The sequence below is a fragment of the Perna viridis genome, chromosome 12 (assembly GCF_037379345.1).
Source record: "Perna viridis isolate PV_CMFRI_1.1 ecotype Kerala chromosome 12, ASM3737934v1, whole genome shotgun sequence".
NCBI lineage: Eukaryota > Metazoa > Mollusca > Bivalvia > Mytilida > Mytilidae > Perna > Perna viridis.
This window is the reverse complement of record NC_142456.1, coordinates 212988-279949: the sequence shown is the minus strand read 5'-3', so window position 1 is coordinate 279949 and position 66962 is coordinate 212988. Positions and strand designations below refer to the sequence as shown.

General features: G+C 32.5%; 1 protein-coding gene and 2 long non-coding RNA genes across 6 annotated transcripts; 2 read left to right on the top strand and 1 right to left on the bottom strand.

Annotated features, from left to right (window-relative positions):
• The first annotated feature begins 18343 nt into the window (after nucleotides 1–18343).
• LOC148600667 (uncharacterized) lies at nucleotides 18344–30784 on the top strand. The gene is made up of 4 exons (XR_015917208.1): nucleotides 18344–18652; nucleotides 24969–25027; nucleotides 26666–26773; nucleotides 29017–30784. It is a non-coding gene; the product is annotated as an uncharacterized LOC148600667 (long non-coding RNA).
• Nucleotides 30785–36182: 5398 nt separating this feature from the next.
• LOC148600666 (uncharacterized) lies at nucleotides 36183–52045 on the top strand. The gene is made up of 6 exons (XR_015917095.1): nucleotides 36183–36892; nucleotides 40561–40630; nucleotides 41668–41686; nucleotides 42363–43089; nucleotides 44484–44637; nucleotides 51638–52045. It is a non-coding gene; the product is annotated as an uncharacterized LOC148600666 (long non-coding RNA).
• Nucleotides 52046–53607: 1562 nt separating this feature from the next.
• Nucleotides 53608–62869, bottom strand: LOC148600665 (uncharacterized). 4 transcript variants are annotated; one of them, XR_015917094.1, is made up of 4 exons: nucleotides 56645–56763; nucleotides 56060–56120; nucleotides 54535–54760; nucleotides 53608–53675 (listed from the first exon to the last, which is right to left on the bottom strand). XR_015917094.1 is itself a non-coding variant. In XM_088555144.1 (4 exons), the coding sequence occupies exons 1-3, from the start codon at nucleotides 62362–62364 to the stop codon at nucleotides 54741–54743; spliced, it is 192 nt and encodes a 63-aa protein (XP_088411270.1). In that variant the 5' UTR covers nucleotides 62365–62869; the 3' UTR covers nucleotides 53608–53675; nucleotides 54535–54740. The 4 variants fall into 4 exon arrangements, 2 of the variants coding, with proteins under 2 accessions (XP_088411270.1, XP_088411269.1); XM_088555144.1 differs by lacking the exon at nucleotides 56645–56763 and adding an exon at nucleotides 62282–62869 and having other exon boundaries at nucleotides 56032–56120; XM_088555143.1 differs by lacking the exon at nucleotides 56645–56763 and adding an exon at nucleotides 62282–62855.
• Nucleotides 62870–66962: the final 4093 nt, after the last annotated feature.

Here is a 66962-nt window from a genome sequence, read left to right as displayed (position 1 = left end):
CTCTTTCAAAACTTTTAATTTTTATACTCACAGCTGTCAAAGTTGGTCTAAAGTCCTACCACGACACTTGTTACTCCCGTAGTGGTCTTAATTCAATGAGAATCATGAACAAATCGAAAGATCTTCTGGCATACAAAGCCATGGACTGATATTTGTAAGGCCATACACCAAGGACCGGAGCACCTGATCAGTGTTCCCAGTTTTATTGGAGTCCAGGTTTCTCATTTACTTTAGTTTTTTTGGTACATGTTATTTTGCTTATTTCATGTTTTTTGTTGTGTGCGTATATTCTCCCTATCTTGTCGTTATTCTTTGAATATAGTCTTTTGATTTCCGCTCGAATATTGGTTAATTCAAAATTAAGTTTGATAATATAATACTGTAATATGATAGTGATTATTATACAAGAGATATGATTTAAAATCGTGCAAATACTGATTCAAGATTGGAAAGCCTACATATTTTTATATTTTGTTTAAAATTTTATGGCAAACAGAAACTAATATGCAGATTTTCATATAACCCATGTTAAGGAGATAAAAACCATAAAGAATGTACTGTAGAATTCGAAATTGAAGGAGATCTATCTGTAAATGACAATAAAATACTATAGAAACTATTGGCTTTTCAATGTGGCTTATCAAAGCAGACAGATTTGAATGAATAATTATACATTTCATCATAAAGACCCATAAAGCAACTTAATAACAAAATTAAAATGTGTAGCCTTTTAAGGGGTGTATCACATATTACAGGATTTACATGATTCTCTTTGAGATCGATGGTAAAGGAAAACTATTGACCAAACTTTACGACAAACGTGATGACTTTTCATTCAGAATTGTCAGCTTTCCTTTCATCTGTGGCAACATCCATTCTGCATATGGCGTTTGCATGTCACAACTCATACGTCATACCAGAGTTTTTCGTAACTACACAGACTTTTTGTCTCGCGCTATACTTCTTACAGTTAGGCTTCTGGAACAGGGTTATGTTCCTACAAGTTTGATGTCATCACTACAAAAAATTTAGGGTCGTCATCAAGAACTCGTGGCTCATTATGGTGTATCCATCTGCACCATGAACACTATTTTGTTCAATGTGTCATAGTTTTCCTTTCCTCTTTCGTCAAACCCGGACTTGACCTTTTTATGAGCACTTCGGCCGGTGTTTCTAGAAAAGCAGAGGACGTTTACCCTACCGGTGCCCCTGACTCATGCTTCTTGTGTTTTGTGGTCATAGTTGCATATTTACTTTTGTTACTTTGTATATATAATTTTGGTTACTTTATGTTCTTTATTGTGTTGGCTATTTTCCACAGCTATTGAAAGCTAATAACCACATCATAATATTGAATATAGTTTTGAGGTAAGAGTAATCAAGGGAACGAAGGTTATAGCGGTAATCAAAAGAATGTTATCCAGGGACAAAGACCAGACATGGAAAACAGACACACACAACAAAGAACATAAAGTAACTAAAATCATACATACCAATCACACGTTCAGTCTGCAGACCATCTATTCCAGTACAAAAATTCTGACTATTTTAAAATTATCAAACCATGTTCCATCACTTTAAACGATATATTTGACTACAAAGATGACGAACCACATTGTACCATATCGTGGTATTAAAAATTGTAAAACATGCAACACTCTTATAACCAACCCTTACTTCTCCAGTTCCCTTACAAACAAAACCTTCCATACAAGAAGTCACGATGACTTAAGTTGCAAATCAACAAACTTAATATATGGATTAGAATGCAACTTATGTGGTTTAATATATGTCGGAGAAACGCAAGAACGATTAAATAAAAGAATGTGCGGTCATCGTTCGGGAATTAACACCACCAAATTCCCGACAATTTATCAACACTTTAATCAACAAGATCATTCAATCCTCTCCATGAAAGTTCGTATTTTAGAAAAAAAAATTACCATCCTACGAACAGTCCCGTTCTAAGTAAAAACTATCGTAGGGAAAGAGAGGAGTACTGGATACGCAGACTAGGTACTGCAATACCTTACGGATGCAATGACAACATCAAAAGTATAGGAAACCCTTCAAGCCAATATAACAATAACATAAATGTGATGAATTTATTTGACAAAAATCCAAGACGGGAAAGGAGTCATGGCCATCGCCACTATACGTCACCTAAGTTACATGATGTCTCAGTAGATGGTCTCCTTCCTTTCATACAAAAACTTCTTGGACTTCATCACATTAGAACCAAACTTTATTCTATACCTCTCACTCTACTACACTCCCTGTACAAAACAAGTCTTGACACGCCTGTTTCTGACCCCACGTCATCATTATACAGACTTGTTGCCATCATTTTGGATATTGGTTTCCACAGACTCTTTAAACCAGTTTGTGTGAAAAGTCAAGATTAAGGAAAACGATCATTTCTTCCACTACCGTTTGTCAACAAAGGTATAGATGCAATTAATTTGGCTAACATCCTCCATCACAAAAACGTTACCAACAAAATTCCCCCATATTTCAAAGACAAATCCATACCAATTATTTCATATTCCTATACTTCACCCATCGCATCCAAAATTTTCAATTATAAAAGGCTATTGTAGAACCTCGAGATTGAGGACTTCAAGGCTATACCACCTGACTGTTCTTGCAAAACCTCTCAATTCAAATATGGTCCTTCTGGTCATGTCGTTACGGGAGATTTAACCATTATCGAAAACGAATCTCTGCGTAATATCCTTTCTAAAGGTCCCAAGTACCGTGAACCACGCTCCATAAATTGGAATTATAACTTTAAAAATCTTATGGGTGCCGTAGAGGACTGCAAGAAAATGGATAAAACGAGAACAAGAAGACATTGATTCTCTGTCAGAGTGGTTAAAGGCCATGAGGTCTTTAATTTTAAAACGAATGAAGGTTTTAAGTAGATCAATGAGTGCCAAGGCTACATCAGTTTTCAAAGATCCCGATGTAGCAAAAACATTGTCTACTATACATGAAAAGTATGTTCTCGTACCAGCAGACAAAGCCCAAAACAACATTGTTTTTGTCTGTAAAACGTTTTATATCCAATGTTTATTATCAGAGGTAGACGTAGAAAATAATAGCAGTGATAGGACGTACACTGCTACAACTCTCTCCAAAGAAGAGATTGTGGAAAACCATAAATCTGTGCTATCGTCTTTTGGTCTCTCTACCAAGGACGATGATTGTGATTTACCGTCTATGTACTGGATTCCTAAACTTCACAAGAATCCATACAAACAACGTTTCATATCTGGATCTGCAAAATGTACCACCAAACCTCTTTCAAAACTTTTAACATCTATACTCACAACTGTCAAAGATGGTCTACAGTCCTACCACAACACTTGTTACTCCCGTAGTGGTATTAATTCAATGTGGATCCTGAAAAATTCGAAAGATCTTTTGGAGGCAATCAGTTCAAGACTATTCTCTGAATATAATAGCATTAAAACCTATGATTTTTCAACACTGTATTCCCCATACTCAGTTAAAATCCAGACTTAAAAACATTATACATCGTTGTTTTTCCAAAAAAGATGGTACACTTAGATACAAATATATAGTTCTTGGTAGAGATTCCTCATACTTTGTAAGAAATAATTCCAAATCATCTTCTAAATATACAGAGGAAGATGTTTACAAAATGCTGGAATTTTTAATCGACAACATATTTGTCCAGTGTGGTGGACGTGTGTTTCAATAAACGGTCGGCATTCCAATGGGAACAAATTGTGCTCCTTTACTAGCTGACCTATTCCTTCACTCTTATGAGGCTGACTTTATAGCTGATCTGATCAGAAAGAAAGAATATCGTTTGGCTAGATCCTTCAATCTCAGTTTCCGCTATATAGATGACGTATTATCTTTAAACAATCCTAATTTCGGGGATTTGATACATCGCATCTACCCAAAAGAACTTGAGATAAAGGATACTACAGACATTGTGAAGTCAGCCTCATATCTTGACCTACACTTAGAAATCGATGGTAAAGGAAAACTATTGACCAAATTTTACGACAAACGTAATGACTTTTCATTCAGAATTGTTAACTTTCCTTTCATCTGTGGCAACATCCCTTCGGCTCCTGCGTATGGAGTGTTCATATCACAACTCATACGTTATGCCAGAGCTTGCCGAAACTACGCAGACTTTTTGTATCGCGCTAGCACTCTAACAAATAGGCTTCTGGAACAGGGTTATGTTGTTGCAAGATTGAAGTCATCACTACAGAAGTTTTATGGTCGTCATCACGAATTCGTGGATCGTAATGGTATATCCATCAGCACCATGAAAACTGCTGTATTCAACGGGTCATGGTTTTCCTTTCCTAGTTTGTCTACCCCGGACTTGACTTTTTATGAACAACGCGGCGGGTGTTTCTAGACAAGGAGAGGACGCTTACCCTACCGGTGCATCTGGTCCATGCTCCCAATTTTTAGTGGAGTCCGAGTTGCTCATTTACTTTTGTTACTTTGTTAAAGAATCCAGTACATAGACAGTAAATCACAATCATCGTCACAAGCTTTAAAAACATTTTTCTAGGGTTGTCAGGGTAAAGGATGTAATTTCAGTCCATTTTAAAGTTGACCGCGGTTACATTTAGTCACGTAATAGCAGACAGATTGATCAGACATAGTGCCACTGTGTTGTTTTTAACTCATGTGATGAAAATGACTATAAAGTTGTCAGGTTTGATTTGATTTAAATTTGATATTGTCACAGGTGAAACGGTTATTCATGTAATATGAACGGAGGGTACATTAGATCGTCAAACCCTATATCATAAAGCAAGCTGTAATAGGCCCTAAGATGTGAAACTATTCATAAAAGACTGAAATCGACCTAATCTATAGAAAAACTTAAAACTAGTAGCAATGACCATTAAAAATCAACGACAACAACAGGACTTCAAGTTCCTGGTTTGGGATAGGCACATAAAGTACAGACATGTTTATCAGCGCTCAACCCTCCCCTGGACTTGGGACAGTAATAGGAAAATACCATGATAAAACAAACTGTAAATTTCTGTAAAATTCGGATGTACCTTTTGAGATCGGCACATAATACACACAACTTAACATAGATTACAAAAGGACAAGATACGTGTATACGTGAAAATTAAAGGAAAACTAAAGCAAATATAACGTAAACGATTTTTTGTGTAAAAGATCATTTGAACTTTATTATTTAAATTCTGACTATTAAAGTGATACATTCGAAACCTATTTTGTCGTAGTAACTTTCTGTTTTTCTGCCATCATTTGATTGCCATTTTATGAAAAATTGTTTATTCTCAAGGCAATAGTAAATCAGCTCCTCTAATGTCGAACGGGAAAATAACGTCAGTTTTGAAGGAAGTGTCTCCCTTACTTAGGAAAAAACAACGAAAACGAAGTACTTGTGTGTTGGATAATTTCGTTCAATATTACATTTTTTTTTCGAAACGTCCGGCACATTTTAATTATATGTTTATAATTGTAAATCCAAACAAAATAGCAGAAAAAAGATGGTATGTCTAAACAGAGAAATGCATGGAACTTTATAACCAGAATGTTAAAAGATCGTACATTGTAGTTTGTAATGTGAAAGAGCTGTCATTTGAATGATATTTGTTACTGCCAACATATAATCATGATAATATAAAAAGTTTGATTGAGTCCATATAGTGTTTGTTTAAATGTTACATTAATGTTCTCTTTCACGTCCGCAACACTCCCTCTATCAATAGAAAGAGTAAGTAACATCTGATATGAACGAACTTGTGCTAAAAGAAGACCTAAGGTATTTAACAGAAATTATCTTTATCGATCGATTTGTTATATATGCAAATTTTGATAAATAAAGTAATAATTTCCATTCAAAACCAGTTGTTCAGTGTTCCCAAAAAACTTAAGAGTGTAGTATGTGTCCTACAAATGTTCCATGCAAAAAGTCACAGTGACAAACATGTGGCTATTTATTGGATCATGTGGAAGTCGTAAAAGGTGACGTCGCATTCGTTTAAACAATACGGAAATAAACTTAAATTATTGTCCCTCAAGTGTTTCGTAAAAACATGTCATTCACATATAAAACTATTTGTGGCGAATTTCCAAAGAATTTATTTATCCAAGGGAGAATGAGCACCAAATTATTATCTGAACTGCACTAGTCGTATTTTATTTGATTCATAATCCATCGCAAAAACCTACTTTTTAGGTTTGTATTTTCAAGCAATCTCAATCGTTTTCACATACCAATTCGTATATGTTTAGACTTGTTAAAAGAAATCCTTAATTGATATACTTGTAATACGTAATAATGCAGGTGATTGCACATGTAGCCTATGATCTGTTCTCTTTTTCACCACCGTACAGTATTAAATCTTTGAATTTGTTAGATGTATTTATTTTGACTTGTTAGACGCTGCTTGATATCACTGGAATATTTTTTTGAAAAAAAAAATTATCACACTGTCACCATGAAGTTATTGAAACGCCCGTCACAATTCGAATTTCAACTTAGAGACTGTACACATGTTTACTGTTTGGGGCTTTATTTTTGACAGTTGTAAAGCTTGTAAGATCCACTTCACACTATTGCTAAGAAGTCTTAATTTGCGCCTAAAACTTTGAAACTTTTGAATGCTGTCATGATTTAATCATGTTATATCCCACTTGTAAAATGTGGGTATATAGTAATAAGGGTGTCCGTCCGTCCTTACGCCCGTTACCCCTTGCAAAATTGTGAGTATATAGTGATAGGGTGTCTGTCCTTGCATTACACAAAAGGACCAATCTTTTATCTGTTGATTCCCTAAACATCTCTAATTGAAATTGAACGAAGCTTTACAGAATCATTATTATATGTCCCCACTGTGCACCTCCTATTCTAGAATTTGATCCGAACCAATTTAGTTGTATCACATGGCAAAAAATGGACTTTGTTATTTGTAGATATGGGACGAATGGGGACGCATCTCTTATCTGTTACTCGTTGCACACTACTGAATTGAATTTAATGAAATTTTCACAGATTTTGTATTACATGTTCCAGTTGTGCACCTTCTATTTTTGATTTTGATCAGAATCTACTTGGGGTTTCAAAAAGCGGAACATGGACTTTGCTACTTGTGAATATGGGGACGTGTGAAACCCATCTCTTATGCGTTTCTCCTCAATACTGAATTGAATTGAATAAAAAATTTACAGAATCTTAATTATATGTTCCAATTGTGCATCTCTTATTTGTTCAAAATCAGAATGGAGGAAGATGCATGTTATCATACGGGGGAGTGGGGTAACAATTTCGTGAACATTTCTTACGGGGGAGTGGGGTATCAACTTCGTGAGCATTGCTCACAGTTTGTTTAGTTAAAATTAATTTGGAGACCCAAATAGATCCAGGTTTTGAATTTGATAACATGGTGTTAGTAGTTTGTTGTGAAAGAGTAATCAAGGAAACCAAGGTTATAGCCAAATCCTGATGGTTTGATGCAATATTATAATAAAATTTTCAAAACGTATATGCAGTCATGTAGGTCGTTATAAAAATGCCGAGACCGTAATTACAAGTCGGTTTGATCCAAGCCAAATCTTTAGCAGGGTCATTTCCTAATTTACTGGTAGGGAAAGTTTTTTTTGATAGTGCGATTATCCTGTTGTTGCAAAACATATAATATGATATCGAACAAAATGATGAAAGTGAACATCGATGAACATGCTATTTATGCATATATTATTATAGTTTTGTTTATGATATAATGAACAATTTTGTTTTTATTCAGAGAGGGTGTTGCTGATGAAATTAAATTGTTGAATGATAATTTATATACTATTTAAAACTGCTAAGCTACAAATTAAAATTTAAAAAGTCATTTGCGTTTATTGTACCAAGAATCATAATAAACAACACGATGGAAATGTATTAAGCAATAAAAATTTTTTTATGTTCATCTACCCATATTTAAACTGTGGGGTATTATCGTTATACCCTACGTCTGTTTTGTTTTGTGTTCTTATGGAGTGAAATGGGCCTTTTCTGTTACATTTCACATACAGTTTTCTTATTTGTGTACTATGAATAAGTAAGAAGTTTATCATTAAACAGTTAGCCTTTCTAAGAGTAATGAAGGAAACTAAGGTTGGGCAGACATAAACAAATATATTTCTTATATATTTGCTTATGTCCACTCAAAGAACAAAGCTATCAAAAAAAAAAAAAAATAAAAAAAAAAAAAATAAATAAAAGTACAAAGAAACAAAAGTGAACGTAATCGAAGCGGGAGGTTTATACATAGTGGAAATTCCGGCACCAAGTTATGACCGTTGCGTGGTTTCCAACGTTCTGGTTTCTATCTCCTGGTATTGCCATTCATAATATGGACTTTCCTTTTATCTACTGCATATATTTTATCAATGCAGTGATTTTCTATTATCCCTCATTTATTCGAAATAATCAAAGGACCAATCTGTATAAGAATCAGGCAATGGGTGGCAGATTATTTTTCTCAATATTTTCCTTTTTGCCTCAAATATATCTAATAATTTAGTTAACAAGCGAAGAGCTTCTTAATATACCCTGAAGCATCTGTGACTTGTACATTTATTTTATTGATTTGATAAGATAAAGTGCAGGAAAGTTTTCCTGCCATTAGTCCATAGAGCATTTCATTTATATTTTACCTATCAATAAATCAAAGTGAAAACTTTACAAAAATATTAATGGTTATTTCTGGTGATAAGAAGGTAGAAGTACTTGGACCATTCAATAAAACCTCTTTTTTTTTTGTTTTTATGTGCCACAAATATACATTTTGCTTGATTCATAGACAAGAGTACTAAAACGTTGATCAATATATCTTGTTGATTATAAACGAGCATCCCTTTTTCTGCTTTATACAATAAAGAAGTATTTTATGGGTAATTGATTGCTTGATTGTTAGAGTTTAACACCCGCGCAGCAATATTCAGCTAAATTCAGGTGATGAACATGAAGTTGATCATAAAATGAACATGACATGATGATGAAATGAAAATTTTGATTGTCACTGGAAATAGGGAGAGGTGGGTAGGGTCGGGCAATTTAGCTTCCTGTAGCCTGACAACCCCAGCATGTAACACGCCAGAGGTACCCCATTCCACCACCTGGGGCACACAATCCAGAAGATCTGTGGGCAGAGCGCCTTAGTCCCCGGCTACGGTTCTGAGCACTATTTAGTGGCCTTTTACGACAAGCTTAGCGCTGCTGCAGGACTATTCATTTGACACCCGTACCTGCATTGGGCTTTATGGATAATAATATAACAATTTTGAAAAGTTCCTGAACTAGTAATTGGTCCAGTTGTGATAAAAATATCTTCCATGTATTTGCAGTATCTGTATACAGAACGAATATCATCTTGAGTACATGTCCATTTGAAAACTAGAAATTTAAATATTCGCGCCCCATCTTTTAGGTTTTCATTTCATCGAGATCTAATATCAATCAGAACAATTGACTGTCTCGTCTAAATACATCAGAACCTACACCACATTTGATCTAACTGTTATTGATCAGTTGTCGTTGTTAGTTAGGGAATCACATTTGTATTGTGTCCTAGCTATGACTGGATGTCAGCATTTTATTGATATAATATGAAGCAAGCTATGATCTTAGCGCAATGTATAGAACATGAACATCCAAGAATTCATTATCATACTTAACAAAACATATGACAATCTAATCCCAAATGTTTGTTTTCCATGTCTGGTCTTTGTCCCAGGATTACATTCTTTTGATTACTGCTATAACCTTGGTTCCCTTGATTACTTTTCCGCTATGGAAGAAGAAAGGGTTTTGTCATATCAATCATTTAATTTTAGTAATTTAGTAAAGTCTGAATTCTAATGGTTGTAACCTTATTTTTATGGACATGAGATCTCTTGTTTGGTGTAAATCTTGCCAGGTGAAGAAAACAACTGCTGATAAGCTGATATTACGGATTTTCTTTTGTTTATTAATTGAACATTTGAGTTCTTACACTAATTCCAAAGGTTACTTCTTAAACGTGTTACCTAGTATTTTATCTTGCCGTTATTTTATTAGTTAATTCAGTGAAAATAAGTAAAAGTACATGTATTTATAATTTTCAAGATTCAAAATATTAAACTGTTGATGTTTTGAAATGAATAGAATGTTTTATGTCCACGTCGGTATTGACATTTTTATTTTATTTTCATGTCGAAATGAAAGCTATTTTGTGCATTTCGAACATCCATTAGAAATGGAAAGCAGTCAAACCATTACATAATTGATTTTCTAAAACAAGATTCAAGGTATAAAAATTGTAAAAAAAGAAAGAGTGTTGTGAGTGTTTCCGAAAACAAAAAACAAACTTATATTTAAAGAACGACCAATGTCACACTGTACAGATTTACAATTGATTAGATTTTAAAAAGTTAAAAAAGTCAAAATGCATGCGTTATATATGAAAACCGATATAAAAACGATTAAATAAATGTACTTAAAAACGTTTGATATAATTGTCTATATATTTTTGCATTATTGTATATGATGATGAAGCTTCCACTGGAGCATTTTCACCAGATTTAAGTAACGTAAAAATGTCAATTAAATTACACAGTCAGATACTTTAGGGTATTGTACAAATATTGTTTTATTATTTTATGTTCATTTTTGCCCTATAAAGTTAGATTAGTCACGCAAAAATCAATAATAAGATATTTGTATTTTGTTACCAACTCACAGCTATTGGCTGTTAAATTTTAAATTTGAATATGATTTATACTGTATTCAAGTTAAAATTTCTAAAGGGAGTTTCTAAACAAAAACCAGACAGTGGGTGGCCCATTACAATTTTATTAAATAAAACCACTTTTTCATGGTGGTCATCATGAACTCGTGGATAGTTACGGTGTATCCACCTGTACAATGAAAACTGATCTGTTCAAAGTGTCAAAGTTTTCCTCTCCTCTTACATCTACTCTGAACTTGAATTTTCAAGAGAAACTCGGCAGGTGTTAGGATGTTTATCCTACCGGTACACCCGGTCCATGCTCCCAGTTTTGATTGGAGTCCGAGTTGCTCAATTACTTTTGTTACTTTGTATGTGTTAGTTTAAAAATAACATAAATAACGGATTAGACATGAGTGAATCACACTTAGGATGTCTTCTCCAATATACAATATAATGATTACAAATCGATTGAACATGCATACTTTTACAAACAATAGGTACAAATGGATGATAGACGATGACGACAAGATGACGATATGACTTTGAGAAAGTACTTGAAACTACGCAGACTTTTTGTATCGCGCTAGAACTCTAATAAATAGGCTTCTGGAACAGGGTTATGTTGCAACAAGATTGAAGTCATCACTACAGAAGTTTTATGATCGTCATCATGAACTCGTGGATCGTTATGGTGTATCCATCTGCACCATGAAAACTGATTTATTCAACGGGACATAGTTTTCCTTTCCTCGTTTGTCTTCCCCGGACTTGACTTTTTTATGAGCAACTCGGCGGGTGTTTCTAGAAAAGCAGAGGACGCTTCTCCTACCGTTGCACCTGGTCCATGTTCCTAGTTTTTAGTGGAGTCCGAGTTGCTCATTTACATTTGTTACTTTGTATGTATGATTTTAGTTACTTTATGTTCTTTGTTGTGTGTGTCTGTTTTCCATGTCTGGACTTTGTCCCTGGATTACATTCTTTAAGATGATGGTTTTCCACAATCTCTTCTTCTGGAGAGAGTGGTAGCAGTATAGGTTTTATTACTGCTGTTATTTTCTACCTCTACCTCTGATAATAAACATTGGATATAAAACGTTTTGCAGACAAAAACAATGTTGTGTTGGGCTTTGTCTGCTGGTACGACAACATATTTGTCATTTATAGTAGACAATGTTTTCCTACATCGGGGTCTTTGAAAACTGATGTAGCCTTGGCATTCATTGACCTTTTTTTTAAACTTTCTTTCGTTTCAAAATTAAAGACCTCACGGCCTTTAACCTCTCTGACAGAGAATCAATGTCTTCTTGTTCTCGTTTTATCTATTTTCTTGCATAGTCCTCGACGGCATCCATAAGAACTGTAAAGTAATTCCAATTTATGGAGCGTGGTTCACGTTACTTGGGACCTTTAGAAAGGATATTACGCAGATTCGTTTTCGATAATGGTTAAATCTCCCGTAACGACGTGACCAGAAAGACCATATTTGAATGGAGAGGTTTTGCAAGAACAGTCAGGTGGTTTAGTCTTGAAGCCCTCAATTTCGAGGTTCTGCAATAGCTTTTTATAACTAAAAGTTTTGGATGCAATGGGTGAAGTATAGGAATATGAAATAATTGATATGGATTTGTCTTTGAAATATGGGGGAATTTTTTGGTAACGTTTTGTGATGGAGGATGTTAGCCAAATTAATTGCATCTGTACCTTTGTTGACAAACGGTAGTGGAAGAAATTATCGTTTTTCTTCATCTTGACTTTTCACACAAACTGGTTTAAAGAGTCTGTGGAAACCAATATCCAAAATGATAACAACAAGTCTGTACAATGATGAGGTGGGGTCAGAAACAGGAGTGTCCAGACTTGTTTTGTAAACGGAGTGTAGTAGAGTGAGAGGTATAGATACATGTTCTCTTAAAGTTGGATTATTAATTTCGGTTTGTGTGTTTAAATCATTCAGTGGCTCATGATTGTTTTCCACAGTTCCTATAATGAGGATAATATGTAAGACAAACAGGAGAAAAAATATGTCAATTTTGGGATTTACTGATTGAAGAACTGACAGTTGAAAGATTAGAAAGCAGCATTGTAAGTTATGTTATATTAGAAAATGAACATTGATTAATTTTAAAGGTGCCACTTTTTCGATTCCTTTTGCAGTAAAATAAACCTATTGCAGCCCTATAATTCTCCAGCGACTCACCAATCTGGGCTTATGGCTAAGGCTATAAGTGAGATCAAGGGCTGCAACACGTTGTAATTTTCAAACTTCATAGCATCATCATCGTCATCATCAATATCAGCAACAATAAGAGGGGGTAAAGTTAAGTATGCACAAGTACAATCAATGGATAAAGAGGTAATATATACAAAGCATAATAAAATGATACACAGTTGACATATGTGGATGCCATTTCAAAAAAATGGTATTGGAAATGGGAAAGTATTCATCTATATGGAGATAGATTGATATAATACCAAAAGGGAAAAACAAACTTACTTGTTTGAGACCGAATATTTGGCAGAAAAGTGCGTTGGATACATCTAGGTACGCGTGCCATATATGTAATCTTACAACTCCGAAATAGAAGTGAAAGGATGTTTGTTCTATATTTTATATGGTTATATAAATAATTTATTCCATTGCATCCATAAATATCTACTATCAGAAACTTAAGAAGTACATGAATAATGATAGTTATCCAAAGTTTACAAGTATTACCTGAATAGAGATCACCGACTAAAATTTTATATTTAAAGATTCATTAAGACATATTAGAGCTTATTTTAGTTGATGGAGAACGTTTTCAATACAAATAAGCTGATATTTAAAGAAATATGAGAAATTATTTTTGGTATAAAGGTAGAGTAGGATTCATATTTGAACAATATTTCTGCAAAGTAATTTTGGAAATTTCTAAACTGCCCCCTTTACTTAAAGTGAAAAACAATTTCAAAGTTTGCCAGGTAGTCAGAATTAAACCTACAGGTAAAAGTATAAAAAGTACGCGTAATCACCCATGAAAATGATGTAAACATACAGATAAATGTCATAAAAAGGTCATTCAATCGATTTATTTAGATAATCAAGCAAAAGTACATTATACTTTATACGTAAACACAAAGAAAGCGCCTGTCCATATCCTGTAGGGAAAAATGCTCTGGTCGGGAGAAGAGTTGTGTTTTGAAACGTGCCTTTAAATTTGTTTTTTTATAATCAAGTCAAATTGTTTTTAAACTGGGCGGTTGTAACTTTTCAAACGAATTATGTAAAAATGTTATTAATCGATTTTTATGATAGAGTCAAAATATCATTATCTGAATTTGCAGATTTCGTCACACAACAGTACTTGGTCAATTAAGGGATAGTAAGGACAGACACGTACTGGACAGAAGAAAAACAATAAATTATAACAACACAGAGTAATTCTATTATTCTACTAGTTGTAGGCTTGTTGACAAAGTTACCTGTTCCATGTGCAGGCGGTTGACCCAGACGGTGATCTGGTTTGCCAGTCAGGACATGGCTCTTGACCGTACACAGCACCACTACTCTTTTCACTTTCGACTTGTAGTTCACGGACTTGACGCTGAAGATCAAAGATATCTTTTTCCTCATTTACTACAGTTTTTCTGCCATTCTCAGTTCTTTTAACAAATATTTTGCCGTCGGCGGTCCAGTAAGATTGAATCTGATCTTTGCTTTTCATTGTTGCTAATTGTTTACCACGTAATGTTCTGGACGTGGTTTTCCCTTATAAAGATACCTTCTGGATCGTTCTTAAGTTCTTTCTTGTTTGAGAATACCAGTGGTCTTGTTCTATACGAAAGAAAACAAACTATAACTTGAGGTTTTCCCATTCTTGCTTTACCAATAACATGTGATCTTTCAATATCGTTTATTGATATGTCTTTCAGATTAAGTTTATTATGGATGATATCCAAAACCATATCATCAGTATTCACCGGTTGTACTATTCTTCCGAAATTATCAGTGAGTACCGATGTATTATTGAACCGAAGTCGGAAGTATTGTTCTTATGATTCAGTTCGGTTTTCTAGCTCGGCTATACGATTGACAAGAAACTCGACATCTTTATACCTTTGGCTTGTAGTAACGATCTGATTGCCGGCAAACCTTTCTAAATTTGACAGCCTTACACTTAGTAACATTTTCGAATCTTTGTGCCTCGATAGGTTTTTCTTGTTTAGCTATCTTTTCGTCAAGTGGCTTGATTGTTTCTTCGACACATCTTTTAACCTCCGATTCAATAATTGGGACAAGTTAATTTGTTATGTGCTTGGATATGACGGGTATCATTGTGTCGATGACTTCGGGCTACTCAAGCTTCAAGAACTATATCAGCTACTGATTTTTTGAGTGAAGGGGTTTTCTTTTCAGTACCTTTGTCGCTTACGTCACCTACTGAGTTACGTCTCAGTATCTGACGGGTCTTTTGCTTGATAGTTACCTTTAGATTGTCAGGGCTATCTGGAAAAGGACGTTTAGACTTGTTTGTATCATCAGATAAGGTAAAAAGGTTTGGTTGAGAGCTGGTGACCAGGATATCGGTTTGTGAGTCCATAACAATGTCATTGATATCAAAACTGGGACCCGCCATGTTTGTTTACAATCAGGGTGACCTTGAGTTCAAAATGTTAATAAGTGCGTTTTTCAATCAAACCTTCGGTCAAACAGCATGTAATTTGAGCATATGTAGTCCTAAAAGTCTACGATAACAACAGACTTGAGTAATATATAAGTTATCCATCAATTACTCCCAATTTTCACCTTCATACAGCTTGACGCATGCCCACGACAATTTGTATGTGTTATTCTGGTTATTTCATATTCTGTGTTGCTTGTGTCTGTTTTCTCTGTCTGGTCTTTGCCCTCCTGGACTGCATTATTTTGAGTTCCGCTTAACTTTTGGTTTCCTTGATTACTCTTTCATATCACAAATGCATCTTTTTTCAAAGTTGAATGTTGGATTTTGATTAACTGCTAGGATAGAAAATAAATTAAGTAGCACTCCAGCTAAGAATCATGCAAAATGTGATTCATGGGTAAAAAGCCTACATATTTTTATTTTTGATATTTTGTTTAAATTGCCATAGTAAACAGAAATTAGCATTCAGTTTTTCATTTAACCCGTGTTCTTAGGAGATAAACATATAGAACGCACTGCAGATTTCAAAAATAAGGGAGATTACTCTGTAAATGACACCCAAATACAGTAGAATCTATTGGATTTTAAATGTTGATTATCTCCTTAGAGCAGGCAGATTTGAATAAATAATTGCACATTTCATAGTAAAGACCCATAAAACAAATTAATTACAAAAATAAAAATATGTAGCCTTTTTTGAGGTGTATCACATTTATCAGATTTTGCATGATTCTTATAAAGACAACTACTTAAATAAAAACCATTGAAAAAAGGATATAACAGTCTAATTTGACCAACATACGGTTGTTGTAGGGAGCTTAAAAATCACTTTGTGAGCCATCCTTTGTAGATTTTAAACAAACTTTATACTATTTGATATACATACATATTACAGTTACATTACATATGAGCAATCAATTCTGTGTGAGAAAATTTACCATTTACTATCGACATCAAACGATTGCAGATTTTTACATAGAAAGCTTTTTAATAATTAAATGCTGCTTCAACTATTTTATCGATTTGCCCAGGCCTGTTATTCAAGTCATAAAAAAATTAATTAAAGGATGTTCAAATATACAAATAAAAAAAAATAACTTCTTTCAGTCGATATTGAAAGGATGATAAATCAGGTGCATCAGTAGGGTAGGCATCCTCTGCTTTTTCTAGAATACCCGATGAGTTTCTCATAGAAAGTCTATTTCGGAGTATAGAAAGGAGGATACGACAACTATAACAAAGTGAACAAATTCGTTCTCATGGTTCAGATAGATACACTATTACGATCCACGAAGTAATGATAATGACCATAACACTTCTGTGGTAATGACATCTATCTATCTTGTAGCAACATAACCCTGTTCCAGAAAACTTATTGTAAGAAGTCTAGCACGGTACAAAAAGTCTGCGTAGTTACGAAAAACTCTGGAATGACGTATGAGTTGTGACATGAAAACTCCATACGCATAAGAAAATATTCTGACTAAGCTAGACTTCTCACAATAAGGAAAGTTGACAATAACGAATGAAATGTCGTCGCGTTTGTCGTATTGTGTGGTCAATATTTTTCTTTTCCATTTATCTCTTAATGTAGGTCAAGATATGAGACTGACCAAATAATGACTGTATTAACCTTTATTAGAAGTTTTTTGTGGGGTAGGATCGATGTATAGTAATCCTCGAAAGTTGGATTATGATACGTCACCTATATTTCGGAAAGTAAGATTAAAGGATCTGACTAAACGATGTTCCCTTCTTTGAAAGTTGTACAATTTTTAAATAAGTCGGTATATGTTTGTTTTCTGACTCTTTTCAGTAACTTCCTAGATTTATTAGATAAAGATTAAAATCAAATTCAGGCATTTTTAAAGTATTATCGATAATGATGTATGCATGTTTTATGGTGATTTTTATTACGTTAATCTCTTTTTTGTGTCTGGTCCTTGTCCCTGGATTAAATTCTTTTGATTTCCTCCAGAATATTGGTACTCTTGATTTTTCTTTTCCACAATTTTTAAGTTATTAACTTCGTTAACAACATGTTACTTAATCGAAAAATTCGCTCTAGTGTGTTTTGCGTTTGACACCTGTCGCGGAGCTGCATTATCGTTTCTTAATTATCACCGACTTATTCTCACTTACAATATGACAGTTGGCTGAACAGGACATACATAACTTTCCGGAACACCTTATGTCACTCCCGGATTTTTGTGCGATTTCATATTGCTAGTGCTTTAGTTTTTTTGTGTGACTTTATTTTTTTTATGAGAGATCTATTTTATTCAGTTCGGAACATTGTGTGTGTATATCCTCTCTGGTTCAAGTTTTAATGTTTAGGACATGTTTTTGGATTTAACGTATTCGTGTCATCCCAATACTAACGCGTTGGTATTTATGTGCCAAAATTTATTCCTTTTTTAACACACTTTTTCGAATTTTTTCTTCTTTCTCTTTCCATCCACATACAATACGATATTTTCCTTAAATCAACTGAGGTTGCCGTCTTTGCCATTAGTTCGCTTTAATATTTGAAGCTAGCACTTGTGCATGAATTAAAAATATTAAGATAGATCAGTTGACCATTTATGCTTTCTTTCTTTTACGATTCGAAATTCAGGTAAACTGAATTACTTGATAATGGAGAAAAAAAAAAAAAACATTTTCATATACTTTGTAAATCATTTCCTGCGAAGATATTCTTAGATATACTAATGTACTGAAAACATTTCTTTTCCAGAAATTAGCACTGAAACAATATTCTGACAACAGCGGGTATTTCGAAAAAGCCGAGTTATAATATTTTATAGTCAGATATGAAGTTTAAATCATAATGAATATTACATATTAATATTATTGCTTTTATTCTTGTTTATATTGTAAACTGAAAAAAAAAACAAAACAAAAAATAAACAAAAACAAAAACAAAAACAAAACAAAACAAAACAAAAAAAAAACAAACAAACAAACAAACAATTCGTATATACTTGTCGTATTATTTTGCATAGATGTATACTTCATTCAGTTAAGCAATGTGACACAGTCTTAATATCTTAATTGATTGCTTAATAGGCGTGGTTTCCAGAAATCAACCAATCCACCGGTTGAACGAATAAATGCCCAGGGTTAGTTAAATCATATTTAAGCATACAGCCCATAACGCTACTGCAGCATTTGTTAAATAAGAGACCAAATTAAAGGACATTTCAACATTGTAAGAGAAGGTAGTTTTATTGTTTCAAGAATAAGGTAAGTAGTTATTGCATTTATTTTGTAACTAATTCACCAGGCCATTAAATTAAAACCTGAGAAATCGATGCTTTTGATGTTGAATCTTAAAAGGAATTAGGTTACTCATCAATGATTTGGTTTGTGTGGTATTTTTTTTCTTTTTTCATTTTCTTTTTTGTATTTTATTTTTCCATACACCACATGAACGGTATGGTAATGAAAACTCTCCCTTAAATACATTTCCCTGAAAGTGTATTTTTCATTTATTTCCTAAAGCAAAAACCCTGAAGCTACCGACTCTACCTAGCTCTAATAATATTTACTCCATACATAATTGGCCTTCAGTAGAAGCTTATTACTTATTAACCGAGAGTGACCGTTTACATGTATCAAACGAGCGTGAAAAAAGAAAACAAGATTTTTTTTCTCTCATTTAGTCTATAATGGACACGCGTCTGTTTATTCCAGAACAAATGCACAATCATTTATGCATAAATAAATTTATTTTTATATTATAAAGTAACTTAAAGAATGAATCAATAATATAGATTTCTCTTAAATACTTAGAGAATGTAAGAGAAAAATATTGCTTTATAGCAGTTTTTATAAATAAATTATCTTAAGCAATTCTTACATGACTGTCAACATTTTGCTCTTTTTCGAAAACTGCAAATTAAATGTCAAACCTATTTAATGTATGCATTCGGCTTACTAATTTGCTTCATTGTAATTTAATAACTCTAAACATTTTATACTTTGGAGCGGACATAATTTATTAAATGGTGTATTATCAATAAATCAGATTTTCAGCAGAATATTGACATAGTTATAGTATGTGTCGACAACTTTAACAATTTTGAGATTTCTAATGGTAGAAAGATGGTATTTCAACTTACACTTACGATTTCTGAACTATATATGTAATGACAAAATATGATATTTGTTAGCATATTTAATGACGACAAATTCTGCCATTTTCTTCTGTAGCCTCGACATTTGTAACGCTGTTGTTGGAAAACAAAAAAATATCGCAATAAAAAGTTATTTTTCACTTTGTTATTGTTTATGTATTAGTTTATGAACATCCTGTTAACATGAAAAAACAATAATGAATAATTAAAATTATAAAATAAATTTGATTTCTTATTGAAAGACGACATAAGAATGTAAATGTTTTAAACATGTAAGTGACAGAAAAATATATGTTAATCTTTAACGATTTCAAATACTTTAACTTTGAGACCCTCGGAATAGTAGACAAGTGAATAGTTTTGTAATTATTAGTTAACTAGATTATTTGTATTTAGTTCCATTTCCACCATAACAAAGCTGTAGCCATCTGTTCCTTATTAATTAGCCAAGGCATATCACAACTTATTTTTTATTCTTCACTGGAATCACTAAACAATCTTTTCATACAAACTCATTATGTAAGTGATAAAAGTATATATAATGTGGACACAAATGCCATTTTAACATAAATGAAAAATAAATGAAAGGCATATTAGTATAAATGAGATAATTTTTATTCCATATTGTCCTTTTTAAAATAAGTTATCTACTGAGTCGTTTTACTTTATTGCTCACTATTATAAGGTGCCTAAAGAATGTAATCCAGGGACAAAGACCAGACATGGAAAACAGACATACACAACAAAGAACATAAAGTAACTAAAATCATACATACAAAGTAACGAAAGTAAATGTAGCTGATGAATTGACGGAACTCCTTGGAACATGGGCATTATACCGAAATTTATACTATTTGTATCTTTTTCCCTTATTTCAGATATTTTACAAACCTTGAAAATTCTGTATTTAATCAATTAATGACAAATAGTGCCAATGAAAAAAATACAATACAAACATAAACACGAATCCACCCCAAAACAACTGGGGCTGAACTCGGGTGAGCTGAGCTATACTCTTTGAGATGAATTTCTAACTATAAATGTCTTTTTAAAAAAGAGCAGATAGCATACATTCCTATTTTGGTACCTAAAGTCAAGGGGAGACAACACTTGTATCATTCTATAATTAAAAAAAAATAAAACTTAAAACTTTATTATTTCAAACAAAAGTTGAAACAGGACCATAATAAAAAGACAAATCTGCTCAAGTGGTTGTTATTAGTTCAATTTAATAAATTGTTATTACAAATATTTAACAGTTAGCTTAATCGCAGGGCTACCGATAATTCCCGTGTAATGGAGTAATGGACAGTTAGCAGGTAATTCAGGGACAAAGACCATATTTTGAAAGTATGAAAATAAATATTGGACATGTCACGATATGTTTAAAATAATGCTTACTATTGCATTAACGTATCTTTTATGGAACCAAAGAATTGCTTGCTACTGGGAAATGTTCGAAAACAGATTGAATAAGTTTAATTTCACACGTGAGATAACTTGTTTTTTCTTAAAGAATATATCAATCTGTTTGTTTGTTTGTTTGTTTGTTGGGGTTTAGGGTCGGAGCAGCAATATTTCAGCTATATTCAGACGATGAACATGAAACGGATGATAAAATGAACATGAAATGATGATGAAATGAAAAACGGGATGGGACACAAGGAAAGTAGGGTCGACAAATTTTGATTGCCACTAGAAAAAGGGAGGGAGGGGTAAGGTCGGGCAATTTAGCCTCCTGTGGCGGAGCGCAAAGGTTCCTACTCCTATCGAATACCATAGCAGGGTTCTTTAACGTGTGAGGAACGTGGCATCTTTCCCAACACGGTGCACCACTATGGTTTGCGGTCAGGTTTTCCGTATTATAGCCTGACAATCCCAGCATGTAACTCGCCAGGGGTACCCCATTCCACCACCTGGGGTACACATCCCAGTTGCTCTGTGGGCAGAGCGCCTAGCCTCCGGCTAGGTTTCTGGGCACTATTTAGTCGCCTTTTACGACAAGCTTAGCGCTGCTGCAGGCCTATTCTTTTGACACCCGGACCTGCACGGGGTATATCAATCTGACTTTACTATATATTCATATGAAATCAATTGACAATGATCTACACACACAATATAATAGTAGCATAATGTGTCATTTTTAAATACGTCGTATGTACATTTTTATTTAAAGAACTTGTGATTTTCAAACAAGTTAAACTAACTATTTATTACATGTTCAACAGTCCAATACTGATCTAGAATATACTATAGTGTACATTAATTAATGTAGGACATGTAAAGAGTAGTCACCATTCATATGTTACTAAAAATCGTACAAAATTATCTTAACAAAACTCTTCAAAATACGTTTTCAATAGAAAACACACATATAAGGTTTAAAATCTATTTTTTTAAGAGATTGTTTTAGTAAACTAACATATGGGAAGAATGCTTGAATACTATGTATATATCATAGAACATGTTATAATCAGTTTCTTTATTTTTGTTTTAACAAAGGACTCGCTCCCATTTATACTGATTTTTAGGCGTTTAAACTTGTGTAATATATTTTTTCAACTCTGGCCTAATTTTGTTTGTTGTGACCACGCCAAAATACTTTAACTCCGCCGAATATTTTGTGTCTGTCAGGTAGTCAGGAATATATGGCATCTGTATGTGTAGTTTCGTTTTTACTTTCTATTTAATTTTAAGTTGCTAGAGTACATATGGGTGCTGATTTCGCTGAACCTTTGTCTATCTAAAGTTGTTTTTGGGCAAACTGCAGCCTGCCCTGTGGTGTGAGGGTTTCTGGTCCTTCATAGATTACCAATGGGTGGTCTTGTGCTGACATTTATAACACCAGTCTTAATATGATATATTTGTATTATTGACATTTGTTGTATTTGAATAAATCAACAGAATACGATTATACAAACCAATCATAACGACTGACCATTTTAAAGCTTTTTGAAAATTATATGTTTTGTAATTGAAATTTATGGAACCGATAAGCGTCCGTGCAATGTTACTGTAATACAAGTAAATTGTTAAATATGCTATATATGGCTCATCATTTGTTTTACTCCATTTAATGAATGGTACCAATAGAAACGTAAGGGACAATGAATGAGCAGTTATTGTCAATTGCATTGCACAGATTTTAAGGAAAAGAGAAAAAAAAAAGAAGTTTTAGTAATTGTTTAAAGAAAGTGAGTGATAGTACATTGAGTATCACACAACGTTAATTAATTATAATTTATATACAGTAGGTGACGTAAATATATACGAGAAAGAGTTTCTGTAAATTGTAAAATTATGGTTTATGTATGACTAATATGATATGTCAATAACACAGGAACTTCATCGATAATAAGACTTTATTTAATCAATGCGTCCAAAGAGAGATAACTCAAGTATTTGCTTTACGGTAATCGTTTTCTTCAGATACTTGGTTTTATTTTCAATAATATCACGTTCATCGCATAACTGTCTAAATTCATTTCTTCAAAAACCCACTCCAAACTCCTGTATAAAATTTTCAGAATATATTTATCATTTTTTCGACACTGTCAATTTGTTCTTATCATTATCTTGGAACATCATCGTTTTCGTTGAGATAAACTGTCCTCTACCTGTGTTAATCATTTATTTGTCTTTAAAATTTTGTCGCGTGCATGCAGAATGCAGTACTTATTCTCATCTTTCTCACAATAGGACCATCGTGTGATCTCCTGATCAGTTTCTTTGTCATCGATCATTTGTCATTTTCCGAACGACTTGCAATCAGGCCTCTGGAACTGGGTTATGCTGCTAAATGATTGAAGTCATTAATACAGAAGTTTTATGGTCGTAATAATTAAGTGGTTGATCGTTACGGGATATCCATCTGCACCATGAGAAAACCGATTTTTTGAACGTTTTATATTTCTCCTTTTTCTCTGTCTTCTTCCTTGAACTTAACATTTTATGAGGAAATCGGCGGGTTTTTCTAGAAAAAATAAAAACCGCTGACCACATCGATGCTCTTTGTCCTTGCTCCCATTTTTTAGTTGAGTCCGAGTTGCCAATATACTTTTGAGGACATGTAAGTGTTTTTTTTAGATTATTTGATTGTTTTCGTGGAGATGTGTGTTTTTCCTTGTCTTTGTCACTGGATAACATTCTCTTGATTTCCACTATATTCGAGGTTCCCTTGATTACTCTACCATCCTCTCCGTTTGACGGGGTTGATGCAACTACTGGTAGTGAACCTTACAGTACCCCTATGTGATGAAGTGGATGAAACTGTATACTGGTAGAAATTACAGTATGAACTTGGCATTTCCTCCGTTTGATGGGGTTGATGCAACTGCTGGTACGCGAGGTGGTCACTTAAGTTTGATTTTGAAGTATTAGAGAGTAGTCAAGGGAACCGACATAAAGTAACTAAAATCATACATAAAAGTAACAAAAGCAAATGAGCAACTCGGACTCCACTAAAAACTTGGAGCATGGACCAGGTGCAACGGTAGGGTAAGCGTCATCTGTTTCTCTAGAAACACCTGCCGAGTTGCTCATAAAAAGTCAAGTCCGGAGTACATTAAAGAGGAAAGGAAAACTATGACACGTTGAAAGAGTAATCAAGGGAACCAAGGTTATAGCGATAATCAAAAGAATGTAATCCAGGGACAAAGACCAGACATGGAAAACAGACATACACAACAAAGAACATAAAGGAACTAAAATCATACATACAAAGTAACAAAAGCAAATGAGCAACTCGGACTCCACTAAAAACTGGGAGCATGAACCAGGTGCACCGATAGGGTAAGGTAACTGAACAAATCAGTTCTCATGGCGAAGATGGATACACCGTGACGATCCACGAGCTCAAGATGACGATCAGTAATCTTCTGTAGTGATGACTTCAATATGTTCCAGAAGCCTATTTGTTAGAATTCTAGCGCGATACAAAAAATTCTGCGTAGTTTCGGGAAGCTCTGGCATAACGTATGAGTTGTGATATGATTGTTTAAAGATAATACGTTATCTATATAGCGGAAACTGAGATTAAAAGATCTAGCTAAATGATATTCTTTCTTTCGGATCAGATCAGCTCTAAAGTCAGCCTCATAAGAGTGAAGGAGTAGGTCAGCATTATAAATCAGACTAATATGAAGTTGATTATGTCAAGCCTGATATGTCACAAGTTAAAGCCTTTCTCCTTACTTAGGATTTTAGGTTTTGAACCTTGTATTGTATATGGTAAAACTTATTGATGTTAAATTTGGCAAACTTATTTACTGTATTTGGCCCCAAGTACTTTGTATCAACTGCTATATGTTTGGATTCCGATCTTCATACATACTTTGTTGTATAGCTGATGATGCGATATAACTCATTGAAACACGGATATTATATCGAAATTTACAATATTTATATTTTATCCTATTTTACAGATATTTTGCAAACCTTGAAGATAATGTATTTGAACGTTTACAATCACTTGTTCAGAAAGGTACAGTAAATTAAAGGCAAACGTAAACACGAAACCCCTCCTCAAACATCCGGGCTTAATTCGGGCGCGCCGAGCGATACTGGTTGTGATGAATTTCTAACTTTAAATATCTTTAAATAAAAAAGAGAATCAGATACAACACATTCTTATTTTTATACCTACAGTCAAGGGGAGATAACACTTATATTATTCTATGATAAAAAAAGTCAAATCCTCATAATTTCCTAACACCAGTACCATAGTAAAAACACAAATCTGCTCAATTGATTATCAATATTATTTAATAAATTGTTATTACAAATATTTAACATTGAGCTTAATCGGAAGACAATCAATAGTACCCGTGTAATGGACAGTTAGCAAGTAATCAAAGACCATATTTTGAAAGTATTGAAATAGATATTGGACATGTCACAATATTTGCAAAATAACGTTACAATTGCATTAACGTATCTTTTATGGAACCAAATAAATGCTTGCTACTGGAAAATGTTCGAAAATAATAATAATAATAATAATAAAAAAAACAGATTGAATAAGTTGAATTTCACACGTGAGAGAATTGTTTTTCTTACAAATATATCAATGTGACTTTATTTTATATTAATAGAAATATCAATTGACAATGACTTAAAAAATAGAATCAAAATGTGTCATTTTTAAACACGTCGTATATACATTTTATTGAAAGAACTTCTGATTTCCAAACAAGTTAAACTAACTATTTATCACATATTCAACAGTCAAATACTGATCTAGAATATACTATAGTGTACGTTAATTAATGTAGGACAATTTGTTTAAAACAAGAAGTAACGGTACATAAATTTAGCATAATTTAACACACACACACAAACACACACACACACACATGTAATTTAAATAAGCGAAACTAACAAACAATGTTATACAATTCAAATGCGGAAATCACAAGGTATTTTACTAAGATTAATGCTGGTATGTACTTCTAGCAGCCCTTTGTGTATTTGTGTAACGTGTAATAAGTTTCTTATTTCTGTTGTAACAAAGAACTCAGTCCAATTTGTACTGATGTTTAGGTGTTTTAAATTGTGTTATATATTTTTTTCAACACTGGCCTAATTTTAAAGGATAAGGATTGTGACCACGCCAAAGTACTTTTACTCCGCCGCATATTTTGTACCTGTCCCAAGTCAGAAATAGCTGGACTCTGTATATGATGTTTCGTTTTTACTTTCAATTTACTTTTATGTTGCTAGAGTATATAGGGGAGCCTATTTCAGTGTACATGTGTATAAAGTTTTTTTGGGGTCACCTACAACCTATCCTGTGATGTCATGATTTCGTCGTCGTTAAACGACGACCCATGGTGTCATTGAGCTGACAGTTTTCACCCCAAAACCATTTCCATTCTCGTTATAATACTAGCATGAATATGATATTTGTATCGTTTACTTTTGTTGTATTTGAATAAAACAATGTAATACAATTGTACAAACTAATAATAACGATTTACAACTTTAAAACATTTTGAAATTTATATGTTTTGTATGTGAATTTTATAGAACCGATATAGAGTCCGTTAACTGTAACTGTGATACAAGTAAAATGGTTAAATATGCTATCTATGGCTCAACAATGTTTTTAACTATATTTTAGAAACGGAACCATACGAAACGTCAACGGACAAACGAATGAGCAATTATTGTAAATTGCATTGCTCAGATTTTAAGGAAGAAGAGAAGTTCCAGTAATTGTTTAAGGAAGGTGAGTGATTGTACACGGTGTTAATTAATTATAATTTATATACAGTAGATAACGTTAATATATATGAGAAAGAGTTTCGGTAAATTGTAAAATTATGGTACATGTATAAGAATGACTGATATGATATAGCAATAACACAGGCACTTGAACGAAAATTAGACTTTATTCAATTTATGCCCCCAAAGAAAGATAACTCAAGTAATTGCTGTTTAGTAATCGTTTTCTTCAGATATTTCAAAGTTTTTGGTTATCATTATACAACATACTTAGCATCATGTTTTCCCATACGTGTTTATTTTTATTTTCAGTAATATCACGTTAATTTCACAACTGTCTAGGTTCATTTCTGTCAAAACCCACTACAATCTCCTGTATAAAATTGTCCGAACATGTTTATCATTCCATTCAACATTGTCAATTTTTTCTTGGTCATCGATTTCGTTGCAATAGGCTGTCCTCTACCGTGTGTTGATCCTTTATTTGTCTTTATGTATTTGTCACGTGAACACCACAGAAAAATAAAATCATTCATATGCCACATCTATACCAAACCGACTGCAAGCTCGAATTTAATCATGAACGGTACATTGCTAACTTAAATCTGTCCGTTCTCCTTCGCCGTTTAACTATACTCCCAGTGGACTTATCAATACTGATGACCTTAGTATCGTTGATTATGCTGCTTAACATAACATTCTCACAAAAGGTCTAAAATGCCGTGAACACCTCAACTGGAAACATAACATCAAAATTGTAATGGATATTGTAGTTGTATGCAAACTATTGATTTTTCTACCTTGTACATTCCACTGCCACATAACAAGCAAAAGGCAGTTCTACGCGACCTTATCAACAATTACAAAATAGGCAAAATATGCTTTTCTGGTATTCGGTATAATAATTTTAAAAAGTTCAAAATTAACAAATCCTACGTCACATTAATGTGCATGTGAACGTCATTGCTTATAATCTCGGCAATTGCATGAAGACTTTGTTTTATTTAGACATGATGTATTGTCACTAAATCATATTGGACGTGTTTTCGAACTAGCTTACCGAAATAGCGAGTTTCAATGTAGATACAGCTTGTTGTCGTTTTGTCCCATTTGTTTAAGTGTCCGTATTCTGTATCAATCTTAACAGCCGAATTCAACATATGTTTATAGTTGTATTTTCTTACCACTGTCTATAGTGTACTATACTTTGTCTTCCCCTAAAATAGCGAAATTTAGTACGTTATTCTTTCTTCGATAACAATCAGTTTATCTTTTTTAAACGTCCTGCTTTTGTTTGAGGGCCTTGCAATTACACAGAGGTACATTTCATTTCTTTTGATATATCAAAGGAATGTTTCGGCTCGCTTTAAATTTTTATCGCATGATTAATTGCTATGTTATGTCAAGTTTAATATCAAATCCCGGCGTTTTTAAATATATCAGTGGTAATGTCGTATGTTTTATGGTGTTCTAAACATAATTATGTCTATTGTGATAATTGTCCACACTCTCCTGATACTCAAAAGTCTGAGCCTTACCCATCATTATAGAGGCTTGTGGCCATCATTCTAGATATTTTTTATCACAGATTCTTTTAACCAGTTTGTACTAAAGGTCTGGATGACGAAAAGCGTTTATATCTTCCACTCCCGTTTTTCAACAAAAGTTTAGATGCTTTTATTTTTGCAAACATCTTTTATTCTTTAGTCGTCACGAACACAATTTCTATGTAAAACATATATTAATATCTATTAATATCGATTATTTCATATTCCTTCATTTAAACTATTGCGTCTAAAATTTACGTCTACAAAAGCGTTATAAAGGACCTCAAGATTAAGGATTCAAACTTTAACAATCAGAGCATAAACAAAAATAACAGTAATAAATGCTATACTATAACCACACTGTCCCTATATTACTCAAAGAGTGTGGAAAAAGAATATTAAAAGATAAGTATTACATTTGAAGTTCTTCTAATTTTGAAACATTATGTCCGAAAAAAATCTCAACACCATGACAGTTGAGTAGTCCATCAGTTTAAACACAAAGGTTATATATTCATTTAGGTACATGTACATTGTATTCACATGTGTGTTTATGATATATCTACCAAAATGTAAGTGTTAATTCTTTTGATTTCATGATATTTTATTATGATTCATTTGTTGTACGATTTTCAAAAAGTTTGTATTTGCTTATGTCAAATAAGCCTCGTTTCTTGCTTTTTTCTTTGATATGTTTTAGATTTATGTAGCTGATTAGAGACAAATAAGTTATTAAAAGGAAAACAGGAGTCTACAGGACAATCTTTGGCTCTATAGCCAGATTCAGAAAGAAAAAACTCAGAAGTTAAGGGACATTAAGTGTCTCTGTGGCTTTAGTTAAGTGTCATTTTTTTTATCTGTTTGTGTTGTCTTTGAGTTTTTATTCTCAAGGATGGAGTGAGAACTTTCAGCTCGAAAGGCAATTATGAAAAAAGTTCTTATTTCGATGTTGCCCTATGGATATTGTGTAGTGTTCATATAATTCAAGCTGTATGATGGGAGTGCAAGTGCGATGTATTCAAAAGGAAAGTGATAGGGTTTTTGTGTTCTTAAGTATATATTTCAAAGTTATTTATTCAAATAGATCAACGTGTATTACATAAAATAACAATTATGGAAGATGAAATGCTTCATCATCATTTGAAATATGAATTCATTTTTTTGTGTCATCATGTGGAATTGTTCACAGCAATGTCACAACAAACCTAACGCCGAGGTAACCCTGATATCAGGTGTGTCGTTTTTATATTTCAATTCTAATGTTTAAAATAATTAATGATAACAAATGACCGAGTTGTTAACTCTGGTTTGTTTAGATTTCTGTCGTTAAATTTCAAGATATTGCATGATTTCGCTGTTAGATATCGATGTGAAGTAATGTGAAAACTCTGTTACATATTTTTAAAATTTTTTTTAACAACTAGTACGCTTCTCAATTAAAAAAGGTATCTTTTTGTATGGTTAGGGTTATTTTCCATTTTGTTTGTTCTCCGTATTGATTGTTGACTAATTTATAATTTCTTGTGTAGACATTTTGACCAGGAGTTACAACATTGGTTTGCCGTTCAGAACGAAGCTCACACATTGGATATCTGTCTAATAAAAAAAAAAGACTTTTAGACCTTTTGTAAAAAAAACTAAAAGAACGAAAAAAAATGCGATAATGCCTATAATTTTTAAGCGGAATACCGTCCTTACTTTATCTTTGTTCACTAGTATAAAAATCATCTACGATCTAATCTTTGATCTGTGCTTTAAGTCAAATAGCAGTTTCAGTTTTAAAAATTACCAAGCAAACATGGAAAAACAACAAACAAACAAAAAAAAAAAAAAAAAAAAAAAACCAAACCCCCCCCCCCAAAAAAAAAAAAAAAATAAAAAAATTAATGTTCATATTTAAGTTGCGTAGCTGTGGCGGTGGTGTGCTCATAATCACTGCATTGATAACTTGTGATAACAGTGAATCGTTTTAATCTTATTCAAATCTATTTTAGGTTCAGGTAACTTGGCCAGTGGAAATGCCCAATTGCTGAGTGGGAGCTGGATAGAAAAATATGCGTTTAACCTCCTTTGAAACAAAATAAAAACTGTCTATGGCATGCACACAAAAACAAGGGAGAAGCTACGATTAGACAATTTATGAAATCAAGAAACAAAATAAACGAAGACAAAACTTAAACAGAACAAACCATCAATATAATACAAAGCATAAGCAAAACCAAAAAACACCAAACAAATAATCAAACACTAAGAAAAGCAGAAAACATATTAAAACGTATTAAACAAATGAACAAAAACAAAAAAATCCAAAATCCAAAAATTAATCGAAACGAAATAGAGTAAAAAACCACAAAGAAGCACCATAACAAACAAACAAAAAGACATCGCATGAATGAATCATACGGACGTCAGTTAGAACAAAACAAAAAAAACATCGCATGAATGAAACGTACGGACGTAAGTTAGAAATGCCTATATCAGTTCTTTTTGTGCAAATAAGACCCGATTTATGCAGCTCATAGTAACATATAGGGTTGAGAAGTATATGAAAAATATGAATCCTACTCCACCGAAAAATCGCTTTAAATTACCTTTTTTTCAATGTCAAAACTCCTAGACTATTAATCCTTCGGTAAAAATGGCTAAGCTGGTATTTTCTGTTAAATACTATCAACAAGGATACTTCTAACGATCTTTTGATGACTTATGACGTTTCCCATAAAGAGTCGCAAAAACTTCAACTCTATAAGTTACTGCTTATCTACAACGTCTCGAATTTGACATCATTTGATAGATAATTATTTTTATAATTTAACTTTGATGAACTAATTTTCTTGAAAGAATTTTCAAAACAAATTTGAAATACTGCCCCTACCCTTAGAATTTTTGGCTTAGTATCAAACAAACGTCTCATTCTTCTAGAAAAGCAGAGGACGCATACCCTGCCGGTGCACCTGGTTCGTGCTCCCAGTTTTTAGTGGAGTCCGAGTTGCTCATTCGCTTTTGTTACTTTATATGTATAATTTTAGTTACTTTATGTTCTTTGTTGTGTATGTCTGTTTTCCATGTCTGGTCTTTGTCCATGGATTACATTCTTTTGACTACCGCTATAACTTTGGTTCCCTTGATTACTCTTTCACAACATACAGTCACCATAAAACTCATATTTTAGGCATTTATATTTAAGATAATGGTATATCCCACATACTTGATCACTTCAGGCGCTTCAGGTCTTCTTTTTTGGGTTTAAATTATTATAAGAAAATAAAAATGGGTATTTACAGAATTTCCGAATTTCTATTAAATTACCTGTTATTGCCAGTTTTTCTTGAAATCATAGTTCAAACAAGCATGTGCATGATACGGTACAATTTTATAGTATCTTATCTTTCGAATAAGCACAAGTAATACACAAATTGAACGTTTTTAAAAACAAATTAGGTGAAATATTGCAACCCCTAACCCGAGTAAAAAGGTACGTTAATGCAACATGAACCAAACTGCTAATTTTTAGTCTATAAACGATGTGAAAAAGACATTGAGGATACCATGGTGTTGATTATCGATGGATTCAACATATCTGCTCAACTCAGGCGCTTAATTTTATCCTCATGGTGACAATAATGACGTTTATATAAACAGATGAATTTTCTTGAATTTCACCTGTTACGGACTTTTTTCGAATACCGTACTCCAAACAAGCTTTTGTAATTAATGCTTAATTAAACTTATTCAGGTCAATTAAGGCTAAGATTGGTATCTCCACTCTACTAATGTCTGTCCTAAAATGAAAGAAAATGGTCGCTTTTAGCAAAAACAAACGATACACAATGTTTGTTTTAGCATTTATTATTAAGATCATTATTTTTCAATCATATTTTCTAGCATAGATGCTAAAATATCCCAAGACGACACAATAACAAAAAAGAGGAAGTTCCTGAATTACCGATAATCACTCATTTTACCAGTATATTGGATTTTTTGTTTCAAATATCGTTGTTTAAAGATCATTTGGTTTGCTATCATTATTTAGATAGCCTCTAAGGTTTAAAAAAAGCAAAGACGATGAATGATTGGCACAACAATGCAACTCAGCGTTTTAAAAATGCTAAACTAACACATAAGATCTATGGGTTTCAAGGAAATCATATATATTTCCTCATTCAGTCAAAAAAGCACATCTAAGCTATTTAGGTTAATAGAGAATTTTAAGTTGTATATAATTAAATTGTTTTAATAATAAAATAAGTCTTTTAATTGAAATAATTGGATGACTAAAAATTGGGATAATTTCAGAATTCCTAAACTATTAATATCATTCTATCTTTTATAAAAAATTAGAAGTTCTAAAATAAATTTCCATTGACATTTTAAATGACAACATCGAGATTATTTCCATTGAATGAGTTATTCTATTTAGTGTTTTGATAGTCTGAATAAACAAAATATACTTTACCAATGACAGTTATTAATTGTATGGAAACTGAAAGACTATCAATATACTGGTAAGCACATAAAATCATGTTTTAACAATGATATAAACTATACTATAAACGATCATTTTGTTTCATATTTGAGCAGATTTTTCTTTCCCATGAATGGTTTAAAATAAGTTTAACTATGCCCGAATTTGCTCACTTGGCTCATTAAAAAGAACTATGATACTATATAAATGTATTTAGATATATACAAAAGCTTGTTTAAATTATGGCGTTTGACAAACAAAGGTGTAACGAAAGAAATATATGAAAACCCCAAAACTCCCCTTTTTATAAATCGGTCATTATTGTAACCTGTAACTTTGAAACTGTGACAGACATTGAAATGAGCAAATAAATTAAATCTATCGATAATTGAAATAATAGTTGATAATATGTCGTTTTTACACCAGAAAGCAGCAATTTGGTTCATGTAAAGGTTAATGTTATTTTGGGGTAGGGGCTGCAACTTTTCACATACGTTGGCTCTACATTGTTCAAATATTTAATGTGCTCATTCGGAAGCTAATATACAATTCAGTCAAACTGTATGATACAAAACTTTGTTTACACTAGGTAATAATGGAGGATATAGAAGTAATTCATTAATTCTGAATGTTTCCTTATTTTGATTTTATAAGAATTGTGACCCAAGAAAGAAGATGTTATCGCCTGATTGATAAAAAATGTTGGTTATATCACTATCTCAATTAGAAATTCCTAAAAAAATAGTTTTGCGGTGTCGTTAAGCTGTGAATGACAGTTGTTTGATACTGTGTCCAGTTTTCTAAGGGTATGGGTTATATTTTAAACTTTTCTCAAGCTTTTATGAGAAATCGAAAATCGCATTTTTGCCAAATTTGACAGATTCTGAATATCAAAATTAGTCATCAAAAGGTCCCAATGATAGTATTACACAGAAAAAAACCATATAAGCCATTTTTTACTGAAGCATAAACCTTTTGGAGTTTTGAAAAAGGTCATTTAAGCGTTTATTTTTGTTGGGGTATGGGTACATATTTTTGTTGGGGTATGGGTACATATTTTTGTTGGGGTGTGGGTACATATTTGTTGGGGTATGGGTACATATTTTTGTTGGGGTATGGGTACATATTTGTTGGGGTATGGGTACATATTTTTGTTGGGGTATGGGTACATATTTTTGTTGGGGTATGGGTACATATTTTCCATTGTACTCCACATCCCTACGTATTACCGCAGCAGGTTAGGTACCGTTACAAAGCTAAGACAGTCGGCTGCATGATGGTGTCTCAATATATTTAGTTTCTTTACAAGTAATTTACTGGAAATATTTAGATACACGCTCAATTGAGTAATTGGCTTTTTGTGTCATTGGGGTACAAATATAAGCTTATACTAAAAAAAACAATCCGAGAATTTTCTTTGGCGACGAATTGGTTCGGTAATGGGAGGTATAAAAGAACATAAAACTATCATAAATTTAATGACTGGGGAGGGGTTCATGGTAGACCTATCCGGTCACTTTTTACAAATTAAACTTCCACTTTGATTAATGTCACTCCATGCATAGCTAATATCATGATGACTTTGGGTGTTTTTTTTTCATAATTGGTTGTATATTGACTCGAATAATTATACTTGAAAACATTAAATGCGTGCACACTTCTTAAGAAAAAATCAGGCGCACAGCATATCTTTAAAATTTTATTTCAATACTGCTTTTTTATAAGTGTCAGAAAACACAAGTAAAAATCTTGTAATAAGCCATAATAAATCTTACTTTGTGAACGATTATATCGTCCAACATCATTCATCTTCCGAAGTATACAAAAGGGTTGACTATAAAGACTTTAACATAGAAATGAAACATGAAGTCATCTCTATGTTGAATTGTGTTATAGCCTTTAAGATTGTGGATTTGTCACTATTGATCATTATGCAGTTTTTCCATTGGTTGCTTTTTTTCGAGAGAGATCCAGATGACTGACTCATAAACTGTTAGATAAAGGGTATGTTCGCCCTAGTATAAATTATATTTGACACATGTAGCTAAGATAAATTAAATCGAAAGCTATCAAGACGTCACTTTGAGATGTACGAAACGACTCATGTGAAGTATCTTAATCGAACTAAACAAGTCATTATCTTACGTTTTTACTAGGTTTAATTTTCTACAAACAGCACAATCAATGTCTTCCTAAACTGTTCAAATCTCCGGAGCACCCGAGTTCAAACCCAGTGAATAGGATTTGCTTTTCTATGTGTACGCTTTGTTTTCTTTTTGATCTTAGTTTGCAGTAGTTGATTTGTTGACTTCAAGGATCTGCAAAATGTACCACCAAACCTCTTTCAATACTTTTAATTTCTATACTCACAACTGTCAAAGAGGGTCTACAGTCCTACCACAACACTTGTTATTCCCGTAGTGGTATTAATTCAATGTGGATCCTGAAAAATTCGAAAGATCTTTTGGAGACAATCAGTTCAAGACTATTATCTGAATATCATAGCATTAAAACCTATAATTTTTCAACACTGTATACTTCTATTCCCCATACTCAGTTAAAATCCCGACTTAAAACATTATACATCGTTGTTTTTCCAAAAAAGATGGTACACCTAGATACAAATATATAGTTCTTGGTAGAGATTCTTCATACTTTGTAAGAAATAATTCCAAATCATCTTCCAAATATACAGAGGAAGATGTTTACAAAATGCTGGAATTTTTAATCGACAACATATTTGTCCAGTGTGGTGGACGTGTTTTTCAACAAACGGTGGGCATTCCAATGGGAACAAATTGTGCTCCTTTACTTGCTGACCTATTCCTTCACTCTTATAAGGCTGACTTTATAGCTGATCTGATGAGAAAGAAAGAATATCGTTCGACTAGATCCTTCAATCTCAGTTTCCGCTATATAGATGACGTATTATCTTTAAACAATCCTAATTTCGGGGATTTGATACATCGCATCCACCCAAAAGAAGACTTTTTATGAGCAATTCGGCGGGTGTTTCTAGAAAAGCAGAGGACGCTTACCCTACCGGTGCACCTGGTCCATGCTCCCAGATTTTAGTGGAGTCCGAGTTGCTCATTTACTTTTGTTACTTTGTACGTATGACTTTAGTTACTTTATGTTCTTTGTTGTGAAAGTCTGTTTTCCATGTCTGGTCTTTATCCCTGGATTACATTCTTTTGATTACCGCTATAACCTTGGTTCCCTTAATTACTCTTTCATAAGACTTCATATGATTAACCATTGTTCGCAAATACTAAATTACTTTTTTCTTTTTTATTAAGAGGTTAATATCGGTTAAAGGTACCTTATAAATCGGATGAACAAGTTACTTTGATTATACCAATACACTTTAATTATAACATATTGTCTGGTATGTTCCTGGCTCTTTTGACATTATCGCCGAACATGCGTTACAGCTTTCAATTTCAAACATTACTGTACTTTAGCTGTTTAATTGAAGTATCATATTTCTTTTCCTTTGAAGACAAGTATATTCATATTACCAGTCATTTTAGAAACAGACGAGGTTTGTGATGTCAGAGTGAAACGCTTAGTCTAATCACTAATGATGCATAATCGTTATTAACTTGGGCACCGGCAGTATGATATCAATGATCTGGTATCAGTATGATTCTACGGTCTAATTAGTCATTATATCTCAAAGTTGTGATGACTGTTAATTTGATTCAATAAGTATTGTGGCTACTCACATTTTACTTAACTGTTATTTCAAGTTGGTGTTTTTCAGATTTTGATGAAAATAATCTATGAGTTGTCCACTAATGTGTTAGTGAGAATATCAAATATCGGAACAAAAATACCAGGCGTCTGCAATGTAGTGATTTAATTATGTACTGAAGTCAACAAAAGCAGTGTTGTTTAAACAATCGAAATTTGGGACCATCATGCCTTGTCAATTCAAATAATTCAACATCCTGTTCAGTTTACGTTTCATCAGCTGCACCTAGTATTCGTCATTGTCTTACCAAAGCCTTCAATTCTAAATACGATGGATATCTTTCTGCAAACGACTACTTTATGTAATCGTTTTTAGTGCATATTGTTTGTTTGGATTAATATTCTATATGTTCAGGTAAGCCAATGTCTTTTTACATTCCTCATATAATGTTTATCATTGAAATCAATAATGCATTGTTTAAATCAGAAAACAATGTAGTTCTCAGATTTATCACGTTATGATGTTTTCGTTAGACTGTATTCAAATAAGAAGTCTTTTGATAATCGGATACGATCACCCAATAGTCTTGAAGGTTTGAGAGGGTTGGCTACAGAGTCTAGAATTAATTGCCGAAAATCCGATTGCTTTATAAAATCAATGTCAACGACTTCCGAACAGTTTGAAACTTCGGAATTTACGGGGTGAAAGTCCACTGAAAATGCAAAAAAATATGGAAATATTGGGCAAATTCTAATTAAGTGCAGCTCTGCTTAAATCAAGGCAAAAACCTATTAGCAATCCATGTATTTCTTATTCCCAAATACGTTTTGATTGAAAATCCTTCAGTAGACCTCACTGAAACTGTACTCAAAAATGGAAGTGCAAAGGAAAATTGCCCACTTGAAATATTTACACTTTAAATTTTGTTACATTCTACTACTTAAAAGTACGTGCCATTTGCCGCCAGAGTTTTTATACTTTGACCTGTCAAAAAATATTTCACGATATATAGCAAATCCGAGAAAATAAACATATGAAGACTTGTTTTTAGGACAAAACATATGTATTTGAACCTTTTCTCTGCTCGGCGGGTGTTTCTAGAAAAGCATACCCTACCGGTACACCTGGTCCATGCTGCTAGGTTTTAGGGGAGTCCGAGTTGCTCATTTACTTTTGTTTTTTTTCTTTGTATTATTTTAATTACTTTATGTTCTTTGTTGTGTTTATCTGTTTCCCATGTCTGGTTTTTGTCCCTGGATTACATTCTTTTAATATCCGCTAGTATCTTGGTTCCCTTGATTATTCTGACGGAAATTGTCGACATGGAAGTAGACGATTGTACAAGTGTAGATGTGCTGTTTTGTCTTTTAATACTTCGATGGATACGGTTTTACATTTATTTATTTATTTATTTATTGAGAATTTGAAACTTATGTGCTGTGTAGAAATGAATTGTGTTTTTCCAGAAGGATTGTCCACATGGAAGTGCATCGTAAACAAAGAATGACGGTTACGTCCATTATAGGCATAGCCTAAAATCATATTAGACCATAGATTTGATCATTGCCCAATAAATGGAAGAAAAAAACATACGCCTGTCTGTATTAACATAACATGTCATACAGTGATGAATCCGAGTTGAACTACATTCTGTTGCTCAACAAAAAACAAAACGTCTCAATAATTACTGTTTCGTACAGTCCCTGTATGGGATAAACTTCCCACTTGCCCCATACTCCATTTCCCAATACCTTATTCCCTATAGCCCCGTTCCCCATTGCTCCATCCCCCATTGCATCGACTTTTTCCGTTGTCTAATGCCTTTTCCCATTCCGAAAAGAAAAAAAGTAAAGTAAATGTTTTATCAAACACATGTAATACATTAGGATGTAGAAAGTTTTGTGCAATCAATCTCGCCGGCGAGTTCGAGAATTACCGAAATCACGCGATATTTGCATTGTTTACATGTATTATCGCCACTCCGAGCTGCATGAGAAATAATCATGCGAAATATTCTTAAAACTATAGATATATGTATAAATTGTGCATGAATTTGATTTCTAAAATTATTCTTAAAAATGTTAAAATTGTACATAGATTTTTGTTGATTGTTGTTATACATATATTTCGAACCAAATTCTTGAAAATGAGATGTTTTTGCAAATTTAAATTGCGAAATCCTTAATGGCCCTACATAACTAAAACGTTAAATTTGTCAAAATAAACATCATATGTGTGGCTGTGATACATTTATTTCAATCAAATTTCTCAAAAATAACATCTTTCTTCAAATTGTAAGGGTGCTAACAATTTTAATTTCAATAAAGGTCCCAATTTATTGTTAAAACTAATTTAAAATGGCAATATTTGTATCTGGCTGGTGGTTGCGACACTCATATTTCAGTCACAAATCTTCAAAATGACATAATTGTGCAAAGTGTTTGTGTGCGAACACCTTTAATATACCTATTAGTCTAAAAGTATTGTAAAAATTGTTAAAAATTGTGTATATAATTATTATGTTGATGGCTGTGATACATATATTTCGGACCAAATTCTTGAAAATGAGATATTTGTTTGCAAATTAAATGAGTGCGAACACTTAAAATTAGCTTTATGGTCTTATATTATTGTTTAAAACGTTAAAGATGTCAAAATAAGCTTCATATGTTTGGCTGTGACGTATTGTTTTCAGTAAAATTACTCAAAAATGACATATTTCTACAGATTGTAAGGATGCAAAGTTTTACTTTCAATAGTGGTCTAAAATTCTTGTATAAAATATTAAAAATGGCAAAATTATTATCCTTTTCGAGGTTGCGACGAATGATATATTTCTGCGAATTGAAAGGGAAGCAGCATTTTATTTTTTTTAAATGGTCTTGTTATTATTGCCCAATGTGTTTAATTTGTCAATATTAAAATCATACGAGTGTCTCCGACACAACATCACTTCAGTATAAATTTTCAAAAATGGTTTACGTTAAGAAATCGTGTGAGCGCGAACATTTTCAATCTATAACGACCAGAAATTAAATACTGTACAAATGTACTTCCGGTTAATATTTAAAAAAAATGTCAATGGATAATGAACTGCGACACCTTTAATAATTAAACATTACTCCAAAACAAGCTTGTTTAAAAATAATTTTAATTGCTGTCATAGAATTATGATAAGTACTTTGCTAGCGGAACAAGGCAGAACAATTAGGTTGATTGACCAATCAAAATTATTCCCTCGCCCCATTCCCCTATTCATTTACCCCATTCCCAATGCCAAATTCCCCATTGCCCCATTGCCCCACACTCCATAAAATGAGAAGTTTATCCCATACAGGTACTGTATTATTCAACTAAATAGTATTGATTTCAATAATAAACATTATATAAACATGTAACTAGAAAGTTTGTGACCTGTAATGAACAAAAAGTTACCCAAAAAATTAAATTGATCCAAAAGTGATTACATATTGGATATCAACAAAATTGTGATATACACAGTATAAAAAAGAGATATACGTGGTGGTCCTGAGTTTGATCTTGTAAATCGCCTTGCTTCAAATTGTATTATAATGCTCTTCGAAGAAAATATTCACGACAGTTCAATTTTCGCGCTGCCGGTCATATCGCTAAAACAACGAAAATTTTATGGTTTGCATAAGTAATTTTTCAACTTAAGTCAATATCTAGGACATTCATTGTTGAATTGTTGTCATTCATCTTTTAAAGTATTCATTAAATACAGCTCTGAAAAGTTGCTGTATACATTCTGATCTTCATGTGTCATTGAACGTAAAAGCGGATGCTAAATTGTGGAAAAAAATATTATAAAGTTTTAAAATTTCACAAACAACGAAAATGTAAATATCTTATTTTCAAATGAATCTACATCTTTCAAAGTCAGATTTCGTAAATTCCTGTTCCTAAATGTATTATGCAGGGCATGTTGACATTAATTTGCATTAATGTCATTTCTGAAAATTTTGATAAATATTGTAATTTATGCTATGGTCTAGCTACAGAATCTCTAATCGTATAATAATTAAGTTTTCGTTAAAATCCTGTCATTATTTTAAATTCAGTGTCCGCTTGACATGCACTAGATGTTTTGGTTACGGATTATTTGCATCTCCAAACAAGAAATACGTCCTGGTAATGCCATAGATTTATTTAAAAACGTTATGTTTATCCTATCTTGTTTATATATTTGTATTTACATGTTTCATTAAACAATGGATCCCTGTCTAGTCTTTATCCTTGGAAAATATTATTTTGATTATCGCTCGAGAATCTTGGTTCCATTAATCAGTCGATCAGTTTAATGCTATTCAAGATAACAAGATGGAATCTTAATAACCATTATGGTTTTTTGAAATATTTAACAGCAGAGTGAAATTTTATACTTTGCTACGAAAGGTTTGAATACAGTGGCTAGATATTTGCGATATCACATCACGGACGATGTGAAATGAACTAGTGATTGGAAAAAATCGCCGTTGCGATTGGTGGTTTATGTGATTGTTTATAATTTTCTAGAAAAACCTGGTTGGTTGAGAACGAAGTTATGACGTTTCTAACATTGTTCTCCTAATACTAATATATCGCAAAATATCAACCCTTCAGTTAATTTTAATTCGCCGATGCTCCTCTGTTATGATGTTGATATTTTGCCATATTCAACATATACTAATTATGAAACCTACAATTATTATTAAGTTTTAATAAAGTATAGGATTTTTATTCCAATTGAGATCGCAAGTGTAACAATGAAACATACAGAAATGCAGAAAATGTTGAAAAAAGATGTTCTTTCAAATATATAATTTTTTTTAAAAATATCAAAATGTATTTCAGTTATAGTAAAAAACATATACTAATTATGAAACCTACAATTATTATTAAGTTTTATTAAAGTATAGGATTTTTATTCCAATTGAGATCGCAAGTGTAACAATGAAACATACAGAAATGCAGAAAATGTTGAAAAAAGATGTTCTTTCAAATATATAAATTTGTTAAAAAATATCAAAATGTATTTCAGTTATAGTAAAAAACAGTGCTTCGTGCTTCCGATACTGATTTGTCTTAATATGAATATCTTTCTTTCTATGATGATGAATCTGTTTGAATTTTAAAAGCACTTTACTACACTTACAAGATTTGATTTAAAAATTTTAGTTTTTTTCCAGGTTTAAGATTCGGAAGAAAGTAAGTTTTACACATACGCTACGTTTGCCAGCGTACACTGAACATTGTATTTACTTTATTTTTTTTTAAATTGGAAAAGAGCATCTGTCAAAACATAAAAATGCCATTAGACCAGAAGGCAGTGTAATCTTTATTCTTAATCACTAAAACAAAGCAAACATATGAAACAAAAAACTAAATAGTTAATGATAATAGTCTATGTCGCATCAATCATATTTCCAAAACTCTTTTTAAAAGCCAAAGCTGCTGAGTGTTGACACCCAAGTAAGATTTTTTAGGTTTTTTTCAGAAGTTTTTAACAAACGTGTTTGAAATGTTCTTGTTTTGCATTTTATTTTGGTGTTAATTCTTTCTTTACTTTTTGGAACTAAGTTATCAATAATAAGCCGAACAATCTTTTTGTTTCATTTTCTTTTAACTATGGCATCACCAGCGGCGCACGTTTGTACTAACTTATTAGTTAGATCAGGAAATCTCACATGGTCAAAAACATAAAAAAACAAATTAGCCGCTTGTGTATTGTCATGTCTGAAATAAACTTTATACCATACGTTAAGGAATAACATGTCGTTGTCTTTTATGTTCATTGTTATTCATTTCACGTTTATTTTCTATAGATTAAGTCGATTTTCGTCTTTTAATAGATTCAATTCATTTAGTTTGGGGCTTTTTACAGCTTGTTTTATGGTATGGGGTTTGCCCATCATCGAAGACCGTGTTGTGATCACCTGTAGAAAATTAATTGTTCGTTCCTTGGCATTTGGTTGATGACTGTTTCATTTGCAACCAAACCACACCTCCTTTTTATAATAGAGCAATGTACATCCCAGTAAATATGTCTACGATAAAGGACGACTGAACACAACTATTTCTCATCTGTATTATGGATAATAATGATCTCTTAGAAGGGAAGTGATACAGTATAAAGAAATAAGGGTTGACTCTTTCACAAGACGACATCAGGTACACCAAAGGAAAAAGACATTAAGAACAAAACAAAATCTTAAAAGAACAAAAAATCTAACTGCAACACCCAGGTGAGACAAAGGTATGAACAGTATTTAAGGTCGTCGATAATACTAGATGCTTTACATTTGTCAAACTCGAACGTATACACTCTTTTGAAAACGTTTGATGGTATAGAATCTTTATACTAGTACAGTTATTTTAATGATAGTTTGAAGGAGTCGATCATATTGGATACGGACAGTTTTTATCTGCCCGTCATATCCTGTTGGCGGCTGGCAATTTTAAAGTATGGGTAGCTTTTCCCCGTGTAACACTTTATGTTTCAGCCAGTGATTTCTTGGAAATATGCGTGATGGTTCCAAATTCTAGAAGGAATATATATATATGGGTTGGCAGACAGCTATACACACTGGAACCGCTGGAATATTTACAAGGTGAATAGAACTGTTTTGCACAAAGTTTTGTTTTCGTCTGTGGTTCTTAAATTGGAAGTCAAAATTTGAGAACAACTTCAAAACGTCAAAAGTGTCTCTTCCTTCGAAAAAAAAGATACAGATAATCACTAATTCTATGGGTATTTAGCAATAAAGCATCTTCAATAATCTGAAAGCTGAAATCTAAAAACATGGTCCACTTTGCATTCCTTTTGTAAGATTTACTTACGTATAAATTAAGTCTCATAGAATTCTATGAAAATATCAGCAGTCAGATGTGCACAGTCAGTTTCATTTTATTCGTCTTCTGTCTGTTGAAAAACTTATCCAGCGAACTGTATAAACATGTTGACTATAGAAATCAAATAATGTGAAAAAGTGCTACCTCAGCAATGGAGTAAATAGTGATTTTGATTATTTCCTTCTAGAAAAGCAGAGGACGCTTACCTTACCGGTGCACGTGGTCCAGGCTCCCAGTCTTTAGTGGAGTCCGAGTTGCTCATTTACTTTTGTTACTTTGTAAGAGTAATCAAGGGAACCAAGGTTATAGCGGTAATCAAAAGAATGTAACCCAGGGACAAAGACCAGACATGGAAAACAGACATACACAACAAAGAACATAAAGTAACTAAAATCATACATACAAAGTAACAAAAGTAAATGATGTATGTATGATTTTGGTTGCTTTGTGTTCTTTGTGTTGTGTGTGTCTGTTTTCCGTGTCTGGACTTTGTCCCTGGATTGCATTCTTTTGGTTGCCGCTTTAACCTTGGTTCCCTTGGTTGCTCTCTCAAACGCAACGGAGAACATGAAATAACAAAAATTGTACTCACACAGGTTCAGATAAGTAGCATAAAACTGTCGATTTCTACAGTTATCCGACATTCTTAAGTCACTAAATTTTTACTTTAACATGCTTTTTTGCAAAGGACGATAAATACAGGTATCTGCACCGTTTGAACAATAGTTCCACCCATCGCCAATTACCTTTCTATTTAGTAACATTTTTCAGTGTGTGAATGATTTGTATCTAACTGCCTACAATCCGCTCGAATTTTTAATAAATTATAGCGATATTTTAGATTGGGCAAAGTGACAAACGAAACAAAAACTGCTTGGATAAGACATACATGGTTTGACCGTGGATCGTGGATGACCATTAAAATTAATTTTTTACATTCCAACGAAAATTGTTGGTCGGTAAAAATAATGTTCAACCTTCAAATTTTTCACAGTTTGCACATTGAAGATGGATTATCATAGTTTTTTTTTCATATTTTAATGAAATATTTCAGATTTCGGGACATAAAATGTAAAAATGAATTATTAAACTCGGAACCATTTTTTTGTCTATTCAAATAGTCTAACAACTTTTTCATGTCCATTATATCTAGTATTTTAGATTACAGGCCACTGATCTTTGTATCAGCTTGATATTGTATTATATTGTTGGAAATGAGACGACATGTAATCATTTGTGCGTTATAGCAGATACCTTGCTCTTTCTATTGCTAGTCGAAATCGGACAACATGTAGAAGTAATTATCAGTACGTATTTATCGTTTAGATTAATATTTCCAGAGTACAGATGGGACAATCTTTTATAATTTCTTATAAATCTTTATAACTTTGTGTCAATTCAGAAAATATAATACAGTAGCAAGGGCAGGTAATAACTTTACCAAAAAAAAATCACGTTTTTCGCTATGTTGCGGCAACGAGCGTGATATTTTCCTGACTCCGCTTGACGGAATTGCACCGACGTTATAAATAACCGGTTACGAAAAGAATTGAAAGCACTTGCTGCAAACTAAAAAGAGGGAGAAAAACGCCGTCAAAAAGATATTCAGTGTATTTAATCAAGTCGGAAGTTCTGTAAGGACATTGAATATCTGTTTTCGATTTTCTTGTACCACCTACCATACAGCTGATGTTTTTGTATACGATATCTATAATAATTGACCTTCAATATGTGGTCGGTCGTAAAAAAGCTTTGTTTTGCAAATCGACGTATTCTAAGGATCATGAGAGTATTTTAAAATTATAGTACCGTTGAATAAGTTTCTGTTATTATGATTTAAACTCTTTCACATGCGAAATTAAGGTCACACTTCATTGTTCCAATAACTCTCAGAGCACATATACATTCGATTCAAAGAAAAAATGTATTGTTATGCCTTTTAAGGCCAAATTCTTCTTCTTCTAAGTTTTATGACGAAACTACCGCCGTATAGTTTTGATTTTATGAAGTGAGCATTGGACTATAGTCTTTACTTTTTTGATTTAGGTACATGGATGATATGTGAATATAAGTTCACAATTCGATTCTTATCTACTAGTAAATGACTCTTTGCAATTTCTTATTTTATCATCGGTGTGAAAGGTTGGGTAGACCTGTTTTCCGCTTCCCGATATTCAGAAAGGTCTTCATTTCACTAAAAATGTGCTTGGATAAGTTTGATGAAATTGATCAAGATTACACTGCTGTTTTTCCCTTGATTTGTTGTTGTTTTTTGTTAGAATGTATTATGGAATATGTTTCTTAAAGGCCTTGAAGTGGATTCGAGAGCTTCGTCCTCTGTACACTAAGAACTAAAATAAATACGACGTGCATCAAATTCATTGAACAAATTCTTTCGCGTTTGATATATCAATATAAATTTGTGTTATGCAAATATCTTGACACCCGAACGATACTTGATATAAGAAGAATAAATAAGTAAACAATAGCCACATTTGAGAGATAAAAGGGAACTAAATGCAAACAAAATACAAATAAAACGCATACAAATAAAAAAAGTGAGGCCCTAATTTTCGGGCTTACGGATTTCGTCAGGGGCAAAAAGTAATGAATTTATATAAACTAAGTCTCATATAAGTTTCTACTATTAGCTTCGAAAATGTACAGAACGAGCGATGCTAAGATTCCACATACCTCAGGTAATTACTTTGAAAGTAAAGTCCTAACGACGAGATCAAAATTTCACCTTTTTCTTATGATAGCATGTAATCGTTAGAATATCATAAAAAACCAATATGTATATATGTTTTTTAAAAATAAAGTTCTAATATGACGTTCTTTAAAGGCTTTTAGACTACACCTGGTCTTTTTTCGATTGCTGTATGAGCAACACGCGACTTATTGGGCGCGGTTTGTGTGTGTGTAAATAACTGCCCAAAACAAATACACGTAACATTCGATGTGTGACAGCTGTTTTCAGTAGCATGAATGAACATCAAATTCATATTTGATAAAAATATTGAACGTTTTGTTTCAGAAAAATATATTATATTCGTAAAAATCACTTATACACATACTCGGTAGCACTCGCCACTTGCCAAGTCCAAGAAACCGACAATAATAATCGTCAATGAATGAAACATTGTACCTGTCCATATGTGATCACAGTGCAAACGACTATTATCATATATTTAACTTCGTTTAACTTTTGCGGGCCTCTAAGGTTACGGTTTGTTTGTTTGTTTGTTTGTTGGGGTTTAACGCCCGAGCAGCAATATTTCAGCTATATTCGGGCGATGAATATGAAGTGGATAATAAAATGAACATGAAATGATGATGAAATGAAAAATGGGATGGGACACAAGGATAATGGGGTCGACAAATTTTGATTGGCACTGGAAAAAGGAAGAGGTGGGTAGAGTCGGGCAATTTAGTTTACTGTGGCGGAGCCCTCTGGTTCCTACTCCGGGAGAATACCACAGTAGGGTGTTTTTAATGTGCGAGGAACGTGGCATCTTTCCCAACATGGCGCACCACCATGCATGGTTTGCGGTCAGCTTTTCCGAATTACAGCCTGACAACCCCAGCATGTAACACACCAGGGGTATCCCATTCCACAACCTGGGGCACACATCCCAGTTGCTCTGTGGGCAGAGCGCCCTAGCCCCCAGCTAAGGTTCTGAGCACTATTTAGTCGCCTTCTACGACAAGTTTAGCGCTGCTGCAGGCATATTCGTTTGACACCCGGACCTGCACGTGTCTCTAAGGTTACCGTAATATGTCACGGAAATATAAAAAAGTACCGTTATTGTTCTATTAGAATCGAAATAAATCACGATCGCTCGGAGTAACATAATGCAGCATAAATGGTCAGCCCGTGTTAAAGAAAAAATAATAAAATGGAGTATCCGTGATTTTTTTTTCCTCAATTGAATCGGAAGTGAAACACCTCTGGAAAACTGAAACGTTTTATTATAATTTACACGAGATGTTGTAATTTACAATAGTAACTGAACCGGTTGGTCATTTGATAGCAAGTGAAAGGCTTGGCGTGTGTTACTTGTTCAATGCGGTATATATTATTTTGAAGGACAGTTCCATGCTCTCAGTTTTTAGTGGAGTCCGAGTTGCTCATTTGCTTTTTGTATTTTGTATGTATGATTTTAGTTACTTTATGTTCTTTGTTGTGTATGTCTGTTTTCCATGTCTGGTCTTTGCCCCTGGATTACATTCTTTTGATTACCGCTATAACCTTGGTTCCCTTGATTACTCTTTCAACTTGTGCTGATGTTTGCCAAAGATGTTTCAATTCACATCACTACAATCAAGGTCTTGAAACCCTTTTGCTAAACTGCAAGTTAAATTTGAAGCTAAATGAATGATAAGACTTTTAATTTGTAAATTTTATCAATGCAAATTATTTAACATAGGGGACATTTTTTCAATAACCAGAATGCGTGGACGGAAATGAGCACTTTTTAGCAATATATCTGATTTGCAAGACTTTCAAAACTTAAATTAGGTTTATGTGTAATATTACGCTACAAAAAAAAAAAAAACAAAAAAAAAAAAAAAAAAAAACAACAAAAAAACAACAAAAAAACAGAAATTCTGTTAGCTGAACACTCTCGCTAATTGGATCATCTCAATTTGCAGTGACCTGACACTAAAACTTCACCTTATGATGCAAATTTTATAGTTTTATAGTACCCATTCTACACACTTTATTTATTTATTTTTCCCCTATTGTTTGACCATCATTATAAAAAAAAAACAAAGCTGATCTGGCCACCTCCATCATAAAAATAAGCCATTTTGTATAACCCCTTCCATGAGATTTTTTTTGGTGTTGGTATTGGCCTGAATCATAAAGGTTCTATGGCAGAAAAGGACCGAAAACAAGCATAAATTCCAAACATTTACACGAGAATAGGGTGTATGGTTGATTGATTGATTGATTGTTGGGCTTTAACGTCCGAGCAGCAATATTTCAGCTACATTCAGACAATGAACATGGAATGGATGATAAAATTGACTTGAATGATGATGAGATGAAAAAAAGGGATGGGACACAAGGATAATAGGGTCGACAAATTTAGATTGCCACTAGAAAAAGGGAGGGATGGGTAAGGTCGGGCAATTTAGCCTCCTGCGGCGGAGCGCAAAGGTTCCTACTCCTATCGAATACTGCAGCAGGGTTCTTAAACGTGCAAGGAACGTGGCATCTTTCCCAACACGGTGCACTACTATGGTTTGCGGTCAGGTTTTCCGTATTATAGCCTGACAACCCCAGCATGTAACACGCCAGGGGTACCCCATTCCACCATCTGGAGCACACGTCCCAGTTAAATTTGTACTTAAATGTATTATACCGCACAGGGAAGGATTTAATGTATTTTGGGGATTACAACCTTTTAAGAAACGTGTTGAATATTTATTATACGAATCAACCAGATGCATGTAATACACACAGCAAACGCAGAAGAACTCCATTACAGCAGATAAGAGGTTGCAGACACTGTGTATTCGATGCGAACACTTGACGTTTTTTTGAAAGGGCCGGGGTGAAGAAGTCTAAACTTAAAAAGAAAAAGCAGGATCATTTACGTCCTAATCTGTCTTAATTTATCTTCGTGTGACAAAATCGGTCCTTTCAATCGAAAACAAAACGTCACAAAAGTTTATAGAAATGAAGAAACATGATCAAAATTTTCATCCCCATCCCACATTAAAAATCAGATGGTCTCTCCCTAAGCACTTTCTACCCAGAATTTTGATACAGGTATTGAATATTTTGGGACGATATCAAAATGATATAGCCGATTTCATCCTTCATTTTCTTATTCTGTGAAAACGACGTGAGCTACCGGTCTACATATCTGAATATCTATGAAAAAATGCTATTACGAGATGGAAAAACATGCCACCTAGGAAGAATTGTCCAATTCAATGTTCTTGTAGGCCTCGAGGTAACCTTCAAAAGTCTCCGGTTTCATCGACAACCCAATCAATCTAGCTTGGAAACAGCAACGACGTCAGTGGTAAGTGTGTGAAAAATGGCGGAAATGACTTACTCACGTTTTACCTATTAAAATACTTTGTGTTGTGATTTTGCGCCAAAAGCGACGATGTCCAGATTTGTCACAATTAGGTACGGTTATTGATCTGTAGCCATGAAGCAAGTTAATCCCTTATATTCTGTAGAAATTCTAAATAAATGAATTGCAAACATTTATTCACAAAATATGAAGAGATATTCAATTGGCGATTTCTACATGCCAAGTTATTCGCATTAAAACACTCAAATAATCCATTTCAAAAAATTAAACGGAAGTTACGACTATTTCTTCTGTCAACTACAGTGTATATGTTCATCGACGCTTACCCTACCGGTGCACCTAGTCCATGCTCCCAGTTTTTAGTGGAGTCCGAGTTGCTCATTTACTTTTGTTACTTTGTATGTATGAATTTAGTTACTTTATGTTCTTTGTTGTGTATGTCTGTTTTCCATGTCTGGTCTTTGTTCCTGGATTACATTCTTTTGATTACCGCTATAACCTTGGTTCCCTTGATTACTCTTTCATCATCCTGAAAAGAAATCCACATAAAAGCCTAAAAAAACAATAGTAAATCTTTCCTGTATTGTATTTCTTTCAAACATGTTATGATAGGAAATAAATTTCAAAGACTTTAATGCGATAAAAGATATATGCATATAATTAAATACATTATAATACTGCAATGTTCCCCAATTTTATACAATGACCGATCACAATTTTCTTTTCAAAATATTTATAGTTTTTCTTTTGCTAACGTTATCAGTTTGCATATATGGGTTTTTATTTTTGAGCTGTTAAATAAAATAAATTCAAATGTTTGGTTCCATTTACGTAACTTAATTTACCTGGTGTACAATTTTAAAAGGCAAACATTTTTCAAAAGCACGACACAGTAATTGTTTTTGATCCGTATTTCATGAAAGGTATTTCCATTTAACACACTATTACCTACCCGAAACATCACCAAATACGATTATGTCCATCTTGTTCACTATGAGAACAAAGTTTTGTGCAATGTTAGACAACGTTGTAATTGATGCGAAATAATAAAAAGGCTCTTGCTCATGTAGTCACTGCAGTAAGTGAATCTGTTTTATTTGTCACTGCACCGGTGAATGTGTCGATGAAAATTTCTACCGAAAGTTGTAATGTCAAAATTCAGTTAACCTTGATTTGCTGGCAGTAGTGTGAATTATGCCCAGTGATCTCTAGTATATCTTTATTATATACAAATGTGCATATGACAAAACCTTTATTGTCAAAGAAGGTTAGGGTGAGTACTTGACAATGCATTTATGGCCAAAGAAGCATGGGTTGTATACTTGAAAAATCCTTAATTGCCAAAGAAGCACGGGGCGAATACTTGTAAACTCCTTTACTACCATAGACGCACGGGCTGAATACTTTACAAATCCTTTACTGCCATAGACGCACGGGCTGAATACTTAACAAATCCTTTACTGCCGTAGAAGCAGGGGGTAAATACTTGTCAAACCCTTTATTGTAAAAGCAGCACAAGTTGAATGCTTGACAAATCCTCTCCTACTATAGAAGCTCTGTTTCTTTTGTCTGGTTGTCTGTTATTTCACGTTATTTGACTTTCCTCGCATCTTAATAGTATATTCAAATTTCTAATGGTTCTGGAAACGTTATTTTTTTTATTATTTGTGGTCTCTATCTGCATTTTCATACTTCTGCTGTACGTTCTTATATCATCGGCTATAGTGAAAATTCATGAAATACTCAGTCTTCCGGGACAATCATTTGTAATTACATGACCGGTGATAAGTCTCTGGTATTATCAAAGCTAACAAAATAGAGACTGGTGGCACTGTGGTGCTCGCTTTTGTTGAACAAATTCTGGACGATTTGCAAACGGCTCCGTGTAGTATTTAATAGTTGTAAAAGTGCTTGGCGTAGTGTTTTTTTTCATGTATCGTAGTATAAGTGTGTATGGTGGTGTGTTGACATGTATACATTCAATAATTAATACTTGTAAATAGTCATTATTTCTTCAGGGGTGGGTCGACAAAAAGTACATTTTCTGAAAAAGCCTACAAAAGCTATATTTTTATATAACCTAGATAGTCAAGTGGTCTAGGGCGCTGGACTTGATGCAGGTGGTGTTGCCATAGATGTCACAGCGGTACGAGTTCGAGTCCCGCGGAGGAAACGACCAAACATTTGACAATTCGAATATCGTTGGGAATTTTTCAGACCCTTCTATATATATATATTCACATTTTAGATTGCACCATAGGGTTTGTTGGGTTCCAACTGATACCACCAATCATTTATCATGAATGAATCAGCAAAATAGTAGCTAGTTATATGTTGGAGAGCTGTTTTGGACCCATGTAACAACATGATATGAAGAATATATAAATATGTAAATATACGTGTGGATGAATGGAAAATGACGTATATCTACGCAAAGTGCTTGTTTATGAAAACCAAGGAAAATAAATCTTTGTGCTTATAATAAGATAAAATGTGAAAGAGGCAATTGTAAAGAGATATTGGAACTATCAATGTATAAATAACCTATTACACATCATGCATAAAATATTTATGTTTATGTACATACATGCATTGACAGAAATAAACATAACATGTGCTTTGAAAATATGGTGAAAATAAAGATTACTTGCTTGAATTCTTATAATCAGTTGCGGTATCCTCCCAGTTTTTAGTGGAGTCCGAGTTGCTCATTTGCTTTTGTTACTTTGTATGTATGATTTTAGTTACTATATGTTCTTTGTTGTGTATGTCTGTTTTCCATGTCTGGTCTTTGTACCTGGATTGCATTCATTTAATTACAGCTGTAACCTTGGTTCCCTTGATTACTCTTCCTCAACAGGGACATGGATTCAAAAATGAAATTACTTGAATATTACAAGTACATATGTACATAAATGTTTTGCAAAAATGATATAGTCATTACATGTTCATACATTCAGTGAATGCGTCAAAAGTTGTTTACTTAACTTTGACTGTAGATGTGCACAAGTTCTACAGGCCTTTGTACTAAGATAAATACATACACCTACGTAGATATAAATGGTATGTATTTCGGATTGTCTTTCATTGCCATTTCCGCTAGTGATCCAATACTTCACCACGCTTTCACTTATGCGTTTCAATGTACGTCAGACATTACGATCCAAAATGAGATAATCATAAGTGTTACAGGAAGAGCTAAATAAATTTACTGGATTCTGGACAAGGCAGAATATTCAAATACATATAACAATTACTGTGCTTACTTTACCTTCTATCGGAACATATGGATGTTTATGTTGAAAATAAAGGCTTTGATGAAACATCGTAAACACGTTTATAAAAATATATTCCCTGAAATCGCTGGTGAAGTAAGCACAGCATTTTTAGCTAATTTAAGGAGTCTTTTAAGTGCTTGTCAAGTTTCCTGCCAGTAGTATTTCTACTTCAGACAAATTATATAGCCATTTTAGTAGAAAGGTTAGGAATGTTTCTTCGTATAGTTTAACATACTATACATTCTAAATGGTTTAATAAGATAGGTCAACTTATTTGTCAACTTTCTGTAATTGTAATTATCCATCGACAGTTTATGATTTGTATTTTTCGTAATATCAACCACCAGAAAAAACGTTTCTTTTCATTGATCATGTACACGAGATACAAACATAATATTACCTGTAAGTCTGATGAATCGAATGCATTTACGCGAAATCTTTATTTTGTTCAGTGCTTTATCACTTTCTTTCGTTACAATTTGTTTTAATTTATTGTTTTACTCTTTGTTTGTTTGCTGTCTTAGGTATTTCGGTTTTTTTTTATACTTCCCTTGTTTATTTTTATTTTATCATAAATTTGAGTACATTTATTGATTTTGTTTTTTTGTTTGTTTATTTGTTGAATTAGTCTTCTGTGTTGGTTTTATTTTTGTATTGTTTGATTTTCTAGTTTATTTAAAAAAAAATCAAACTTTGTATCTGATTGATGGCATGGTTTGTTTGTTATTAATTTAGACTTTTATTATAAAATTGTGTTTGTATATACGTACCAATGTTTACGAGCAATCTTATTTTTATTAATGAAATCAATCTGTTGTCTTTGTCCCTAGAATTTTGTATCTTATTTCTGTTGTCTAATCGTAGTTTCTCCTTGTACATGTACATATGCCATAGAAAGGTTTTATTTCAACAGAGATTGACAAAAAAAAAAAAAAAAAAAAAAAAAAAAAAAAAAAACAATGGATCAATTTTCTGCAAAAAATATCTTCATTTCTTCTGGATGAGACCCTAAAATTAAAATATTATTTAAACTGATCTCTGCAACTGTATAGTTAACAATTGTATTATGATTACGATTAAGATAATAAGTTAAAGAAATATCTGTAAGGAGAGCACAATGGTCATATCGTTCTTATTTAAGTTCGCGAGAAATATGACGTCGTTAATTTATTTAACGCACTTATTCGATCGACGACCAAATGGGCAACTCGGACTCCAGTATAAAAGGTAAGCGTCCTCTGCTTTCTAGAAACACCCGCCGAGTTGCTTATGAAAAGTCATGTCCGTGGTAGACAAACGAGGAAAGGAAAACTATGACGCGCTGAACAAATCAGTTTTCAAAACGCTGATGGATACACCATAACGATCCACGAGTTCATGATGACGACCATAAAACTTCTGTAGTGATGACTTCAATCTTGTAGCAACATAACCCTGTTCCAGAAGCCTATTTGTTAGAATTCTAGCGCGATAAAAAAAGTCTGCGTAGTTTCGGCAAGCTCTGGCATAACGTATGAGTTGTGATATGAAAACTCCATACGCAGGTGCTGAAGGGATTTTGCCACAGATGAAAGTTGTCAATTTTGAATGAAAAGTCATCACGTTTGTCGGAAAGTTTGGTCAGTATTTTTCCCTCACCATCGATTTCTATGTGTATGTCAAGATATGAGGCAAATGTACATGTACACGAAAATTTGAAACACCGGAAAGTTGGAAACCACCGCAGATTTGTTAAGGTACCAGCACTTCCGATGGAAATGGAGTCTTAACTTGAACTTAAATTTTCGCATACATATATTGTATAAAAAATTAAAGGAATGTATTGAAGACGGTGTTTATTTTCATATTGATAAAAATTAACGCTTACCGATTTTCTTTTCTTTGGTGGAGATTAGTGTATTTTTTTATTTCCCGGGTTAACTTCCCTGTTAATTCAGATTCTTTTGACTTCCGAACGCTTTCATGTTTGGCTGATAACTATCACTGGGGACTATCTCAAGAATGTGATTTTCATGACACACATGGTGCTGTTGATCCAACTGTGTGCTCGCTATTGAACCTATCTTGCACCAATCATTTAAATGATATTTTCCCTATAAACATTATGGAAATTTTCATATTAATTTCACGGAAAACCGAATTTTTAATATTAATATGATTGGTATTTTTCGTATTACCTTTATACAACTCATAGGTATACATAAAAATGAAACAACTACAAGATAAAATAATAATTATTATCATCATAACAGTTGCAATTTTTTTTAATGAGACAATGAATATACAATATTTTCATGTGTTATTTCAAGTGTTATATCATGCTCTTCTAAGATTTTTGTTCTTCTGTAAGCTTTATATCAGTATTTAACTATTCTTAAATAGATAATGTAAATTAAATGAAAAGCTGGTTTTAAACACATACAATATCATATCTAAATGTTTAAAGCAAAACTCAAGGTTATTTTTACATCATAAATCTCCTGAAAACTCTAATGGTGGAAATTAAAGTAAATGTTACCATGTGTGCGTTGTGTTTTACATGAAACAATAAAAAACAAAGTAATTAAAACATTATATTAAAAACGTAGATTACAGGTTTATCCTAATAAGTGATCATTTCGTCAACAACGAAATTATTCATCATTTTTTTAATATCATAAATGTCCTGAAAACTCCAAGCGAAAGTCACAATTGTTTTTTATTCTTTTTTTTTCTAAAATTACTAGAAGTTATTGTTTTTTTAGGAAATTGTTTTTTGTTCAAACGTGACCGCTTATTTACCGATTATGACGCAATAACATTCAAATAATATTAAATGACCACTTTTAAATTCACGCTGCAATGGAAAGGGATGTTTAGCGTGCTGTAAAACTAGGATTGAACCCATCATTTCGTTTTAAATGCCTGTATCAAAACAGGATCATCACGATACTAGCTGTTCCGGTGGTCTTATATTTATTTTGCTATATTTATGTTGGACCCAACATTAGTATGGATCGGATTAGTGTTCGGTGATTTTGTTGTTACCCTTATTTAAAAAGATATTTAAACATTGATTTAGAAACGTAAGTGATAACTAAAATTTTGTTATTTATTTATGAAGTAAATATAACAACCAATAATGAATCATTCTATAAACAACAATTTTTAACAGTCTTTTTGTTTCCCTTCTTAAAACCAAGTATAAAAACAACAAAAGCATTGTTGGGTATTGAAATAAATGGAATCATTTTGGTTTCTTTTGTACATGAAATAATTAGCAGCATTTATTATGAACACATTGTTTTCCGCGTTCCTTTAGATATTTTAAACAAAAGTCGACAACCCTTACTTATTAAAAAGTCATTATACATATGATACAAACCTTCCTCAAAATAGTGCTCTTTACAAACCTCAAAACGTAAGTGATATCTGTTGCCCTTCATAACACTCTTGAGCATCCAAACAAAGAATCTATAGGTGAATATTTAAATAAATGTAACCATTTGTTAATTGTTTTTACATTAAATAAAGAAACAACTTTATGTTTGGTTAAGTTCTGGTATCCAAACATGTAAGTTCTCTATTTATTTAGAAGTTATTATGACCGTTGTCACATTTTACAAATATGTTCAAATAATTTCTATAGATGTTAATTACTAAACCAACACGATCTTATATAGACAATTCACGTTTACGACAAAAGTTTCTCTATAGGTCACAAGTACTTACAGAGCACTTGCATTGATTGATAATACAGATGAGTAAAGCATAAACTATCAACTGCCTTTGACAGAAAGTACAATTAAAAAAATATATTTATAACTAAACTAAAAAATTATAGAGCAAAAGTCATTGTCGGTAGTTTTATAAACAAATACCAAAACATTAATCGAAAAACGCACGTCATTACTAAAATTATGTCACATTAAACACAATTAAAAAAGAAATATCGGTTAATTCCAAAAGTAATAAAGATGTGCATTAATTTGTTTTACCCTCATAAAACTCCTGGATGTCAACACAAAGAAATTATTCGTGAAAATTAAAATAAATGTAATCATTTGAGCGGTTTTTTTTACTTGAATCAATAAACACAATCAATTTAACCATTTAAGCGTTTTATTTACATTTTCGTACGTAAGCTGGCATCGGAAGGCCAGTTAATGGTACGAATGTTCTTTACATATAACAAATAAATTGAATATAAAATTGGCGAAAGGTAGGTAATATAATTTCATTTTTTCCCTTTTTTACCGTTCAAGTGGTTGAATTGATGGTGTTTAATGTTTCATGTAAAAATACAAATGTATAAATACATTAATTATCAATTGCCTTTTAAAAAATAGCCTCTTTAAAAAAGGTAGTTTTTCAACCGGAGTAATAGAATATCTTAACACGAAAGTCATAGTGGTTATATTTCCAAAAAGATATTAAAACATTCCTTTAGAAACATAATATATAATGTGAATTATGTAACATAAGAAACAGATGATATTAAAAGAAAATAATGGTTCTCACTGCCAAATAAGGAGTACAAATAAAAAAAAAAAACAAAAACAAAATCAAAGACAAGAACAACACAAAAAAAAAAACACAAAAACAAGGGAATGTTGGTAAAGATATCAATAAATATAACCATATTTGCATATTTCATATGAACAATAAACAAGGCGAATTTTTTGTGCAACTGTCTTCGTATTCATTTATAATATAGTTTTCCTTTCCTCTTTCGTCTACTCCGGACTTGACTTTTTATGAGCAATTCGGCAGGTATTTCTAGAAAAGCAAAGGACGCTTACCCTACCGGGGCACCTGGTCCATCCTCCCAGTTTTTAGTGGAGTCCGAGTTGCTCATTTGCTTTTGTTGCTTTGTATATATGATTTTAGTTACTTTATGTCCTCTTTGTGTATGTCTGTTTTCCATGTCTGGTCTTTGTCCCTGGATTACATTCTTTTGATTACCGCTATAACTTTGGTTCCCTTGATTACTCTTTTAAATAAACAAACTGTTTTCTTCAATGATATTGAGACTGTGCATGGTCACTTTAGTCATTGTTTTAGCCACAAGTAAATGTTGAAAAGTCAAAAGTTTTCATCGAGATAACCTCCGCAAAGGAGCGAAGTATTAAATTTTCTAAAAATGTCTTAAGATTTTGTATGAGGATTATCAAAATTAACTTTTATTCCTAACTTTTTTATCACAAACACAAAATATGTTGTTCGAGGCATGTCTTCGGGGGCAATACTATATTTCTCATGAATAAAGGAAAAATATTTTGCAGCTTCTTCGTCTTTTGAAACTGATTTAGTTTAGGTCGATAATTCATAATACATGCAGTATTTGAAATTGTGAATGCGATGTCGTACCAAATACCTTACTGTTTTTAACCCATCTAACAGTGAGTCAAGTTCTGGTCCCTGTCCCATCTCTTTCATTATTCGCGCCCTTGCTTAATCTTCGACCAGTCCATTATGATTTTAAAATTATTTTACCACTTTACTTAGTGTGGTTCTTTGAATTAGGGTCGTGAGATATCACTTTTCGGAGATTCTCATCAGTTTTGACATGGTAGGATAGGTTGTATACTAAACAAAGATTTAGAACATTCACACGGGTTCTCAATGTCTCAATGTACTCTTTTGTGCTTAGGTCCTGTTCTTAGTTAAATTGACGGGCGTTGGTGTTGGTACAACATCTGGAGACAATATATGGACAGATTGATATTTGAAGTATGGAGGTATTTCTTTCATAACTTCTTTTCGGTTAAGGATGTTGCTTCAATACCTTTATTTGCAAATAAAATGTGCAGAAAACTTCTGTTATTGTCATAAAGGGGCTCCAATCTGAAAGGTTTCAGAAGTCAGAAAGAAGCCACAACACAAATAATACTCGCAAATCTATACTTAGATGTGAAAGTATTTATGCCTAATGTGCTAAATGCAAAATCATGAAGGTTTATTTTAAAAAGATATTAGCAGGCAGTGGAAAAATATTTGTACGAATTTTATAGCCAAGATGTTGAAGTTTCGAAAGGAGGTCGTCAAAGATTTTTGATAATTGTATTGGCATAAAGCATTGGCAGAAATTACAGTTCTTATTCCAAAAACTTTCTTTGATCGACTACAAGGTTTTCACAACGAAGTTTTCTTAATTGTTTGATACCTTTTTTTCTTTAGTTAAGCATTAGAAAATGATGTACATTAGTATGTGATGATCCGATCTCTTAAAAAAGATTTCTAGGCGTTATCTGAATACTATGACAGATTATTCTGTAAATTCCAATATGGAGGCTAGAGGTATTGGCAGACATACAGATTTGTTTAAACTTTATATTTCTCTAACAAGCATGAATATTTTCATTTTCCGTTTTATTCTTGATTTCCCAGTTCACGTAACATTTAATGTCCCTCCGATTTCTTATTACGAGTTTGATAATGTGTTATTAGGTTTCTGTACGACATATATGAATCAATAGAAGTTAGGATCTAAGGCGATTTAGATATGCAACTACGTACGTTAAGCATTTAAATAAATATGTTTTGATTCATCTTGATTTGTTCTTCTGCGGAAATAAGTCTGAATTTTCTGTATCCAAAAAATAGAAACATCAAAAGTTAGTATATGATGTTCTTGTTTAACATATTTTACTGAATACAAGACAAAACAGGGAAGCGAAACATGTATCAAGCACAGAAGTCCCGAGTACATAAAAAACCTAAAATAATCTTCACTCAAAAAAAACAAAACAAAACAAAACATAACACACACAAAAACACACAAAACACAATTCAAAACAAACAAATGAATAAATAAACACAAGCACAAATGGATGACTGCAAAAATAAAATAATTTAACATGTAAAACTTGACAATATAAAACAAAGCAAGACAGCATATACAAAACTAAGGCACGTGCGATATAACACGCTATAAAAGACAACCAAAACAAAAACCAAAAAAAAACAACAACAACATGACGAGTATTTGGTTATTTTTCTATCATTGACTAGTATAAGTTATTATGATTACATTGAATCTACGTGTCAGTGTAGTTTACTTGCAGGAGGAGCACATGCCTACCAATATGCATCATCTGAAGTTATGTCACTTCTGATTTTTTGTGAGAGTACATAATGCAAGTGATTAAGTTTTTTGTGTGTTGCCTAATGTTTTATATCCGATTTATTTCAGTAAATTACAATTCATTTTGTTGTTTACCTTATGCATATATGTTGTTGTTGTCTTATTTTATGTTTCTTTTTTGTTTTACGCTCGTCGAAGTGCGGAAACAAACAAGAATTTTGAGGAGAGTTACAGTCCTTGATCTGCTAAGGTGTATTGAGGATAGCTCCGACAAAACTTGATTTATTTCAAATTCAATTGAATGTTGTTTATCCAGATTTGTTCTGGAAGTTTCTAAGACATTAACGTTTACACGTAAATACATTTTGATACATTAGAAGGCAGTATTCCGATTGTAAAATAACTTTTTTCGTTGAACGAAACAACAATAACAAACATGGCGGCGTCCTATTCTGATGTTGCGAGAACAGACACTAACGCTAGTGGTGATAAGGTGATAAAAAAGTTGATGACGACCCTAATTCTGTGAAACCAATTTTCGTAAAAGACAGTGATATATTTGGTTCTGTAATTCCCAAAAAAGAATCTTTTGTCACACATGTTGAAATATACAAGGCTATCGGCGAAGTAGTAGACCCATGTACAATCAAAGGTATCCAACGTATTCGTCGTATGTGGCGTATATATATGGACAACCAGGAAGGTCGTTTGTCTTTGTTAACAAAGGGCATTGCGCTGAGGGGCAAGCAAATAAACATTCACACACACAATCCAAACAACCCTTTGACTGCAAACCTGGCCATAATGAAAGTTATAGTGAAAGGGGTCCCTCTTAGTGCTGATGATGGCATTATTAAAAGAACAATAGAACTTAAAGGGGTAAAAGTGGATTTCATAACAAGAGCACATATCAGAGTTGATGGGAGACTCACTAACTGTGAAAATGGAGACAGGATCCTATTGTGTAAAACCTTTATAGAACCTCTACCTAAATTCATGAAAATGGGGAGATACAGTGCTATAGTCTTACACAGTGGCCAGTCTACAGACAGTTATTCAAATGAGTCAAATGTTAAAACATGCAATAAATGCTTTGAAACTGGGCATATGATTGTAGAATGTCCAAATGATTGGAAATGTAAAAGGTGTAATGAATCAGGGCACAGACAAATGGATTGTCCAGAAGCATTAACACCAGAAATGTTTAGTGACAATGAAGGTAAAGATGATGATGATGATGATGTTGAATTAAGTGAAAATGAAAATGATGATAATGATAGTACAAAAGCTGATGAGCCTGAGATACAACAAGAACAATGTGAACAACAAAAAAAGACAATAAAACAACAACAGACAATGAAACAACAGCAGAAAGAAAAAGGGGGTCAACAGTCAAATGGACAGGCCTTTGGGCAATCTGACAAGACACCCTATCAACAAGAAAAACCAAGAACTGGGAGAAATCAAAACACTTCCAAAAAAATGAAAAGTCTGTTTCTTTTGTTAAATCTCAAGGTACAATCGACGCTTCTGTAAACACTCCAGAAAGTAGAAATCAACATGGTAAGGGTAGAAACAAAAATCAACACACTCCTCCAACACCTGAGGAGAGGGACAAAGGTAAAAAAGCAAATAAAGTTTAATTACTATGTAATAGTGTAATTTTAATTAAACCCCCCCAAAAAAAACTTTAAAAAAAAGATAAAAATGGTATGTAAAAACAAGCTCTTCGAAAGAGTAAACATTGAATTGTGTTTTTGTGAAAAGATAATGATTCTTTTCTTAAAGTTTGTTGTATTGAATTTAATTGTGATGTATATTTCACATAGAGATGATATTAATATTTGTGTGAATGATTCTAATATAAAGAAAATCAAAACTTGTTTTAGTTTTTCTTTTGTATGCAATACATCTTTAATGTTGTGTAACACTATAATTAAGTTGAACCGTACAGGCACTTACTTTATTACGTTGTTACAAACTATGAAAAAATGTAAAACAATACAAGGTTCTAATGTAAAATCAAAATATTTAATAGAAAGTGGTAATAACAGAGTTGCCAAAATAGAGTTAATTATGTCAAACTATGTAGCTGATTTAATTTACAAAAACTGTGAAATGAGTTTTACCAACAATAGCTTGTTAAATAATTCGTTTACAAACAAAAACGAAAGAATAAAATATGTCAAGATCACATATCCTATTTATGTTTACAAACGTTTATTAAAACAGCTGAAGTTTGTTTACGTTTTATTTTGGATTTTACCTATTCCATTTTTAGCACTAGACAAACTATATTTGGGTTTTTGTTTATACCGTTTTATAGTATGTATGTACGACACTGTCCATTTAAATTCTGATTTAAGACCAAATTTTGGAAATTTACTTATCACTTCATATTTCATTCGATCTATAAGTGGTTACAACAATTGTCTCAATCGGTGTTTTCATAACATCTTATACGTGTACTTGCATATGTTACATGATGTCTGCAAAAAATATTTGCTAGCTTATACTGAAGAAACTTATAAAATCGAGAAATACTCACAGTATTTTATCCGTTTGTATCTCGAGCTCCACGTCTTTGTAGGGTTTGCTGTCTCGGTGCGTTTCAAAGAACACATTGATCATTTTTATCTCGTTTTGAGTAAGGAAACACTTGTTCAATCCGAATTCATCACATTTTGTTCCAAAGTTTTCATCTTACAGCTATCTTTCACAAAATACGCAATTGTCACAACTTACATTTTTTATATTTCTCAGGCTAATACCCATTGTCACTTCAGAACAATAATTTTCCCACTTTTTACGGATGTTAATGTTATTTTAGATGAAAAAAGTGAATATCCAGGTAAAATAGCACACGCTCTTGACCACATGTTTTGTGTCTATCATTATAAAGCTTTGACCCAGACAAGGTCAATAGGTGCTATCAGGTCACGTACACTTTACCTAATGTTTGCACCCGTTTTAAGTGTGTTGTGTAACTATATCTGTGTCATCGTTTGTGTAAAGTTTTTTGTTTGTGTAAATGTTAATAAATGTTATATTGATATATATGTATTTAATATAAATATTATTATCACTATTTACAATGGGATCTGAAAATGTATTAAATCTAAATACTTTAAATATAAACGGTTTGAAATGCAGAAATAAACGGAATAGAGTTTTTGAATGGATTAAATCACAAAAATGTTCGATTTGCTTTTTACAGGAAACACATTTTGATATTAATATTGAAAAAGAAATGTTGAAATACGACGAATTTAAAGTTTATTGCAGTAATGCAACAACAAACAGGTGTGGTGTTGCAATAGTAATTAAAAAATCATTAAATCATAAAATTATTGATACATTTTCAGATGAGGAAGGTAGGATCATTTTGATTAATATTGAAATAGATAATTGTATATTCTCTTTATTATGTTTATATGCGCCTAATTGTAAAACTAGTAGAAATGCATTTTTTAAAAAAGTAAATAGTATGCTTAAAGAACATGGGATTGGAATTCCTATATTGGGGGGTGATTTTAACGATAATTTCAAAAGTATTGATAGGAAAAGTATTAGAGTAGGGACACAAAATAACCAACCAGTTAATAGTCTTAAAGTTTTAATAAACGAAAATAAGTTAACTGATATCTGGAGACTTTTAAATGAAAATAAACAACAATTTACTTGGCGGAGAAAGGATAAGTCTCAAGCGAGTCGCATAGATATGATATTGATCGGAAAAGATTTTATCCCGTATGTAGAATGTTGTAAAATTAAGCCAGCTGTCATTAATTATACAGATCATCAGAGCATATTTTTAAAGTTTAAGACCGGTGCGTCAGAAAAAGTGAGGGGTTATTGGAAGATAAATAAATCGGTTTTAAATGATGATGTTTATGTAAATACGATTAATCTATTAATTGATAAGTGTTTTAAAGATAAACAAAATACTAATGACATACAATTGGCATGGGATGTTTTCAAAATTGAGGTAAGGGAGATAACTGTTGAATATTGCAGAAATAAAGCAAAAACAACTAGGGAAAATTTGAAACTTCTTGAGAAAAAATTGGGACATAAGTTGAAGGTAAGGGATGAACAAGACGTAGATTCAGATATTACAGATAAGGAAATTAATAATCTTGAAATTGAAATTGGTAAAATTTACGATGAAAAGGCAAAAGGGGCACAAATCAGATCTAGGGAAAAATGGATTGAACTTGGTGAAAAAAATAATTCGTATTTTCTTGGTTTAGAAAAACAGAGACAAATTAAGAAATCAATTAACAAATTAATGTCCGGGGATGGAAACATTCTAACAGATCAGGGGGAGTTGCTAACAAATATTAAAAATTATTATGAAAATTTATATTCATCTTCTTATCCAGACAAAATACTTAGTGACCAATACATATTTAATACTAATCTTGATCCTAAAATAGGTGAAATTGACAAATCTAATTGTGACGGAGAAATAACATTAGACGAATGTACTAACGCTATTTTTAAAATGAAGCTTAATAGGTCACCTGGTTTAGACGGACTAACTGTCGAATTTTACAGAAAATTTCGGGGGAAATTGAAAAATATTATAGTTTCGGTTTTAAATACTGGCTATAGAAACCAAACCCTCACATATTCACAACGTACAAGTGTATTAACACTTTTATTTAAAAAGGGAGATCCTTTGTCTTTGGATAATTATCGCCCAATTTCGCTCTTAAACGTGGATTTGAAACTTCTGTCATATATTCTGGCTCAAAGGTTAAAACAAATTTTACTTGATATCATTAATGAAGATCAGACTGGTTATGTTAAAAATCGTTTTATTGGTTTCAACCTGCGGCAAATACAAGATATTATCGACTACACAGAGTTATATAAAATAGAAGGGGCAATTGTATTTGTTGATTTTTCAAAAGCGTTTGATTCCCTAGAATGGAACTTCATGTTAACTGTTCTTAAACATTTTGGTTTTAATGATTCATTTATATCGTGGGTTTAAACGTTGTATAATGGTATTCAAACTTGTGTCACTAATAATGGATGGATTTCTGAAATATTTAAAAACACAAGGGGAATACGCCAAGGATGTCCTTTATCTGCTCTTTTATTTGTATTATCTGTAGAAATAATGGCATCACGAATACGAAGTAATAATGACATCAAAGGTATCAATATCAAATTAGACCAAAGAAATCATAGTATAAAAATTTCTCAGTTAGCAGACGATACTACTCTGTTATGTAGCTCAAAGCAAGAAATAGAATTTGCTATGAACGAAATTGAAATTTTTGGGTCTTTTTCTGGGTTAAAATTAAATCGAAACAAGACGGAGGGAATATGGGTAGGGAAGTTAAAATCTTGTAAAGATAAAGTTGCAGGAATTAGTTGGACTATAAATCCAGTAAAAGCTCTGGGGGTATATTTTGGCTATTGTAGGGGAGAATGTGAAAAATTAAATTGGGAAAATAGAATAAATAAGATGAATAGACTTTTTGATACATGGGGAAAGAGAAACCTAACAATTTTAGGAAAAATTTTGATAACAAAAACACTTGTCTTGCCAATTTTTACATACATAGGGTCCACTTGTATCGTACCAGAAGTGTACATTAAAGAAATAGAAAGTAGATGTTTTAAATTTATATGGGATAATAAACCCGATAAAGTAAAACGAAACACAATTATTGGTAGATATGAAGTAGGGGGATTGCGAATGGTAGACATAAGGAGTTATTTTTGTTCATTGAAAGCCGCGTGGGTGCAAAGATTAGCTATCGGAGAAATTGTAAATTGGAAGGTTATTCCTCATAAATATTTTAATGGTATTGGTACAAATTGGTTAATTTTTATGACGAATAATGATAATAGTATAAAACATAAATATTTTAAAGATATTCCTGGTTTTTACAAAGAAGTATTAAAATGTTGGAATTTATCAGGTGGGGGCAATCAAGAAAAACCTACTACATTCACAGAAATAAGAAAACAAATATTATGGAATAATAAATATATTAAATTTGAAAATAAACCTGTAATTTTTGATAATTGGATTAAAAGTAATATAATTTATATAAATGACATAATAGATGCAAATGGATGCATATCTCAAGAAATCATTTTAAGTAAATTGAAAAACAAATCTAACTGGATAGCAGAAATTCAAACTTTGAAAAAAGCCATACCTTTCGAATGGAAACAATCTTTATCATCAGAAAATTCTGTAAAGAGTGTGGTTCATTTTAAAAGATTTCAAATTTGTTGGAGAAATATAGATATAAATGTAAAAAATATTTCGAACAAGATATTGTATGAATCATTTATAGTTAAAAAATTTGAATCCTGTATTGGAGTAAGCAAATGGTTAAGAATTTTTGATATAAAAGACGTGTTTTTTATGCCAAACATTTATAATTTTATTTCTGGTTATTTACAAGAAAACAAATTGAAGATGTTTCGATGGAAACTTCTACAATTCATAATTCCTAACAGAAAACTATTATGTAAGTGGAAAATAACTCAAAATATTCAGTGCAATTTCTGTAATGAAGACGAAGATTATCTTCACTACTTTATATCCTGTTCGTGCTTAGATAATTTTTGGACAAAAATACAAGAAATTCTTTGTGTATGTAACATGAATTTTGAGATTACTTTAAAACATCTTGTTTTGGGATATAAAATATTTGATGAAACATATTTTTGGTTAAATCTCTTATTAACTATAATAGGTTTTTCTATTTATAAAGCATACTATGTATCTGAACATAGAACCAAACATGTTAATACTTTTGATATCTTTGTTAAAGAATTGAAGACTACAATTAACTCAGTTAATAGTAATTCAAAATTAATATTCATCAAAAATTATGTATCAAACAACTATTAGAAGTGATATTGTATGTTAAGTTGAATGTATTTATGTATTAGTAAATTTATGTTTGAAATATTTTATTTTGACACTTTTTACTACCCTGGGTAACTAGTGATCATGAACAGGGAGCGTCAGAAGGTGCTTGGACTTCTGACGTAAACTGTAACAAGCTTTATTGATAATAAAGAATATTATTTGTTGTTAAAAAAAAAAAAAAAAAAAAAAAAGAATTTTGAGATGTATAATGCCGCACATATTGCCTTTATAGCAGAACTGGACAACATAAACATTTCGTTGCTTTAAAACGTAAAGGTCGCTCAATGTAAGCATTGATCAATTTTAGAACTTCTTATTC

Bases quoted from the DNA above. Each gene is read 5' to 3' on its own strand.
- LOC148600665 (XM_088555143.1), bottom strand. From the start codon at position 62,364: ATGATCAATGTGTTCTTTGAAACGCACCGAGACAGCAAACCCTACAAA. The intron at 56,121-62,281 runs GTGAGTATTTCT...ATTCACCTATAG, and splicing joins ATACAAACGGATAAAATACT to ATTCTTTGTTTGGATGCTCA. The intron at 54,761-56,059 runs GTTTGTAAAGAG...TAATGTTTATAG, and splicing joins GATATCACTTACGTTTTGAG to GGAAAATATCATTTAAATGA.